This window comes from Elaeis guineensis, chromosome 13 (assembly GCF_000442705.2).
Source record: "Elaeis guineensis isolate ETL-2024a chromosome 13, EG11, whole genome shotgun sequence".
NCBI classification, from domain to species: Eukaryota; Viridiplantae; Streptophyta; class Magnoliopsida; order Arecales; family Arecaceae; genus Elaeis; species Elaeis guineensis.
In genome coordinates, this window is record NC_026005.2 from 12,133,779 (window position 1) to 12,196,684 (window position 62,906).

General features: G+C 39.4%; 4 protein-coding genes across 5 annotated transcripts; 1 reads left to right on the top strand and 3 right to left on the bottom strand.

Annotated features, from left to right (window-relative positions):
- Window positions 1-8,688: 8,688 nt before the first annotated feature.
- On the top strand, window positions 8,689-12,376 carry LOC105056678 (ethylene-responsive transcription factor 1). Of its 2 annotated transcripts, XR_833875.4 has the most exons (4): window positions 8,689-9,130; window positions 10,924-11,817; window positions 11,937-12,027; window positions 12,223-12,376. XR_833875.4 is itself a non-coding variant. In XM_010938972.4 (3 exons), the coding sequence occupies exons 1-2, from the start codon at window positions 8,872-8,874 to the stop codon at window positions 11,772-11,774; spliced, it is 1,110 nt and encodes a 369-aa protein (XP_010937274.1). In that variant the 5' UTR covers window positions 8,689-8,871; the 3' UTR covers window positions 11,775-11,817; window positions 11,937-12,156. The 2 variants fall into 2 exon arrangements, 1 of the variants encoding a protein (XP_010937274.1); XM_010938972.4 differs by lacking the exon at window positions 12,223-12,376 and having other exon boundaries at window positions 11,937-12,156.
- Window positions 12,377-22,869: 10,493 nt separating this feature from the next.
- Window positions 22,870-40,509, bottom strand: LOC105056679 (uncharacterized). The gene is given in 6 exon segments (XM_019854408.2): window positions 22,870-23,160; window positions 23,640-23,835; window positions 24,915-25,115; window positions 25,242-25,278; window positions 25,280-26,001; window positions 40,331-40,509. Coding segments are annotated over 5 exon segments (1,338 nt in total). The 5' UTR covers window positions 25,999-26,001; window positions 40,331-40,509; the 3' UTR covers window positions 22,870-22,975.
- A 1,659-nt stretch (window positions 40,510-42,168) lies between these two features.
- LOC105056681 (sucrose synthase 3) lies at window positions 42,169-48,810 on the bottom strand. The gene is given in 8 exon segments (XM_073247930.1): window positions 42,169-42,601; window positions 43,551-43,582; window positions 45,168-45,322; window positions 45,325-45,347; window positions 45,530-45,555; window positions 45,557-45,637; window positions 45,639-45,683; window positions 45,763-48,810. Coding segments are annotated over 8 exon segments (570 nt in total). The 5' UTR covers window positions 45,952-48,810; the 3' UTR covers window positions 42,169-42,582.
- Window positions 48,811-48,949: 139 nt separating this feature from the next.
- LOC105056682 (sucrose synthase 2) lies at window positions 48,950-57,870 on the bottom strand. The gene is made up of 16 exons (XM_010938975.4): window positions 57,717-57,870; window positions 54,973-55,102; window positions 54,412-54,541; window positions 54,169-54,320; window positions 53,853-54,048; window positions 52,044-52,162; window positions 51,711-51,927; window positions 51,531-51,626; window positions 51,196-51,369; window positions 50,944-51,060; window positions 50,685-50,851; window positions 50,340-50,564; window positions 49,941-50,259; window positions 49,579-49,823; window positions 49,326-49,464; window positions 48,950-49,226 (listed from the first exon to the last, which is right to left on the bottom strand). Exons 2-16 carry the CDS (start codon window positions 55,068-55,070, stop codon window positions 49,170-49,172), a joined length of 2,451 nt encoding a protein of 816 aa, XP_010937277.1. The 5' UTR covers window positions 55,071-55,102; window positions 57,717-57,870; the 3' UTR covers window positions 48,950-49,169.
- Between the last annotated feature and the right edge of the window lie 5,036 nt (window positions 57,871-62,906).

The window sequence follows — 62,906 nt, forward strand, 5'->3', positions numbered from 1 at the left end:
ATGAGTCTTGAGTCTGTAATGTAGAGACACTGGAGCGAGAGTGCAGGTGGTTGTTAGAAAATAACTAGCACTGAGCGTAACCAATACGAGAAGTTACATGGATGTCTGCTCACTCGTTAGTGATTTTCTCAAAGTTACAATTTATGACTGGTCCTTTGATCTGAGATGACACTACTGCTCGCAGTGAGGCTGTTGAAGTTTGACTGATACATCAATATGGATCTCAAAGAGTCCTTGTAGTAGATATTAGCGACAGTTGATCCACTGTAAGAGTGGGGTGTACATCAAGATGAGATCTATCGATCCTAATAGAAGGGAGTAGTCCTATGAGATTTAAGAGACTGAGTCCTTAAGTCTATTGTCATAGCAGTGTGATTGATGAAAAAAAATTTACATAGAATCACATATAGACTTAAGCTGATTGAATCTATCATATGATCGATGTTGAGGTTTGACGATTTATCCATGACTTGCCATCTAGTCGAGACTCATGATAGAGAGACTAAATCACACGTTAACTACATCTAGAGGTTCATTTTAGTTCTACTGGATTGCCACTACATACTGCTAGGTATCACTAGTGGATTGTGAGAGCTCACTAGAGTTATTCTGGATCGATAATCTTTGTTGAGTTAGAGTGAAATTATTTCAATCCATTGAAAAGAGTTTTAATGATACGATGATAGAGATCATTGTATGTCTCACTATCAGATAGAATTGAACCTATGAGATCACACAAGAAAAAGATTAGGTCTGAAATAAGTAATTGAGCTTATGAAGTATCAATTGGGTTTAAAAAAATCCATTGGGTTCATGATAACCTTGCTAGCACATGGTTGGATCCAATTCCTCTTTCCGTTCGGATTATTTATTTGATAAGTTAATTTTAACTTAATTATCTGCTAATAACCTACATGAATAAGATTTATGAGATTTTAATTATTGGGTGTCTAAGATTATGGATCACATAAATTAAGGATGAAAATCCCTTATGAATCTCCTTGATAGTTATTATGGAGTGCCACTTTGATTTAATCAATTTAGATGTGTCTATTAATTAGAGAGCCTTTGATTTTCATATGGGATATCTCTTGGGTGCAAAAGAGGGTGTCTAATTATAGGTGCAAGGGCTCCAATAGTTGGCGCCTAATGGGCTTCATAACATAAGTTGGATAACTTAAGTTAATAGAAATCCTAATGCAAGTAGGACTTGTATTATGAAATTGAATAGGATTCAATCCTTATGCCTATTTAAAGGGACCTCCCCTAAAATTTCTAGAGCATCAAAATCAGCAATCCCTCACACGCAAAGGCTCTCCCCATGTCCTCTCTTCCTCTCCCTTTCTCTCCTCTTGCGTGTTCTATACACCCCTTCCTTGGGATGCGCATCCCAAGGATTTTCATGCCCAAAAGAGTTTGGGTGCCTCTTCCTTGCTAGTTTCTAATATCTGGTAGCAGCACATAGTAAGAAGAAACTTTAGAGAAGAGGAGAAGAAGAAGATCAAGGAGAAAGATCAAGTATTGATCACGATCCAGACTTCGTTCAGATTCAGTAGGCTGAATTTTGGAGAATCAAAATTCAGATTAAAGAGGACTGTTTCAGGCTGATCTCGAGTAGATACTCGTATAGGCCGGATACTTGTGCAGCTACGAGAGAGCCTCTTTTCTTCCATATTCAGTTTTGAAGAAAGAGATTGCGAAATAGGTATGTGATTTGATCACAATCTGAATTTTAGCATATATCAATTTCAGCATATGAAATAGATTATGTGATTTTATATTTTTATGCATGCAAAATTAAGATTAAAATTATTTTAATCTTATTCTCTATTGCAGTATTTAGAAAATAAAATTTTTGAAACGCATATGTATGCATCAAACCCCAAAATCCAACACGAAAATCGAGAGTGATCAAATCAGTAGCGTTCGATAAGAATCCAAGCGAAGGTTGATATGCTACCTAACGATCAAATATTAGTTCAATCAAATAACTTCATTTAATCAAGATCGCTAAAGATGAAAGAATTTCATAGAGGATAATAAAAACTACATCTTGATACTTAACAAAAGCTCAAAAAGTGCAAAACTGTCTAATCAATGAGGTAATTCAAAGTCTCCCTATCAGCTCAATTCGGATTCAAAGGAACAGGACTGGGATCTCTTCACTAGATTCATAAATCACATAGAGAGAGAACATTAATGGAGAGAAAAATTAACAAGATGGAATAAGACTGATCAAGCAATACTATCCAGCATCTCGACCACTTTGATTAAAATGATATAATCAAATCATGATTGAAATAGTATATAGATAGTTCAATAACAACTACGGATGATCAAATCTAATGGTACCTAATTTGACTAAGATGAGTACCAGCACGCTGTCTGGAGATCATGAATCGAGATTTTCTTCACTAGGATCAAATCAGAATCATTGAAAAAAAAGTCTTTTACTGAATCAATCTTAGAAAGAAATTCTAATTATTTTAGAGAGAGAACTTATTCTAGAGAATGAAAATGGAGAGAGAAATTAGAGAGGAAGAGAGAGAAAAAAAAATAAGAAGAGAGAGAAATTCTTTTTTTTTTGCTCTCTTTTCTTTTTTTTCTTCTCTCTTCTTTTTTTTTCTCTCAATTCCTAGGCAAACAAGGGACTTTTAAGCTACCCCTCCTCAAAATATAGAGCTCCGGGCAGTGGTGACCATGGCCGATAGTGGCTAGGGTCATGGCAGCATAGCCAAATATTCCATAATTGATGGATCACGACAACAGCACCAAAAAAATCAAGAAAAAGCCCATGAAAAATAAAGGAAATAAAAATTAGAACAGGGCATCCTTTTCTTGACCTAAATCTAGTAATAGCTCGTTGGAATCTGAACTTCAATGGCTAAGAAAGATGGCAAACCAAATAAATTCAAGGATTAAAGTGTCTTACCTGAGTTCCAGTGATGATTGGGCTACAAATTCGACGAACTCAATGATGGATGTTCGAAAGAAGAAAAGAGGAAGTTGGATTTCTTTCGATGATGGTAGGCAACCGATCATTGATGGGTTCAAAAGAGGAGCTCAATCCATTTAAATAGAGATGGAGGGAGATGAGTCGGACTCCTCCCCGATTTTGATTTTCGAAGGAAATCAAAATCGGAAGGAAGAGTCTTCTTTAACGCTTTTTTTTTATTCTTAAACAATCAAACGACTCTATTTGGATCCTTTGTTGGTGCTTTAAAATTTATGTAAGTCTTTCGCGCCGTTTCTAGTGTTTGTGCTGGTCAAATAGACCAAACCCAAATAGGCTGGGTTATCAATCCATCTAATTTCATCAATCTGAGCAAGCCAAGTACATATTTGGATCGAGAGAAATGGAAACTAGATGGAGTGCGAGAAACTTCAGTGGCAAGAAAAAAGTCCAAGGGACCCAGATATTTAATAACAAACGCACAGCCAAGTTGTCAAATAAGATCATGTAAAGCATGTTCTTGATTTTTACTCAAAAAAAAAAAAAAAGCATGTTCTTGATTTCTACTAATGAGAGTACCATTTACAAAGACAAGCAGATATAATAGTAGAAGATAATCACCTGATAAGAAGGCATGCATTAGGTTTAGCTGCAACTAAACCAGTAATGCAAATATAAGCTTAGTCTAGAAACCCATGCTCTTTGTCAAAAAAAAAAAAAAAAGGTCAAGAAAACCAAGTTTGTAGAGCCTAGTTGAGTCCATATAATGCCGTCTGCAGGCAGCAAACATGATTCCAGGAGTTTGTAAATATGACACGCAACCCAGCATGATACTAATACGATCTCTTTTTTTTTGGTAAGAATACGATCTCTTTTGGTATTGCTTCCAATGAGGTAGAGATGCTTTTGGAAAATGGCCATGGATCTAACAACGTTCTACTCTCGCTAACAATTGCAAGCATTTTGGTGTGATGTTTATGATCAAGAGAAAAAGTAAAATTAGGATACAAAAGAAAAATAATAAAAAATCAAATCGACTGAATGCATCTATCTATCCATGCATTCATACAGGATACTAAGAAATTGAAAAAAAAAAAAAAAAAAGCAACTTTTGTTATTTTCTTTTTTTTTTTTCCTGTAATTGTAGATATCCATCTAGAAGGAAAAAAACTCGTTTAAGCTATATACAACTTTTCAACGAAACAATTATTCTTTTTTTTTTTTTTTTTTTTTTTTTGGTGGCAATAAACGAAACACTTCTTTTGACATACATATAGACTAGTGCATGCATAAATTTGAGAGGAGGTTTTTCTCCATAATATATAGCTGAAAATAAAGAGTGGCTGTATACATATACAACATAAGAAACTAAACCAATTTCTTGCAGATATGTCAAAAGGTTAAATAATTTGCTGAGATTTTACAGGCCAAAAAGAAAAGCTATAATTGATGAAAAAAAAAAACATTCTTAAAAACATTAAAGAACATGGTAATTTTGTAACCCTAGGACGGCACCTTGAGAACGACCCCAAGCTAAAAACAAATATAGCATTCTCAGTTCTTGGCTAGATGACAAACTTAGGTTTGAAATAATGCAAAGTGGATTATAACTAGTCAACCATTTGATCATGACTCGAACCTCTTACCCCAACAGCCACGCCAAAGGCCTCTAACCATATTTATATTTCTACAAACAATATCGAACGAATTACCTTACACTACATCTTACCTCTAGTCCACATCTATCTCTAGACAAATTGACCCCAAACTAATCCATTTAATAAGCTCAGCGTGGATAATCCATGAGAATTTTTGGGCCAAAATCATGAGGAGGGTTCTGTTTGTTCTACTTGCTATTAATATAACACCGATTGAGTTGGAGAATGAGACATCTTTGGTGTGTTCATTGGGCCACAGTCAAGTGGTTGCAGCTATATTTCCACATAGTATTGTTGTTACGCAACATCATTGTGTTCGCATCTTTGATTTCTATTTCCTTGTCTTGACGATTAGCTGATAACAAATCATCACCAAATTGTATTCTTTTTTACTCTGAATGAAAAACACACAAAAATATGAATCATGGCCATCTTTGTGAGACAAGATTAAGGCAACATAGAACATGGAACATGATGTATGGCTGATGACCTGAGAGAAGAAATTTCTTGCATTTCTTCTTGCGTGTCATCTGCACCAGAGTCTAGAGCTAGGTTCATGCATCTCCAAGAATCCTTCTTGCTTTTATTTGAGAAATTTCCAAGAATCCAGCTTAAACTGCAGCTAAAGGAGACCGAGAGAACTTGGTCCATGCGTCACGCTCTGAAATCCTCTGTGGGTCCCACACTAATTTGTGCTTGCCACTTTCCAGCCTGTGTCCCTTGCTTTGCGTCAGATTTGGTGCATACGCCAAGTTTTTTGACCATGGAGATCATTTTGAAATGGATATTCTGATAATTGAAGTGAATTTTCAAAGGTTTAGATTTCTATTGAAAGAGAGAATGATTAGTGGAATAGTATATATATCAGTGATACAAATTTGCTTATTTAAAGTACTCTTCTGCAATTTAATTATATGCTTCTGTGGCTAATGTGTGAAGAAAAAAAATTTTATGGATTTGGAGATGCATAGGTGTCAGGTTTACAAGCCATGGCTTAGTTGTGGAATGCAATTCCTTTTTTCTCTTTTGGTTATACATGGCCTGCCATATTGATGTGTCTAGGCATGCATGGATGGATTCTTTTTCATAATAATGTGATTCCTTACAAGTTTATAGTTGCTATGAAACTTAAACATAAGATTGGAAGAAAAAGTATATGGCTTCCATCCCAGTTAGCAAGTTCATGAGATAAGCAAAGAAATACATCTTTATATAATTATATTGGATCATATCCTCATTCATTTTCTGCCTTTCCTGCCTTGTATAACCTTCAAATTTAAGCATATCCATTGAAGAGGTAAATTGGATAATTGGGGAATGAATTATTTTCAACCTCAATAGCATGATCTGACACTGCTATTCACTTGCGAATGCTACCAATTAGATACATATTGACTTTGATTATCAATAGAGATTCACTAAAATTTTAAAATTAATTAATAATAGTGGATAATAATTTAGGAGACATATGTCACTGGTTGGATACATTTCATTTCAAGATGAATATATTATATTGGAGGTAATATTGTTATGATACTGCTTAGGTAAAATCCAAATTTGACCTCTTAGGTGAGATAAATATTAGCCAACCAAAAAAAAGAGATATTTCAATAAAGCACAACATTCACAGCCACCATGATCTCAATGAAATTTGATGGACTTTGCCTTTCTCTTTTTTCTTTTTTCTTTTTTCTTTTTTTTTTTTTTTTTTGTTTCTTTTTTGTTGCAAAGTCTTTATACTAGTTGAACTTGAAATTCTCTAGTTAATAGGGGAACTAAATTATAGTGGAAAAAAGTTATCCATTATTATTATTATTATTATTGGTAAGCATCCATTATGTTCTTTATTAAGGAGAAATTAAACTATCTTGTCTTGTGGTCAAATGATTGACCAACTCCTCCTTTAAATTATGCGGGTTTCTCGATCGGAAGAATCAAATTGTATGAATAGAAGGCAAAACACTGAGATGAAAAGATGATCGACCATTCCAAATCCAGTGGCATTCCAACTTCCCACAAAATAAACTCCTACTGTCAAACATATTTCAATGAGTAGGTTCCCGAGACTTTACCAAAAAAAAAAAGAGTAGGTTCCTGAGAGGACTTCAAGGGTAAGAGCACTATTGATCTAACCATGCCCATGTAAGACGGCAAAAGTTAAGCAATCATGAACAACCCAAGAAATATTATGCTAAGCTGGAGGATATATAATATTTTATAAATAATACTTTAATTAACATCCTATTATTTAATTAGGTCCAAGAAACTGAGAGTGAAAAAGGGTTGGACCAAGGATAAAATGGTTGTTACTTGCCTAAAACTGAACATTTTTCGATAAAAAATACAAATCAAAATTAATTAACTGCTTAGATTGTGCCCCAAATATAGGTTTCATTTACCCAACTTGAAAGCCAAGTCCTTGGTAGACCAAGCGCAAAATATCTCTATCTGACTAAGATGAACAAAAAGAGTATCCTTAAATGTCAAATAAGACTAGATGTTTGACCCAACACGTGTCTGATTTGTAAATTTGACCGAACTTAACTAATTTTTGAATATAAAGGTCATGTCTACATCTAAATTCAGCATTGACATAAACTCTGAACTACCAAAAAAATAAAAAACTTTCTTTTCTTTTCAACAAAGAAATTCAAAGCTTTTTATTTTTTGTTGCATGGGGTAGTATTTTTAGCATGAAAGAAGGATTCTTTTTTTTTTTTTTATGCAAATCCACCGTTGAATCTCACGATAGCTGCTTTGAGATCTATGCAAATAGATAAGAGAAAAGTTCAGAATACTTTGAGATCTGAGCGAAGCATGATCCATTGTCCATCGTTGTGAAAGAAGATCAATCAGGAACCTATGTTTGTGAGGTAGAGGCTCAAAATTTATTTACAAACATAACCTCAACCCATGGACAACAAATCCATTATTCCTGCACAAACTAAGTGTGCGAGTTGGACAGACCTAAGACAAGCCCAACATGGACTTGACACGGACCAAGCCCATCTTATCCCTAACCTTGATCAATAATGTCACAGATATATCAATATAATCTGAGCCAATTGCCATATGGACTTCATAATGTGATACCGTAAAAATGTGTAATAGGCCAGCTCGAGGTTTAAAGCGCAGTCCGGAACCAATACATGTCAGAGCTTTGGGCCCAAGAATTGTCATGCGACACCACGAATAAACCACTACCATAATGCAAGTGTGTGATATTTTAGTGCAATCCTACCACCTTGGTGGCATTAGTGTAACTCGACACCACCATATAAATAAATTACAATTTTTTTTTCTCTCTTTTTAGCCAAAAGTATTCACCATCATCTACAGTTCTCTATTTATAGGTATTCTTTCATGATTATTAATTTCATCGTCTTCACTTCATGATTACCGCTTTATATTTTTACCATAAAAAAAAAAAAAACTATTTTGCATGTCCAACGTCCCATTGTTAAACGTTTATTCTATTTTGTTCTTTGATTCAATCCAAATCAACCACTTCCAATAATTTGAACTCTTCACAAAAATTAAAACTAGGTTCTCATAAAAGATTAAAAATAGATATAATCATGAGAATAACAAATCTTAAACATGAAATGCTTGTGAGAAATAGTAAATAGAGCTAAGGTTTGAACATTTTTTTTTTTTTTTTACTTTCTCCTTCTACAATATTTCCACAACATATATCAGTATCATGTTCCTGTTTATTAAGGATGTATTGGTATCAATTTTATCTATGTTTTATGATTTTTTTTATTAAAAAAACACTAACTAATAAAAACATCAAAACATATTTGGTAAGGTAATTTTTATTTTTTATTTTTATTTGGTAAGGTAATATTCTTAGTTATTTTCTATAATTACCATATTCCTACTTATTTGATTTTCCTTAGCCGGACTCCTAACTTTCTATGATACTTTTTTAAGTTACTATTACCATATATTCCTACTCCTTGCCATCGGTATATCACTTCATAATTACCGCTTCAATGATCCACCATCCCCTTTTTAATTATATTTTTTATTTTTTTATTCTTAATATGAAACCACCCCCAACCCCCCCTTCTCCGTTCCTCACCAAACACCAGCCTTTCTTCTCTCATAAACCATCATCATTTATAATTATAAAACCTCCCACCTTCCCCTCCAAATCTCCTTCACAGGAAACCCTTCTTCCATTCTCTTTTCTCTTCTCCCATTTTCTTTTCTTGGAACACAACAAAATCCAAAAGTTCGCCTTTGAGCTTCCAGATGTGTGGTGGTGCGATCATCTCCGACTTCATCCCGACGCCGGTGTCCTCCCGGCGGCCCATCGCCGACTACATCTGGCCGCACCTCAATAAGGGCGGCGGTGGCGGCGGCAAGAAGGGGCGGAAGCATGAGGTGGTGGAGATCGACGACGATTTCGAGGCCGACTTCGAGGACTTCAAGGACGAGTCCGAGGAGGATGAGGAGGAAGAGATCGACGTCAAGCCCTTCGCTTTTACCGCCAAGGCTCCCTTCTCTGGAGGTAATCGGAGAAATTCTATTGAAAAGATGGTTCTTTTGCCAATTTCCTTCTTGTTCTGTGGACCATATGATGTTTTGTGAATTCGAGTTTTTTCGCTCGAATTTATATCCTTTGTTTGGTGATTTATGGTAAATGCGTCTAGTTCTTGGGATGTTTCCAGCGATTCCTTCTTCTTCTGAACTTGCTATTGTTGTTTGTGGATTTTAATTTATTTTGGCTAGTATCTTTTTCTCTCTATTACTTTTTCTTTTTTCCCATGGAATGAGCTTTCTTCTTAGGGATTTGTTGACTATATAACGCGTAGAAACTAAAAATGAGGTTATATTTCTTTAGGATTGTAGTCAGAGTTTTTGATGGATCTCCATTTTAGCTTTTTGTTTTTCTTTTAAGAAAAGAATTTTGGTTAGATTAGATCCCATAAAAACTGCGTATTCTGAGAAGAACAGTGAAGAACATCACATGTGGACAAGGGACACAATAATACTTCGTGGGTCTTGCCCTTTTTGGTTTCTGTCCCCAAGTATTTTCTTGGTATTTATTGCAATTTTTGCTACTTGGGGGAATCTTTTGCTAAACAAACATGTGCTCCTCCCTTAGTTTGCTTGATTAAAATTACGAATTTCCTATTTCAAACTATTTTTATATGCATTATGATTATTTTCAGACTCCTTTTTCCATTTTTTTTTCTTTCCCCTTTGTTGAAGACTAAAGTAGGATATCATTTTTATTGGGATATATTGTTTAATTTGTGTGATGCTTTGTCTTTAAACTCACAAAGTATCACCCAAGTTAATCTGTTCTTTGACATATCTTTTCACCATCTTATGTTTGACTTATTTTCTCCTCTCCCTTATATTACATTGTTCTGTTGTTTGATGTGGTGCATGGTTGTAATCTTATTGCCGATTGTCAGGTCTATTTTATGGTTTCAGGATTGTAATCGGTGCTTTTGCCATTCTTCAGTATATTATGTTTCTGATAGATGAATTGCCCAATATAGAGATGAGATCTACAGTGACTAATTATAAGTATATAGAATTTAAGGTGTGCTGAGAATTTTGGCTTGCCTAGGATGTTGCTGGAAAATCAGAGTCAAAGATAAATATAAACTAAGTTGCTGATCATAAAAATGTCAGAGGCAGGTGAAACTTTGTGTCAGGTTGTTTTTTTTTTTGTTTGTGCAAAGGGGAAATGAAAAACAATGAGTGATTCATTTGGAGGGTGGAAACTAAAACCAACATGACTCATTATTAGTCAATTATGGTTATCTTTCCACTGATCTGATGAAAGTTAATGTCTAAATTATTAGATCGGATGGAACGGTGAATGGATCTCCACTCTAGTTGTCACCTCTCCTTGCATTGGTTATTGCAAAAGTGAAAACAAAAATTATGTTCGGTGCAATTTTATATATAGACAAATAACATCAGTCCTTATGTTTCCTAGAACTTTATTGTTGACGGCAAAGAAGTTTGAAATCAATGTGTTTTTTGTGCATAGAAATGGCATGGGATGTTGTACCTTACTGCTCATATTTTCTGTTATTGCTGGCATGCTTCTTTGATAGACTATTCTCAAACAGAAGAGTGGCAGAATTGAGTTGTTACTTGATAAAGAATCCTATAATCTAGGTTAAAATCTGTTGTTTGTCTGTTATTTGTGATTGAACTTCATATGGAATAATCTGTTTCCTCTTAATTAATTATCAGAAAGTTGAGATCTATATCTGTTAAAACAAGAATGTCCTCTCTATGGTACTTTGTGTCTTGTCTTATGTTCTCTTTGGACTGCAGAGGGTTCAATCACTCTAAAATCAGGAGAATTCAATGGGCCTGCAGCTAGATCAGCCAAAAGGAAGAGAAAGAATCAATACAGAGGAATTCGTCAGCGTCCCTGGGGCAAGTGGGCAGCTGAAATCAGAGATCCCCGCAAAGGGGTCCGTGTTTGGCTAGGAACATTCAACACTGCTGAAGAGGCTGCAAGAGCTTATGATGTTGAAGCCCGTCGTATCCGGGGCAAGAAAGCTAAGGTGAACTTCCCTGAAGCACCTGCGAGTGCCCAAAAGCGTCGCCACAAACCAAATGTGCAAGCACCAAAACCAGCATTGGCAGAGGAACAGAAGTTTGATCGGTCCTTAAACTCCCTAAATAACCCAGATTATGATTTGGAAGTGAAGGAGCTCACAAAACCTGAGTACCTGAATTCCCTTTCCTCACTAGAATCTTCTCCACCTTCTGGGGGCACTGGGTTAGTGCATTTCCTCTCTGATCAGGGAAGCAACTCTATTGATTGTTTGGACTTTGGATGGGAACATGAGACCAAGAATCCTGAGATCACATCATTTCTTGCTCCAATTATAACTGAAGGTGATGAATCCGGACTCATGGAACATGGTAGCCCTCAGAAGAAACTGAAAAACAATTCTGAAGAGGCAATACCAGCAGATGATAACTCTGCAATGAAACTCTCTGAGGAGCTATCTGCCTACGAATCATATATGAAGTTCCTGGAGATCCCTTATCTTCAGGGGAGTGCAGACGAGTCAATTGACAGCCTCTTCAGCTGTGACGTTGCTCAGGATGGACAGAGCACTGTAGATCTATGGAGCTTCGATGACCTGCCCTTGGAGAACAGCATTTTCTAAGGGATCCTGGTGTTGGCTGCTGGTTTTCTGTATAAAAGACAATGTAAGCATTCCCATGATCATTTTGCTTTTCTTAAGCCATACTAGTTTTACATGTTGCTTTGTTCAATCTTCATGAAAAAATGCCTTTTCTTTCATATAGTTTTTTTTTTTTGGTTTCAGGAATTAATGTCAATGGATGATGTGGAGGACCAGAAGTGTTTGTCAGCTGCAATCAATTGGATTGAATTGTGGATTATTAAAGTATCTTTAGGTATAATATCTTGAGTTTTTATACTGTTTACTCGTGAAGTGTTTCTGCTTTCAAGTACTTGAATTTGGATCTGTGTTATTTGATGACATTATGGCTAATCTCTGAAAACTGATTGCTTCTTTTGTTGTATGGGTGCATCTCGATGCTATGGTTGGGACCTGTGCATTTGTCCTGGGACTTGATTCCTCCTGGTAGTATTTTCATAGCCCTAGCTGATTATTAAGCTATAAAGATGGCAGATAGAAGGTTGCTTCATAGCTGCAATTTTTATTGGGTGCTGATGGTGAAAATTTGAATGAAACCTGGTTGTGGTGGATACATTTGAGTATATCGGTTTTGGTTCTTTTGATGGATTCCTTCCTTTGATGATGATATCTTGGCTTATCTGGCTGTTTGCTTTCTATTCAAATTGTTGGCCTTTGTTTGAGAGGTACAAGGAAATGCTCATGAAGCGTGGTTCCTTTAACTAGGGCAATGAAAGATACACATGCTCTCATATAATGTTGATGTAGCGTCCTGTTGCGAATAACTCAAGGAGATACTCCCAAATGGTTTGCCAGATTCTCAAGCTAGGGCAGTTATGTGGGGGGCCTAATCTGGCCTAAATTATGGGGGAGTGAAGGAGAAGAATAGGAAGTATGAGTTGGCACGCATAGCTGCGTCCACATGACAAGCCTTTAACCCCATAGTTGGGGGGTGATCTTGACCCATGCCATGACCCACCCTGTTGAGGACATTGCGGGTATGGTCTGATCCATGGACTTATTTTTTTCATGGATTCCTAACATAACCTTACTTCATTGAAGGAAGGTGGAGTTGAGGATGCTTATAAGTTATGCTGGTTGGTCTTATGATTAAAAAGAAATGGAACGACAATTTCAAGGAAAACGGAGTAAGCTAGAAGAAGCAATCATCCTGAGTCGGCGATGAGGTGTCGGATGCCGATGAACAGTTTACTAGAATGGATAACTTGTGACGGGTGTATCAGCAGCTCAATAAGTTCATCTACTTCAGCATGTGGAGTTGTGAAGGTGAACTTTGATGCATCATGGAAGAATTGGAAGGCTCATGACTGTGGTAATATTGGTATGAGGATCATTTTATGCATCTACGATGCCTAAAGCTGAATTGAGAGCAGCTTAGGAAGGATTTGCATTGAGAATGAGGGGCCTGTCTGATGGACTAGTTTTCAACTCCTTACTTACCTACCCTTATATATTATAGGAATGAACTAAAAATTCCAATGATTACACAGCAACGGTATAAAAGTTACAATGCTCAAAGATCTAATTGAAAGGTAACTTATTAACAGGCATTGATTGGATTAATAGATGTCCTAGTAATGCTGGGATAATTCTAAGCCACTCACTCCTTATGGACATCATACAAGTCAAGCAATTCTTATATTTTTTTCATGCAGGTCATGTGTTCAGCCAAAGCAATCAGCCAGCTGATAAGCTTGTGAGAGAGAGAGAGAGACTAATCCTTGTTTAACATGATCCTATTGGATTTTCGGCCACTTATCCTTGCTAAAATGATTAATAATTGAGTTTCTGTAGAATTTCTCACTCTATATCAACATTTAAATGAGAGAGAGAGAGAAAGAGAGGCCAAACTTCTGGAAACCGTCAGCTTCTGTGAAGCCTCTTTCAATGCCTAACACAGAAGTTGGTTTTCGTTTCTCATCGTGCATTGACCCCTCGACGCTGATGCGAGACCTAATCTCATTATCCTATTGTTTTGTTGCGTTTTATGGCAGAGTGCCAAGTCTATACGCAATTGTAGCCGAAAAGCATCATGGCGCGCGGCTTGGTTGTGCACTGCATGATTCATGGGATTGATTATTTTAACATTTTTTTTTTTTTTTGTAATATAAAAGAAAGGGTGAGGGATAATACCTCTGCTATAGCTGTCATATGTCACTTTTGCCCACACCGACAAAGCATCCGACATCTATTCTCTTATTTAATCGACATATGTACGTTCCGAATACAAGCTAGCTACGTAGAAGCCTACGGTCTGTTCCCTTTGAACTACCATCTGAGCGACATTTTAATATATCTTTAATCATTTGTTGATACCATGGCGTATTTCATCACCCATCAAAACAAGCATGCCCTATTTTGACAAATATTTTTTGGTTCCATCTTACGATAATTATTTCCTAAATAGCATAACATTTTGATCTGTCCTTCAATTAAATGGTGAGAATGAAGAAAAATTGATCTTTAAAAAAAAAAAAATTCTAATACTTTGGAGCCATATCTAATGTTTCTGACACTACAGGTCATCTACTAACTATACTAAGATGGCGCACTCCATTTGGTTGGTTTAGTTACATCATGATTAAATTCACCATACATGGACGGTATTTGCTTAATGAATTGCACTCTCATGAAGTTAGAAAATTTTTGATTGGTTAATGCATCATTTTTTTTTATTTATGCAAATTTATTGATAAAATATTTTAATGCAATTATATTTATGCATATGCACACACATATATACATAGATATAGATACTATTACAGTCCATTTTCTAGGATTGAGAAAGTTGAGGAGGAATAAATTGAAAAAATAATCAAAATTAGAAATCGATTGATTGAACTATCATATAAAATTCTTAGTTTGCTCATCTTTTAATGATACCCAAAATGATAAGGACAACAACTTTGTCTTGTGTCTAGCTCGCCCGTGTTTTTTTTTTGCGATTCATGTTTGCTTTATGGAATTCACTTTGGGTTATATTAATTTATTTTTTAGCAGAAAGGATGGTGACTCATCCACCTACATTATAATTACTCATATTTAGATATTTTAAAGATTTATCATTCAAAAGTTAACTTAAGAATCTCTAATTGGTAAGTAAAAACAAGCAATGATGGGAATAAGTCCAAATATTGTCCTAGTATGCGAAAGCATATTCATTTCTGATTCCATATTCTAACTGCTCCTGGGCAAATGTTTTCAAACATGAGACCCTTTCTATTGTGGATGTCAACGGTGGAAGATTAACTAAATCTTTGAACATGTTCTTGTTTGATAAATTTTAATCGGATAGAAGTTGTTTGGTGAATTTGGTTGAGCAAAATGAAAGAAAATTAAATAAAAGAAAATAATGAGGGCACCCTCATGGATAGCTGTTATTCTAGGGGCATTTTATAACGAGGTATATGTTTTCTCCAATTAAAAAGTGAAAATTTAAAAAAAAAAGGTGTACGGTAGGGGGCGGTGTATGGCAGGCCATTTTGATAACCGCAAGATTCCATGTCGAAGCTATCATCATTGTCGGATCTGACTCAAGCTTGTCCGAGGGCTTTCGATCCCAAAAAATGTACTGCCACACGTGGACTGTTCCTATTAGATCTTGACACGTGAGTTGCCTTCCACCCACACTGTTCCTTGAGATGAGGGCCTTTATCGCACGTGACAGCCGGTAGGCCGCGCGTCGCAAGCGGGGAACAGAGTGGAAGGTACGTTTGGCTGGAGAACAAGCCGATGTGGATAAGCCCTCTTTTACCACCACCTGTCCCGCCAGTCTTTTTATGATAATAAAAATATGAGACCGTACTTAAGGTTGCAGCAAAAATATAAAAAAATAAAAATAAATCTTCAACTATATTTTGAACCCAAATAATCGAGATCTAAAATAATCCATCCAACTCAATTCAATAAATATTGATTTTGATCGATTAAAATATTTAAATTAGAATGAATCGAACTGTGATTAGTAAAAAATTTGATTAATTAAAATTAATTTTAATTTTTATATTTTTAACTGATATGAAATCAAATCTGACCGGTCGATATAGTATTTTCAATATTTAAGCTGTTTGAAAAATTAAAAATTAATAATTATGACATGTTATGTATTGATTTATGGATGTTATGAAATTATTATATTCTAGTTTTTATATGAATTGCGTGGTGTATTAGTTTGTAATATTTAAAATCAATATTAAATCCATATTGGATCGTCCAAACTGACACAATCTATCCAAATCTGCTACAGATCGTTAATTTCAGTTTCAAATGGTTTCTATATGATAAATGATCGGTGGCTGATTGGATTTTTTTCAATCTGATTGGGTTCGATCAGATCAAATTTTTTTTTCAATCCGACCTAATCCGATCCATGCTCAATCCTACTTTCAACTTAAAAATAACTATCCATTTGAGTTTCAAATAAAAACAACTATCCATTTGAAATATAAGTTAAAAGCAACTATCTATTTTAGCTGAAATGATCCTCGTACCCTTATAACCTTATATCCTTTATAATACTGCAGTATTATATTATCATAGTATAGTATTTCTTTACAATAAGATAGTATTACATTATATTAGTATAGTATTACTTTATAATAATGTAGTATTATTAGATTAGTACAGTATTTTTTTATAATAAGATAATATTATATTATATTAGTGTAGTATTTTTTATAATAATACAGTATTATTTTATTATATTATATTAGTATAGTATTCTTTTAAAATAAGATGGTATTACATTATCATAGTGTAATATTACTTTACAACAATGTAGTGTTGCTTCATAATAGTGCAATATAATTTAATAATAGTATGGTATTACTTTATAATAGTGTAGTATTGCTTTATAACTATAAGGATAATTAGATTATTTCATCTCTATTTGGATAGTTGCTTTTAAGTTATATTTCAAATAGATAGCTACTTTTACTTGAAACTTAAGTGGATAGCTACTTTTAAATTTAAACTTAAATAGATAGTTTATTTTTGAAAATAATTTATTTTTTTAATTAAAAAATATATGATATAATTTTATTTCAAAAACTTATATAAATATTAATTTGTTGACTCAATATATATAACAAAACTTGAAAAATTGGAAAAATGGTCAGATTAGCAGAGTTTTATGGAAGAGGATAGATCTAGAATTTTTTTTTTTGTTAATTTAGTTTTTAATTATTTTTCTCTCATTGCTATTGGGGATATGGTAGCCTTTGATCCCACAGAAAAAGCATTATTTGAGGAAGAAGTTTGTGAGAATTAATGCTCATATATATATATATATATATATATATATATATATATATATATATATATATATAAAAGAAGTTTGTGAGAATTATTGCACGCACATACGCGCGCGCACACACACACACATATATATATATATATATATATATATATATATATATATATATATATATATATATATATATATATATATATATATATATATATATATATATATATATCCTAGTTGGTTAGCTTTCCCAATCATTTTTTTTTTCCGTGTGATAAATTGGGAGGTCATCTCCTCGTGACTTATTAGAAGGGGAGAAAAGGTGCCATATACTGGGAGTAACTCACATGCCTAGCCATTTTTTTGACGAAAAGATTTCAACATCATAGCTCTTGTCAAACTAGGCTAGCTTGTTTCTATCGCTCCTTATTTTGACCAATCTTAATGTGTGTCCCTAATCTTTGTCATACATGGTCATCCATCATGGGCTCCGTTAGCAATCCACAAATTATGCTTCTCATTTTCCCCTGTGGGTCCTATGTCGCCACGCGCTTCATCATTGCCCGAGCTCTTACATTGTAGCCCTTGGCATCACATTCTCTATCATCAGAATTACTTGGTCCATCGCCTCTCTCCCCACTACACCATATCGGATAACTTCTCTTCTCTACTTGACCCATGTGCATCCCTTCTCTCATCTTCCCCTCGCTAATTGAAGAGGTTGCTAATATAGATACTAATGTGGATGATAGCGTGCATGCAATGACAATATAGATTGCTTGCATGTCCTTCCACGATAACAACAGAGAGTGCCATGCAACAGCCCCATTCCTACCAAGGTGTGGAGCTCTATCCCCATCATTATCCATACTTAATGCTTTGTATCTTTCACACGAAAGAATGATTGATTTTCTTTCGAGACTATTGCAGCCAAGGGCTCATAATTCGATACGTGAGGTATTGTCCGCTCTAGCCCATAGTTGTCACGATTTTATTTTTTAAAAAGTACTTCATATGGAAAGAATAGTTTCTTCCTATATAAGTCGAGGTCTCCCTTGACTCACAATCAATGTGGAACAATGGCGCCTTCTCTCCTACACCACAATATAGTCCCTAAGTCAAGGGAGAATCTATGCATGGACGGGAAGTGCGCTCCTCCTTATTTTTACCACTGCCCCTCCGATAAATGGGAGTTTGTGTATAGACAGAGATGTCCCACAGTTGTACGGATGGTTTTTGCTTTATTTTTTGTGACCATGTCCTTACTATGATTTCTCCTTCAAAATTGATTATCTTACTCTTTACCTGGTATGCCAATCTATTATCGCTAAACCCCGATGGATAGTATAACTGAAGATCAATCAAGCACTGTGATAAATATAAGCCATATGGAAGGATTGATGGACTTACAAAAAATATCCATGTATCAAAATATATCCGATAAGAGACTCTCCGATGATTAAGTCAGTCGGAGTTTCGAGAATAGTTCAAAGAGGCTATCGCGAGAGTAGAATAGAAAAAACTTATCCCTGATCCTCCTTTCACCTTTCTTTATATAGAGGTGAGAGTCTTACCATTAGCCCATGAATTTTGCCTCCTCGGGCTTGGGAGTCACGAAAGTGGTAGAGATTATAGTGAATAGTTAAAATCTTCCCGATCATATCAACATGGTTAGTAATATTACCATGATCATGTCATTATGGATAGTTAATGCGTCTTTTGCATTTTATAATTGCATCCATGATCTCTATTTTTCTGGATCATCAGTTATGGAACGAGATCGGTTAGAACCTGAGCACCTAATTGGACACTAAGACCAATCATGATTTCTTGTAGCTGTCATATAGCGTACTTTCATTTTAAGCCGTTGGTCAATTCATAAGTAGTCGAGATGTCTTCATGCAGCTTTTATAGTGAAGAGTTATTGGCCAAGTCTCAAGAATTCTTCTGGGTCTCTATCCGAAGTCAAGAATCTGAGTAAACATCTCAACCATTAGATCATGCTTTGAATATTTTTGAAAGTATAATGCGAGCTTCATAATCTATATTACAAATGAACAAAAGATGTCCATTGTGCTTTGAAAAATGTGTAAAGTGTGATCGAATGGTTAAGATTGCAAAAGAAGATCAATCATTCTTTGACGTGAAAAATATAATACAAATCCGCTTTGAACTTTCCCCATTTTTTTCGTCCCCCTCCCTTTTTTGCAAGAGATTTCAAAACCCCCCTTTCAATAGGCGACACATGTCACCAAGGGGAGGATTTAAACTCTTCTTTAGATAGCATTTGATAACTCAAATAAGATCACCAGATCACTGGTGATCCAAATCTTATGGTGATCTGATCACTAGTAATCTAAGATCATGGCATTTGGTAAGCCATGATTTAGTGACTAAAATCCATAAATAATCTATTTAGTATTCTATGAAAATTTAAAATCATTAATTATATAATATTAAAACTATCTATAATATATTTTAATAAAATATTTTTATTAATCATAAATAATATATTATAAATAAAATATTACTATATTTATTAATATATTAATAATTAATAGATTCTATAAAAATATATTTATTAGTCCTGTAAATTATTAATCCTATAAAAATATATTAATTATTATTGTAGAATTAATATTTTTATTTATACTTATAATATATTATTTATTAATATGAATATTTATTTTGATTAGAAAATAAGACAAATTAAAGTAATATATTAATTATTTTATTATATAAATATAAATATAATAAGATATTTTTACTCTAATTTAAAATTATCATTTGAATCATAATATGATAATAATATGATTAATAATATATTATCATATAATATATATCACAGATATAATATTATATATATAATATTAATCTAATATAATAATAGTATATTGATATACCAATTTTTTTATTAGACTGAGGGATATTTTTATTCTTATATTTTAGTCTAAAATCATTGTGGGATGATTTTAGATTTTCGACCTCGAGGACGAGTATTCCATCACTGGATTGGAGGGTGATTTGAAGAATGGATGTGATTTTAAATTACTACCACATAGGATCACCATGATACAACGAAATATAGTGATCTCATCATCTCCACTCATATCACCCTTGATCGATCATCTCATGCTAAACACTCCCTTAATGTATTACAAGATTGGTTGGTGGAGGTTAGATTCTAAATCAGAAAAAAAATGAGTGACCTTCATTTCAATTATTGGATTGAAGAAAATTTGATTTTTATTTTAATTTTAAAAAAAAATTAAAATATCTTAATCTTTTAAAACTCAATCTTTACTCCCTCTTGTATTCAAATTCTATTCTGATTTTGACAATGAACTAGACACAACAAGAAATATAACTATTTTAATTCTAATTTCAATACCGGTTCCGGTGATGAACCAAATATATGCTTATTTCCTTCAACATTCCAGCTCGGCTACCAAATTTCCGCTCTATTTCCACTACCCACTTTCTTAAATATATGAAAAAGTTTGAGGGTTATTTTGTTTTCGTGATAAAAATCAAATCCTTGCAAAATTCAAATGCACTCTCTCATTCTTCTTATCCATCCCTTATTTATTCCAGCAATCAAATGCCACAAAATTCCCATGTCTCCCAGAATAAACCGCTCCTTTCTACAGTACCCGGGTAACTTTTTCTTATTTCCTCCGATTTTATTCCGTAACCAAGCTGGCGGAAAGGAATGATTGCTTCGGCCACATTTTCCCAACAGACTGAAAGGAACAGAAATGCTTAGTGCACCGCGGGCACTTGGCCCACAAACACGATCGGAAGAGAAAAAAAAAAACAAATTCAGATGCCGTGCTTTAGTCCTACACGTAAGCCAATCACTATATATGGTATACATATACAGAATGAAAAAAAAAAAATTTAGATGCTTGGCTTCGTGCACGAGTCAATCATCGCAGACGGTGCGTACCGCCCGTGATGCGCAAAACATTTCTGCTGAAAGAAATGATTGATACGGCCACCTTTTCTCAACAGGCCCATACAGGAACCTCTAGTTGTGGCCTGGTCTCTTAGAATAGTTTTACGTGGAACACATACCAAACACAAAAATATCTTCCCAAGGTGCTAACCAACCCAGTTAGTGAAGTTTCTCCTGTTGATGCAGGAGATCTAGCTCGATAGGGGTCTTACCGTACTGTTCGGCCACGTTTCTATGTCATCATCCATCATTTATTTTATTCTCATGTCACTGTTTTGCAAGGATGGAATGGAGAGAAGATAGATGTGCTGATGACTCTTATTTGATTGCATCATGTCCATAAGATAGAACTTTCTTTCCAGGATAAGATCACTTGGTATAGCTCTACCGACATCAATAATATATCATGGATGTTACAGCTGCACGAACAATTTATATAGTGAATAAGTACGAGTTTCCTTTGTGTAGATAGTTGCACGCCTTTTTTTAACTCAAGTGAACAATATTCTTCAATTGCACCTTTAAAACACCTTTAAAAAGAAGGAATGTTTTACAATACTTTACTCTTCTTCTTATTGTGTGTGCAAAGGTTCGGCTATTTCCTTAAATTTTTAGGGATATGAAAATCACCTTTTGAATGATCTGCTCCAAAATTACGACAGAAAAGAAGTGGCTTGTGGAGATTGATTGGGTTTTCCAATCCTCAATTTCTAAGACTAAGGTCGATCACCCAGGAAAAGATATCGTATCCCCAAAAACGTGGATTAGTTACAGCAGTACTGAACAATGGTTCTTCTTGTTTTAGTTATGAAAGGAAGACATTCAACAGGCTCATAATGCAAAGATAAATTAAAGGATGCAAAGAATAAGACATCATATGTCAGTGGTCTTCCCCATTTTAAGATCTCAATAATATTACTTCTCCAACAAATTGCCAAAACACATTAACGTGATCAGAACTGGCATATCTCAGTTGATTCGAGCAGCATACCTTTCGAGGTGTACATTCCATTCATAGATAAAATAGCCCAGCGATATCATAGTCCAACAAGCAAGCACGCCACTAGATCAAATAATCCAACAGCAGTTGATGATCGATACATGTCAGCATTACACCTTTAGGACATCTGGTTCGAAGCGCCAAACCAGTTATTCAGGGACTTCCATAATTGAGAAGTCATCACCTTCACATAACAAGGGCACGCGAAGATAGACGAGAAATAGAGCTACAAACTTTTTCAAATCTACAATTCAGTATTGCATGTCTTAGCATCCAAATAGCCCCTTCCACCTGAATTTTCAGTCATTAGTAATAATAGAACAAGTGGACTGCAGAAATGAACCTCGAGACATGTCCTTCCCAAATGAGGAAAAGACACGATCCTTTTCTTTCATTCTTAAAATACAGAAAATTATATTAAGACAAAAGTTTGAGACTGATCCGGGCAATTCTCCATGATATGCTCCTGTGACAAATTTTTCAATACAATTTCAAGTGACCATAAGCTTTAAGCACACATACCAAACCAATGGTTGCTACCACATACATATACATATACATACATACATACATACATATATGTATGTATACATATACACACACATACTGGATCCTTTTCTTTCATTGCTAAAATGAGGAAAATTATATTTGGGCAAAAGTTTGAGACTATCCAAGCAATTCTACATGATATGCAACTGTGACATTTTTTTAATACAATTTCAAGTGATCATAATCTTTAAGCACATAGCAACCCAAACTAATGGCCGCCATCATATCTTCTGCTACTATATATGTGTTTTTTCTGGAAGACAAGCATGAGGAGTGACTGTACATTTATGGTATCAGAATGCTTTAGAGTTCATACCATGCAATGTACCGAGTAAACTGAACTCAGCAACCATAACAATATTAAATGTGCGGGGGGAATTCAGTTTGTATTCAAGGAAAGAAGAGATGAACAACAGAACCCTTGCAAAAAGCTAGTAGCTCAGTTTTGAGTATAGGTCATCCAAAGCAGAGTACAAAGGCCCAGCAGCTCTTGGTCTCTCTACCGTCCCCAACAAAATGTCGGTAGTGGTGAGATAAGGATCACCGTAGAAGCGCAAATTAGTATCCATCCTCGTTGCAACAACATTTCCTCCCAGTGAGACCCCAACAAAAGCACCTGTTTCTCAGACAAAAAAAATCAAATTTCTGTTAACAATAATTAAAGGCACTACCAGTCTCTCTAGCTGCATAGATGTTATCATACTTGCAAACATGGGCATTCATCAAGTGGTGCAGCTATATGAGGTTATAATACCTTTTTAATTGTAAAGCTTAAGGTTTCCATCATAAACAGTTAATTAAATGGCTTGAAGGAAGAAGGGAAGTGGAGAGATAACAAAGCAAGAAAGAAAAAGAAGTAGAAGTTATAGAAAAAAGGTCACATTTCTTAAAATGCATGTGCATCCTTGAACACCTTCCTAGTCTTAGTTTGCAATTACTGATATAATGGGAAGACTTTCATAGCCTAATAAATGCTCCCAACAATCTTGCAGCAAATGCACCGGTAGGATGTTTGGAAAACTTTCAGAATGGAAGACCCTGAATTATGTTAGTTGAACTTTAGCATGATACATGCTTGCTTTGGGAGATTATTACCTTTGCTGCAACTATAAGTATAACACAAGCCAGACCCTCTATCTCCGGCTCGGAGATCTGCTTCAACCACCGTGCCAACTGGTCCTGCTGCAGCACTCAAACCTGCCCCAAGAGAAAAGTGCATGCGGCTAGTGAATGCCTTGACAGCTTTACTGCCATGAAGCACGATGATGAAGTCCATGAGCTCACCCCCAATCTGTGCAATAGAAGTGAAGATATCAGATAACAGGCTTGGTCTGTTATTTTAAAGTCATGACAGCACAGTTCTAGGATGAGTTCCGAGCACAGAAAACCAAACAAGACCTTGGCTCGTTATCAAAGTTAAATAGTTATCAAATTTTGTTAGACGCTCACATCAATTTTCACCATTCATATTTTCAAACCACTAATCCAAAACATTCTTTTGCATCCCTCACCCACCAATCAAATCAGACAGATAGAGTTTGATGCAATCCAACACAGTGGCTAGGATAACTTTTTGAACACAAAGTTTTATCTAGTTTCAAGAACTTGGTTAGCAAAAAAAGAGTCCATGCGTCAAATTAACAGATGTGCTTTGCTTCTCCAGAGTTTACCATTATATATATTATGCATGTATGTATGTATGTATGCATGCATGCATGAGTCCATGCGTCAAATTAACAGATGTGTTTGCTTCTCTAGAGTTTACCATTATATATATTATGCATGTATGTATGTATGTATGCATGCATGCATGCAGGTATGTATGTGTGTGTGCATTAGTATGTATGTGTTTTATATGTGTATGTATGCATGCATGTATGTGTGTATGTATGCATGTACGCATGTGTTTATGTATGTATGTAAAGAAAAATGTCATGCAACACAAAGATCTGTGGACTTAAGAAATGGATGGAAAGGCCAGAACCCAGGAACACGACAATTCAGCTGTAGCATCCTTGCACATGCAAAATTGTTGTCTGAGCCATTAAGTGCACAAATGTACAGAACAAGTTATGAGATTGTTAGACATCTATCGCCAAAGCAATGCTAACTTAAAATTTATAAGGCTCTTCCTTTCTTCTATAAAGTTCTGTATGGTATAGCTCATAACACATCTCCTTAACTAATCATCCTTTGCCACTATTGTTTCCACAAGTTTTCACTGACTCAACCATGTTGATTTCAGACCTCAACAGACAGTTATTGCCTATGCATGTAAATTTGTTTAAAAAGTAATGCATAAAATCATAAGTACAAAAGTGAAGGGTAAAAAAAAATAGTAGCATGAACTTATCTTGCTGCATGCCTTACCTGTGCTCCCCATCCTAACCCAAAAGATAAAATGGCAGATGGTGCAGACCATGACCCATCTGACCTTCGAGAAACTACCAGACCTGTACCAACTTTGTAAGTAAGAAATACACCAGCTTTAGCAACCGTTACTATGGCAAGCCCTTTTGCTCCTTTGAGAACAGCCAAGGGGATAGATTTCTCAGGATTCAATCTAGAAACCTGCATAAATCAAAAGTGGAAATATAATTATAATGACTCCAGATTTAAATGTAGACGAAGTCCTATATACTTTACACAAAAAAGCTATTGATAATAAGGGGGAAAGGTAAATGCAGAAGGTTGCACCTGGCAATAGCTCTTCAGAGTATTTGATGCCTTGTATGGCATTGCTAATTAAGTTAATCAAAATACCCTGCAGTGGATCCAGTCTATCATAGAAAGCATCACATACTCTCTAAGGATTGTGCTCTCTGAACTTAAAAGGCAATAAACATCTCCCCTTTGTACAGTTTCTACAGAAGATACCTCCACAAAATCGACAGTGATGCCTTCCACAAGTAATGGCTGTGAAAGGAGAAGTGCATTTCATGCAGACAGCAGTATAACTATCTGGCAGCCATTCAGGAGGTTCTGCTTCCAATACTTCTCTATATGCATCATAATTGATAGCTTCCATCTCAAGAAGAGGTGGAGCACTTGGTATGCAAACTGATGGATGCAAAAAACTATCTCCATTCTTTTCAGAACTTAGAAATGATATATCTAAGCTTGAATTTTGTTGCGATCGACTATCGCCTTGTATTCTGTTCTGATCAGTTAGAATTGGAACCATGCCATTCAGTACAGTTTTCAAGTTCACTTTACAATTAGCTTTGGGTGGAGCAAATATACATGGATCCTCGCCCGAATCATGCCCCTCAAGAAAGTCGGATTCAAGTGATGGATGATACAAGTGATCCTGTCTTAAGAATCTTGTCCCTGCTGAACAAGTACCTTTCTGAGAGCCACCCAAAATATCAGATTTAAAGTCTCCATCATAATGTCTTTCTTTATCGAGCTTGGAAAGAGAAGAGCATGAAATGATTCCTTCAGATTTTGTCATGACCTTCATTCAACATGCAATGATCATCAATAAATAGAGCTTTTCCTGCAGTTATTGTATATTTAATTTCATATATGTGAACATCTGACAAATCATCAGGAAACTATCATTCTTTGGCTGTTTCCATTGAGACACCAATATAAATAGACAGCTAGATAGAATTTGACTCGAGGTTTTAAGTTTTGGAGGAGACACCAATTTTGTCCAAGGCTGAAATGAATCAGTTTCTGCTGAAACTGAACCAAAACTGGCCTCTAGCTTTGAATTTCCATTAATTTTAGTAGATTTAGTCAGTTTTGGTCCAGCTTCAGTGAGTTTTGGCTAGTTCTGACCAAAACTGACCTAATATCAAACAGAGATGCCTTTTTAATATATATATATATATATACATATATATATATATATATATATATATATATATATATATATATAGAGAGAGAGAGAGAGAGAGAGAGAGAGAGAGACATTTAAATCATGTCAGGACCACTTCTTTATCTATTCAAGTACATAGGCCACATAACATCAAATTTCAATGGCTTTTCCTTCTTTTTCTTCAATTAACAGAGGGTATGATAATAAATGCAGCCATCAATAAGCCAATTTGTCTGAAAATTCCCTTATTATGCTACTTTGCAAGGACTAATATGAACAAGCAAATACAACTTATTGCATAGGAATAGCTTCATTTTTATATAAAGTAACTATAATTTTCTATAACGACATAAATTTGATTAAATAACCACTTGACCTCAACATAATTAGAAGTAAAAGCCCAGTTCAATGTATCTACGAGTTAACAAAAAAAAATCCACAATACAGAATATGAGTAGGCCCAGTCTAACTAATATACAATATTAACTTCAGCCTAAGATTATCAAATTTAAATATATAAAGAATCAATACGATACAATATTCTTAATTGTTGTGTAAGAACTTTTCTTGGCTTCTTTTATTTTTTGGATTCTTTTGACCGAAACTCTGAAACTTGAAGGAAACTTATGAAATCAAAACTCCATGGGTCCAGCTAAAACCAAAACCGAAATGGAAACCAAGTTTTAAAAAACTTGGTTTAAGGCAAAGTTAAGATAGTCATAAAATAAAGCAAGGCAAAGCATTTCATTAGCATATCTATCATCTTGCTTCCCATGGTTACCTTGCAATTCTCTTCTATTTGTTGAAGGCACGATTAAAAAAAATTAACACAAAGGCACAAAGAAACATAGCACTTAACACAAAGGAAATGAAGACAATTATAAGATAAGACAGGCAAGCATTTCCATTAGCATAGTTATCTTACTTCCCGCAGTCACCTTGCAGGTCTCCTCTATTTGTAAAAGGGGCTATTAAAAAAAAAAAAAAAACACTTAATGGACTGGAAAGAAGCCAACGACAAGCATTGGGGAGCACCAAAGCTAATAATGTTCCAAATAGCTGGAAGCCTGTTGGCTGTTGAAACATCAAAAGCAATTCCTTGCAAAGCACCCCACTTACAAAGCTTCCAAACACTGAGAAACGATAGAAAAAACTTTACAATAACAATAACAACTTAATTAAATGGTTAATGATTGACAGAAATATTATAAGGACCAAAAGGATTGACTAGATGTTGACAACTATAGGTTAAAGAACAAAGCCGGAATGCTTCTACTAAATTGCAAATGTTGCCCTTGCCTCAATGTTTCTATCAGTACTCAGTAGAATCAAGCGGACGGCTGATGAACTTATTGCACTTATGGAACTGATACATTATAATTCAAGATTGTACAAGAATCATGTAAATGTTGATTAAAAAAATACAATAGATGTTTGTGATGAAGAAGACCAACATGAGATTTGTTGATGGTACAATTAAAAAACAAAAGAGATATATAGAAAATTTCTTGATCAACATAAAGGTCATGATTTATATAAATGAATGATGAACAAATATACATGTAGTCCACTGCAACTGACTGGAATTAGGTTTTTCTGGAAACAATGTGTTGAATAAGCAACCAGATGATGCTAAAAAATTTGAGTGCATTAGTTGTCTGTATAATCTGTTCAATGCCAAAGCATCTCACATTTCTTTCTCAGGATGCTCTTAGTTACTTCCCTAACAGGGCTAATGATCCACATAAATATATAGCATATTCCAGCAACACGATTAACAATGAAGCGTTTTGGTATCCATGGACCGTTTCAATAATCTGCACATCTTGTGTGAACAAAAAGGAACCATCAACAAGCATCAACTCAACAAATCATGCCATAACTGACACCAAATAAATAAAATATGCTGAAACCTATCCGTTTCTAACATTGTTTCCACTTGTCAATACACGGGATCACCAAAAGTCATAACTTCAAGTCTCTCACGATGTTTATAACATAAATGCCAATATGCCCAAACCCAACCTAGACCAACACAAACTTCAAAAACCCAAAAAGTCACATGATTGTACTACAAATGTGCATACAAAATGCATTAGGATTATGTGTAGCAAGCTAGACCAGGTACTATGGAGCATTCTAGCTCACTAACATAAGCATGAACTTTGGGATAAACATTTAAAATTTTGTATCTCTCACTAAGTTCCACAGGCACGAACCCATAAACATAGTCTTCTCATGGCATGGCGCTGAAAAAAAAAAATAATGCTAGCATTTCTCTCTACATCATGTACTAGTCCCCAAAATTTTCCAAGCGTCTTGGTGTGTCCAAAAATCCAATATCTAAGATGTGTTGGTAACACTGATCCCATACTTTTGTGCCCTTGTAACAGGATGACACATGTAAGTCCACTAGCGTGGGTCGCCAACAAGAATTACTCCTTCAGGTCTTCTTCAGATTTCCAGATCGCATCAACTACTCAGGCCATAATAATAATACGTATGTGAAAAATATAGATCGGACCATTTTAGAAATCATATTTTCGTAGAGCTAAAAAAGCCATAAAAAATATAAGATCACATCAATATGACCTAATCTCCAACTACTGAATAAACAAAATGAAGAATAGGGAAAGAAAAAAAAAAAAAAGAAGGCAAGAAAATTATGATTGAAACACGTACTTTATTCAGGAGACGGACAATTAATCACCAATATCTATTCCCATCTAGTTAATACCATCATAAGATTCTCTCTTCTTAGTAGGGATCATAAGTTTCTTTTTTTTCCAACAAAAACATTTTTCCTTCTTCTTTAGTTCCGATTGTTACTCATGTGTCTATTAATCCAAAAAAAAAAAATCATAAGGGTAATGAATTTTCAAAATTACGATCATCTCCACCTCCAATAATGATAATAGACTAAGCGAAAGTGAGAGAATCGCATCACTCGAGAAACCTAATCACAAGCACCGAATAGAATTTGTTACGGCCAATCCCCTCGTCGTCTGATCGCCGGAAACGAGCGCCTACAAAAGAAAGTCCGCACTGACCGGAGACGGCTCCGGCGGAGACCCTCCGACGGTCAAATCAGAGAGGAGACTAGGCAACAGTGAGAAGAAAGCAAGGAGCTCAACGAGAGAGGAAAAGAGAGAGAGAGAGAGGGAGCAAGACTGTCAGTTTTCAAGGGCCCCTAGCACTGTTGCCTTCCCCGATATATATAGTGGAGCGTGGTATGGCGCCGTCATTAATGACGCGGACAATTGAAGAATTGTCAACTCACTGTAGACTGTCAAAGTCGCCGTGAAGGTGTCAAATCACCGTGGGGCCGTCAAATCATTAGGGTTGACAATGCCATAGACGGGACAATGCCCCTAGGCGGCAGTGCCGCATGCTGTTGTCAGGACTGACAGTCTCTGGCAGTAGTACGACGATTGGAGGAGTCGACCGACCTTAGGTCGGTGGCCAGCTGAGGGGCGTCGGGTGGAGATTCGGACCCCTCCGACAGTCAGTCGGGCACGTCGCGGGAGTCGGGCATCGGACCCCCTGGTGCAGTCGATCGGGAGGGCGGAAAAGGTCCGCCCGACCGACATATCCTCGGTCGGTAGAGAGCCGTCGATCGGTCAGTAACGGCACCCGACGATCGATCGGTCGATCGGTCAGTCGGTCGGGTATGCCCGATTATAAGTCGGCATGAGCAGGGTCGGCCGGTATTCCCCAACAGTTGCCCCCCTCCACTCCTGAGTCGGACGGTGCGCTGGCTGATGTCTTCGTTTGGATAGTAGCGTCGGGCGAAAAGGAGTGGATCCTCTGTGTATCAAGTTCCAACCGTACCATGGGTTGATATGATGTCAGGCATCTCATGAATGCCGGGCGATTCGCTGGCATCAGATGTCCAGTCGGTGTGAGACGTCATGTCGGTGTCGGACGTCCTGTCCCATCGGCGTCAGACGTCCTGTCGGTGCCAGGTGTCATGTCGGTGTCGGACGTCCTGTAGGTGTCAGACGTCTCGTCCCATCGGGAAGAAAAACCGCCGTTCCTGCCGTCCCTTCGGGGATACGAAACGTCACGGTCTCTGTGCCACGTGGCACGTGGCCATTGGGACGGATCCGTTGGAGCGGATTGAGGTGACGTGGTCGACGGACGGACCGGATGATGCCACATGGCAAGATCTGGGGACTTCTCGTTGGTCGTGCCTTCATCTCGACCGTCGGGGGGTACTATATATACAGGATCGTCGATATTCAGTTTTTACCCCCCGTTACTTTGCTGTCGAGACTCTGCCCGCGTAATCCCTCATTCCAGGTACTCTTCTCCACTTCCTTTCTTCTTGGGAGCTCCCTCTTCCCTTTCTGGGGGCCATCATCATCTTCACCGTCTCCTCCTCCCTGCCTTCTTCTTCATTTCCTTGTCTTTTGTTCCAGTCCATGGCTAGAACATCTCCACGAGGCAGTCGGTCGGGAGAGCCGACTGACGACCCTCGGTCGACCCCGGAGGTGGAGGTTTCTTCACTTTCAGGGTCGAACGTCGAACGTCGATCGGCTCCGGAAGCAATATTGCATCCCGGAGCAGTTTCGGCTATTCGCCCCTGGGGCCAACGGTCGGGTTAACAGTCCGCCTGAGGGCCAGGTGGCCTTCTACGTGGAGGACCTCCGGACCGGCCTTCATTTTCCGGCCTCGGAGTTTGTCTGAAACATTCTCGACTATTACGGGCTGTGCCCCTTCCGAGCTTTCTTCATCCTCTGACCCCACCCTAAAGCCCGAGGGTGGTGGTACTTCAATCCTCGGAAGGGACTTTCTTTCATCACTGATCTTCCATCGTCCATTCATGGATGGAAGAACCAGTTCTTCTTCGCATCCTCTTCTGCTCCCTGGGGGTTCCCTGCCCGTTAGGGGAATCCTCGAACCGAACCGAACGAGAATAGTCGGGTGGAAGCCGAGGATCGGGAAGACTTCCACCGACTAAAGGACATCTCGATGCCGAAGCAGAGGGAGCTCGTCACCGAGCAGGCCCTGTACGACGCCGGCCTCAGCCCGGTCCCTCGCTTAGGTTGGTTTTTCATTTTTCTTCCCCCTTTTCTTCTTTTTGTTTTTTCTTTTTGGTGCTGACCGTCTGTCGTTGTTTGCAGATATGCCACCGAGATCAAGACTGACGGCAGCCGACGTACGTCAGTACGCCGTTCGAAAGAGGCTGGCGCAAGGGGCCGGGCCGTCGCAGCCTCCCAAGAGGCCCCACGTAGCTCCGCCGAGCGAACCGACTGGGTCGGGGGTGGAGCCCGTCATCGCACTGTCGGCACCGACAGTGCTCGTCGAAGTCCCGTCCGAGGGATCGTCGAGCGAGGGTGCCGCCTCGCCCGAAAGAAAGGCGGCCGATGAGTCGATCGATGGCGCACCGGCTGCTCAGCCGGCGGAGAAAAATCGGGAGGAGGCGCACGAGCCCGAGCGACCTGCGCCCACTGCTGCCACGCCGTTGGTCGAGACTCGGTCGGGCTCGAGCTTGCCGTCCATCTCCGACGTCAGGGCCTGGGCGTCCGACCGAGGGAAGGCCCCCATGGCGTCGGGCGACGAAGGACGATCGGTCGGGGGTGGAGGACCGACCGACTTCCAACTCTTCGAAGGTGCAACGGGCCTGGCCAAGTCGGGGGTGGAGGACCGACCGACTTCCAACTCTTCGAAGGTGCAACGGGCCTGGCCAACCATGACTTGGCCAGGAGGCTGTGCCAGGCGCTCCTTTTTCCCGCCGACATCGAGGCGATGAAGAACCAGCGTGTCTCCGACATGCTGTCTTCGTTCTATCTGACGATGATCCGGGTAAGTTCCTCTCCCCTTCATTTTCAACGTAGTTTCTGTAAGCTCGATCTCCTGACGGTCGGTTTTGTTTTGTGCAGCTAGTTTACAACATATCCGAGCTAGAGGCCGGATACCGAAAGTTCGGCGACATGCACGCGGCTTGGAGAGACAAGGTCGCGGCCGTTGAAGCCGACAAGGTCATCCTGGTCGACCAGCTGCAACAGTCGGTCGAACGGGAGGGCCGACTTGAGGGGGAGGTCTCCCGACTTACGGAGGAGGTCTCCCGACTCAAGGGAGCCTTGGCGACGTCGGAGTCGGAGCTGCAATCTACCCGGGACGACGTGAAGAAGAAGTCCCAGACCGTCCGTCGGCTTCGGCATGAGCGGGACAGCTTCGCCAAGGAGCTGGAGGTCGACCGCGAGCAGCTCCGAGTAAATCTCAGAAATCTCGCTAAGGCTGAGGAAGGCCTATCCGTCGCCCAGGCCGACACAGACATCACGAGGGCAGAAGCGGAGTCGGCGAAGGAGGCCATGGGTCGGGCTATCGAAGACTTCCATGACTCGGAAGAGTACCGAGAAGAGCTTCTGGAGAGCGGCTTCCTTTCGTATCGGATCGGGTACGAGGATGCTCGGAAAGTCGTTCGAAGCCTATACCCGGAGCTTGATCTCAGCAGCATTGTTCTGCCAGAGTCGGAGGCCCCAGCTGAGGAGGAGACGGCCGACCCAACATCGGGAGGCCTCACCACCAGGGCGGAAGCCGAAGAAGACGCAGAGCGAGCTACCGAAGATCAGGCGGCCCCGACTGCTGAAGCCAGAGCGAGTTCGCCGACCGTCCCCCGTCATTATCCAGTGGAGGAGGCCGACTCTGAGGACTAGTCGATTTTTTGTTTTTGTTTTTTCTTTTGCTCCGGCTTGTATTCGGGCTTTGTCCCAACTTTGTAAGCTTATTTTGATTTTTAATGAAATTAAAGTCAAAGTTTTTTGGACTTGAACTTTTTCCTTCTGCGTGTCTTTCTATTTTTCATGTGTGGTGGAATGCATTTGAACACGTAAGTCGCTAACCCATAAGGATCAGTTAGGACGTCCGGTAGTTCTTGCCGCCGCGAAGGTAGAACAAGTTCCGACCTTGGATCGGCCTTGTCGATGGTTGAGGACCTAAGTCGGGCATCCTTCGCCTGGCTGAGAGTCGGGCATCCTTCGCCCGATCGTGAGTCGAGCGTACTCGTCGAGCCGAAAGCCGACCGACCGTCGGATGGGACTCGACAGTCGAGTTTCTTCCGACGCATTTAGTCGAGGAAGCAACGATAAGTCGGATCTCGATATCCTTATGTCGGGTACTCACGCTGTGCCGCGGGATAGACGGTGGTAAGTCGAATATCTTTCGGCCGACCGTAGCTCGGTCAGTAAGTCATGAATGCGACTTTGGTCGCGTCGTGTGATAGACAGTGGCAAGCCGAATATCCTTCGACCGGCCGTAGCTCGGTCGGTAAGTCGCGACGGCGGTCGCGCAGGCGTTTTGCCTCTCTTTGGTCGGTGCTCAGTCGGTAAGTCAGCCGATCGTTTGGCCCGAAACTTTGACCGTAGAAGGAGTGTCAACTCCCGTTATCATGGACGGTTCGACCCTTGTAAGCGTCCGATATATCATCGGCGTTGGGGCCGTCGGTCCCATGTGGACGTTAAGTCCGAGTCTGGATGTCGGGACTCGTCCTTCTTGGCGAGCGCCGATCGTCAGTCGAAGAGTTAAAACTCTGAAATTTGAAACTGAATTTGTATTCTGAATGAACAAGTACAAAGTTCATTGGTGATACAACTTCAGGTTGTCGACGTTCCAGATCCGGGGAATGGGTTTCCCTTCCAGAGTCTCCAGTCGGTAAGCCCTTGGCCCATAGGTGTCTGCTACCATGTAGGGCCCTTCCCAGTTCGGAGCTAGCTTTCCTTGGTCCAAAGGCTTCGAGACCTCTGCCTTTCTCAGGACTAGGTCCCCCGGCCTGAAAAGCTTTGGCTTGACTTTGGCGTTGTAGTATCGAGCTACTTTCTGTCGATATGAAGCCATGCAAAGTTGAGCCTCGTTCCGTAGTTCAGGGAGGAGGTCTAGGTCGGCTCTCTGGCAATCAGAGTTGTTCGGCTCTTGATACTGCTCGACCCTGGTAGATGGCAGCCCAATCTCGAGTGGTATCATTGCCTCCGTCCCATAGGCCAAGCTGAAAGGCGACTCTCCAGTCGGAACGCGGGGGGTCGTTCGGTAAGTCCACAGAACGGAATTCAGCTCGTCGACCCAGAGGCCCTTGGCTTCATTCAGTTGGGTTTTAAACCCGTGTAATATGGTCCGGTTGGTCACCTCGACCTCGTCATTGGACTGTGGGTGCCCGACTGAAATCAGTCGGTGCGTGATGTGAAACCTCGCACAGAAGTCTCTGAAGTCTTGGTTGTCAAATTATCGTCCATTATCGGTGATAATGGTATGCGGCAATCCGAACCTGAAGATGATGGACTTCTGGACGAAGTCCTCCATCTTTCGTTCGATAATCTGCGCCAGGGGCTCGGCCTCCACCCACTTGGTGAAGTAGTCGATGGCGATGACTATGAACTTCCTCTGGCCCGATGCCGGAGGGAAAGGATCAAGGATGTCGACCCCCCACTGGACAAAGGGCCATGGGGCGACGATAGGAGTGATTTGGCCGGCTGGTCAGTGTTGTATGTTGGCGTACTTCTGGCACGGTTCACACTTCCGAACCAACTCAGCCGCATCCTTCCTCATGGTGGGCTAGTAGTAACCCTACCGTAGGACTTTGTAGGCTAAGGATTTGCGCCCCAAGTGACTCCCGCAGATTCCTTCGTGCACTTCCCTGAGTGCGTAATCCACGTCGGTCGGTCCCAAGCACCTGAGCAAGGGAAGGGAGAACGATCTTTTGTACAGTCGGCCATCCATGATCACATATTGGGAGGCCGACCATCGGAGCCGCCTGGCCTCTGCAGGATCTTCAGGGCTGATCCCGTCGGTCAGGTATCGAATAATCGGATCCATCCAGCTTGGTTCAGCTGTCAGTTGTAGCACCTCCTCGACCTTATCGATGCTCGGCTGCTCGAGATTCTCCACGAACGTCCGGCCCAAAGAATTGAAAGTCGAGGTCGCCAGTCTAGAGAGTGCGTTGGCCCGGGCATTCTCCGACCTGGGGATGTGGGAGATTTTAAAATACCCGAGGTGCGTCACGAGATCCTTCACTTTCTGGAGATATTTGGCCATGGCTGGATCTCACGCCTCGAATTCACCTTTGACCTGCCCCACGATCAGCTGAGAGTCGGAGAATGCCCGGAGGCTGCCGATCCCAAGTTCCCTTGCCATCCTCAAGCCGACGAGGAGCGCTTCATACTCAGCTTGGTTATTAGAGGCTTTAAAGTCGAATCGGAGGGCATACTCGATGACTACCCCATCCGAGTTGGTGAGCAGGAACCCAGCCCCACTCCCTCGAGTGTTTGAAGCTCCGTCGATGTGCAGTATCCAGGTGGAGACCGCGTCAGGCTTGGAGACCGCGTCTCATCCGGGGTCCACGTCTTCCGACCCTTTGTCGGTCGTCGGGCATTCTGCGATGAAGTTAGCCAGGACCTAGGCCTTTAAGGTAGGTCGCGGTCGGTACTGTATGTCGAACTCGCTGAGCTTCATCGCCCACTTTGCCAGTCGTCCCAATGTATCGGGTCAGCGCAATATCGCCCTCGGGGGCTGGTTGGTGAGAACCACAATGGCATGCGCTTGGAAGTATGGGCGGAGGCGCTGTGCGGAGACGGTCAGGGCGAAAATCATCTTTTCTGTCTCCGAATATCGAGCTTCAGCGTCGTGGAGTACTTTGCTGGTATAGTAGATAGGTTGATGGGTCCGGTTCTCATTTTCTCTGACGAGCACCGAACTGACCGCCTTGGGGGAGGTGGCCAAATAGAGATACAACGTCTCCCCGACCTCTGGCTTCACAAGCAACGGAGAAGAAGCCAGGTACCCCTTCAGCTCTTCGAAGGTCCGTCGGCACTCATCCGACCAAGAGAAGCCCTTCGCCTGCCTCAGCATTTTGAAGAACGGGAGGCATCTTTTGGCCGACCGAGAGATGAATCGGCTAAGAGCAATGATCTTTCCATTCAGCTGCTGGACCTCCTTCTTGGTGTTCGGATGGTGCATGTCGATGATTGCCTTGATTTTCTCGGGGTTGGCCTCGATTCCCTATTGCGAGATGAGGAATCCGAGGAACTTCCCCGAGGTTACTCCGAAGGCGCACTTAGTCGGGTTCAGCTTCATCCGATGTCGTCGTAGAGTGCGGAAGGTTTCTTCGAGGTCCCGGACATGATCCAAAATCTGTGCACTTTTCATCAGCATGTCATCGACATATACTTCCATGTTGCGCCCGATCTGGTCTTTAAAGACCCTGTTGACAAGTCGTTGGTAGGTGGCGCCGGCATTCTTCAGCCCAAAGGGCATTACTCGGTAACAGTAGAGGCCCTTGGGGGTCACGAAGGCAGTGTGCTCCGCATCCTCGGGCACCATCCGGATCTGATTGTATCCGGCGAAGGCATCCATAAAGCTGAGCAGTCGATAACCGGACGTCGCATCCACCAGCTGGTCGATCTTTGGAAGTGAAAAGCTGTCCTTCGGACAGACCCGATTCAAGTCGGTGTAGTCGATGCAGATCCTCCACTTTCCGTTGGCTTTCTTGACCATGACAACATTAACGAGCCAATCAGGATATGTGGCTTCTCTGATGAAGCCCGCCTCGAGTAGCTTGTCCACTTCTTCATCGATGGCCTTCTATCTTTCGGAGGCAAAAGACCTCTTCTTCTGCCTCACCGGCCTCATCGTCGGGTCGATGTTGAGTCGGTGCATTATTGTCTCCGGGGGGATGCCCGACATATCCGCCGCCGACCAAGCAAATATGCCGGCGTTGGCCTTCAGCAGCTCCGCCAATCGTTGTCGTTCTGGGTCGGATAGTTGAGACCCGACCCATACCTTTCGGTCGGAGCTTTCCGCTATCGGGATTGACACGAGCTGTTCGACCGGTGAGTCCCGTTCTTCCTCCTTCCGTTGGTCTAGTTTGTCGATCGTCAGGGAGCCCCTCAACTCGTCGCTTTGAGCGAAGATCTGGAAGCATCGACGAGCGAGCTGTTGGTCTCCGCGCATCTCTCCGACTCTATTTTTGGTCAGAAACCGAACCAAGAGATGGTACGTCGAGACAATCGCCTTGAGGGCGTTTAGTCTGGGTCTTCCTAGTATGGCGTTATAGGCCGAGGGCACTTGGACGACCGCAAAAGTCAAATGGACCGTGCTTTATCGCGGTTCGGTGCCGACCGTCACGGGCAGGGTAATTTCTCCTTCCGTCGCAACGGCGTCCCCGACGAAGCCTACCAAGGGCGTAGGGACCCTCTTGAGTCGGTCGGTTGATAGTCGCATCCGGGAGAAGGTCGAGTAAAACAAAACGTTCGTTGAACTTTCATTATCTACAAAAATTCTTTTTACATCATAGTTTGCTATTGTTGCCGAGACAACAACAGCGTCGTCATGGAGAGTTTGGATGCCCCGAACGTCTTCCTCCGTAAAAGTAATCACGCCGTCCGGACGCAGCTTTTTCGTCGGCTCCCCTCCTGCAGACGTCCCCGGGCCAAGTCGTTTGGAAATCATATTGATGACCCCGGCCGTTGGTTGATTAGTCATCGCTTCTTCAGTCGGCTGGGGTCGTCGATCGTTGACTGGTTGAGTCGGCAGGTTCCTTCGAAATTTATCGAGATACCCTCGACGGATGAGAGCTTCGATCTCATCCTTAAGCTGGATGCATTGCTCGATATTGTGGCCGTGGCCCTGGTGGAATCGGCAGTACTTCCGTCGGTTGAGGCCTTTTGCCTTCAGAGGCGGAGGCCGTCGCAGGTACTCTTCCCCCTCGATCTCCATCAGAATCTGCGTACGGAAAGCAGAGAGAGGAGTGTAGGAGTCATACCTGGGGCGGGTCGGCCTTGGAGTCTGCCGTCGGGGTGACTTCTGGTTTCGTCGTGGGGGCGAGACCCGACCGTCGGTCGGGGGCCTGCCAGGTTCGGCGGGGTCCCGACCCTTTCTTCGCTTCTCCTTCGGGCCCTTGAATTCGGTCAAGCGCCGGTCGGAGGCTCCTTCGTCCGCGCGCATGTACTTGTACGCGCGCTCCAATAATTCGGCATACGTCCGGAGGAGGGTCTTGTCCAGGGAGTAAGTGAACCGGGACGCCCTCAGCCCCCGTTTCATGGCCGAGATAGCCATGTCCTCGTTGAGGTCCCAGACCTCAAGCGTGGCCGCGTTGAATCGCATCACGAAGTGTCGGAGCGTCTCGTTTTCTCCCTGTTTAAGGGAGAAAAGGCTGTCCGACATTCGCGACGGCTTTCGGCTGGTGCTGAAGTGAGCCACGAAAGAGTGCTCGAGCTGTCCGAAGGAATGGATACTTTCCGATCGAAGATCGGAGTACCAGGCCCTGGCAGCCTTATGGAGCGTGGCGAGGAAGCCGATGCAAAAGAGAGCGTCGGTTGCCCCTTGAATCGTCATGAGAGCTTTGTAGCTCTCTAGGTGGTCGATTAGGTCGGTGGAGCCGTCATAGGGCTCCACGTGCGGCATCTTGAACCGACTGGGGATCGGTTCATCGAGAATGAGTCGGGAGAGGGGTTGGGCGGTCTGGAAGTTGACGTCATTCGAAGACTTCTACCCGTCCACCTGCAACTGCGTGAGCCGACGGTCGATTTCTTCGAACCTACGTTCGTAGTCGTCTGTCCGTCGGTGCTGGGAGACCCCAGGAGTGGAGTCTCCGGAAGAGTCTGAGAGAGAGGCGGACGGCGTTCGCGGTCACTTCTCCTTCCTCACTCGTTCCAGCTGGGAGGGAGAATGCTGTCGGGATCGATGGGCATCGCGTCGCGGCCGCCCCTCCTCCTCTCTGTGGGAGCACTGTGGCAGGCACTCCTGCGGAGGCGACGGAGATCAACGCGGGCGTCGGCGGCTGCTCCTGGAGGGCATCGGATGCGCCATCGGTTGCCCGACCGGTGATGGCGGCAGCTGGACCGGCTGTTGCTGAAGGCTTTTGACCGCGTCCGTCAGCACGGTCATCTGCCGCACGATCGCCGCGATTTGCACCTCCGTGGTCACCGCGGGGTGCGGAGAGCTGGGTTCCATCGCGGAGGGTGGGGGGAGAGGCCTCTTCCCGACGGGAAGAGCGCCTCGCCGATCCGGTGACCCTCGATCGCTGAGCTCTTATCTTTGTCATCTAGGGTTCCGTGGGGGTTACGATCTCCTGTGCTGTCGATGAAGCACTAACTTGTCACTATGAGCATTGCTCCCCCCTTCCTGGCGCGCCAATCTGTTGCGGCCAATCCCCTCGTCGCCTGGTCGTCGGGAACGAGCGCCTGCAAAAGAAAGTCCGCACTGACCGGAGGCGGCTCCGGCGGGGACCCTCCGACAGTCAAGTCAGAGAGGAGACTAGGCAACAGTGAGAAGAAAGCAAGGAACTCAGCGAGAGAGGGAAAGAGAGAGAGAGAGAGGGAGCAAGCCTATCAGTTTCCAAGGGCCCCTAGCACTGTTGCCTTCTCCGATATATATAGTGGAGCGTGGTATGGCACCGTCATTAATGGCGCGGACAATTGAAGAATTGTCAACTCACTGTAGACTGTCAGAGTCACCGTGAAGGTGTCAAATCGTCGTGGGGCCGTCAAATCACTAGGGTTGACAATGCCATAGGCGGGACAATGCCCCTAAACGGCAGTGCTGCATGCTGTTGTCAGGACTAACAGTCTCTGGCAGTAGTACGGTGATTGGAGGAGTCGACCGACCTTAGGTCGGTGGCCAGCTGAGGGGCGTCGGGTGGAGATTCGGACCTCTCCGACAGTCAGTCGGGCACGTCGCGGGAGTCGGACATCAGACCCCCTGGTGCTGTCGGTCGGAAGGGCGGAAAAGGTCCGCCCGACCGACATATCCTCGGTCGGTAGAGAGCCGTCGATCGGTCAGTAACGGCACCCGATGATCGATCGGTCGATCGGTCGGTCGGTCGGGTATGCCCGATTATAAGTCGGCATGAGCAGGATCGGTCGGTATTCCCCAACAGAATTGAAAAAAAAAATCATTCACGCTATAGAAATTTAGCAGGGAACAACGTAGGAAAGCGAGCAGAGGAAGGCAAGATCAATAGACTGACCAATTAGATGCCGGCGAGAAGACCGCGGCGGATCAATCTGATGTCTCCAAAAGATCGAAGAATGGGCGCAGAGGAAGAGGTTGAAGAGTTTCGTTTCTTTTCGTTTCGGTTGTTTTTCTCTCGCGGGAAAGGAGAGAACGAGGGAAGCTTCTTAGATAGAGAAAATTAGGAGAAAGACACCGAACCAAACACACCACGACAGCGTATAATTAAACTTTTAAGTTAAATAAATCACTTTATCCACCTTAATCAATTGGTGGTCAGCTAGGTCTCTTCTTCTGGAGAAAATATTCCCTACCAGAAACTATTGATCAAAAACGGTTCTACCACATCTCTATTTTAGACCATCCAATAACAAATCAGCACATCATCTATTAGTAAAAAAAATTTGATTAAAAATTTTAAATAAAAAAAATTATACTTAATTATGATTGGTCAACTAATAATTTTTACTATTTTGAATTTATTTTGTTAGATGGTGCACTGATTTATCATTCATTGAATGATCCAAGATCACAAGATAAAATTATTCTAACTAATAATTTTTTTATTGCAATGCACCATAGGGCGGTGCATGCAGCCAACAACAATTACTATTCCTATACATCCTATTTATCAAATATATATCTTGATGCATCATCGTAGGAATCAACGGCCTTGATTGATAGTTTGTATGGCCATGCTGCTGCATGTAGTGTCAGAAATAATTTCTTCTTCTGGTTGGGTCCCATTGGATAAAGATCCTCTCAAGCTTAGGGATCAGACTTAACAGTCTTGTTTGCAATCATGTCCGTCCACGTACTGCACAATGGTCGTTATGCATCATGCCCCATGTATTCAAAGGTGGCATCACTTGTATAGCATGGGCAGATATATCATGTTTGTTACATGATATACGGATGGCTATGATGGCAAAACTATCCTTCGAGAGGATCCAAACTCGAATGCGGGTTCATTGTTGTTTCATTGTAATTCTTGAATCAAGTATGTTATGGTCCACCAAGGTGAATACTAGTTCTGCAAGTAACAAACGATATGAAGCGCCGGTAATTACATAGAAAAAGTGATCTTTGTTCATATGACTCATGACCTGCCAACTCAGTATTTAACCATCTCCAAGGATTGTGCCAACCATCTTGTATGTATTGTACCATTCCTTGTGAATTGCACCATCCCCTTTATACAATGCGATAGTTGAAGCTTGTCATTTGCATGGAATGGCCACCTCATAGCATTGCCCTTTTGTATGAATTCCACCGGTCAATGGAAAGCTCAACCTACAAAGCTATGGGTTTGAACTTTGGATACAAGTTAAAATCAGGCTGTATCACTGGATCCAAATCCATCTCTAAGTTGACCTCGAGGCAATGTGCATGAAAAAAAAGTGATGGATGGCACACCAGCTCTTTCGACGATTCTCTTGCATTTGGATCAAAATGTGGTGAGATTATCAACTCGTTTGTGCAGATAGGTCTCGCAATGCAACCGCCATCCACAAAGTAATGCAATTATTTGGTGATTATCATACAACATCTGCTCATTCAAGAAGGAACATTTGATGTACGACTACGATCGCATCGACCGATGATTGTTTGGAGTAGATAAGCATATGATTTGTTCAAGAAGAATATTTACTAGGCTAATGATTATACTTCCTGAATTAATGAGTAACTCCCAGTTTATGCACTTCTAAACTTAAATCATTGGTTCTGATGTTGCTAGGGTACACCCTTTCAACCTGCAAAATCTGCCATAGATACCATGGTCTTGATACAGGTTCAAACCTGTTTAAGTTTGAATATTCAGGTGTCATGTAACATGCAAAATTTAAGTTTCATTAACCAAAGGGGATCATAGGAGTGAACCATATACAAATGCAGGACAACAGTTAAAATCAGCCAGGTCTCACATAGACAACAAGTCACATCTGCAACCTTTCCAGATTTACTGAACAAAATAGCAAAAGAAGGAACCAGCGGCCCAAGTTGAAAGTAAGAACAAATAAGAACAAACAGAAAGGTGGCAACATTTTGTTTGCAAGAAAGCCTATCTCCAGGTACATTATTCAAAAATAAGGACAAATAGAAAGAGGAGCAACTTTTGTGACAGCCAAAATTGTTGTTGAGGCTCTTCACCAGCAGCAGAACTTCTGCCTTAATTACTGCACAACAATTGAAAACAGAAATCGGACCAGAGACTACAAAATCTCTCAGATCCAATCCTTTTGCATCACTGGCCTGAAATATTGATTTCTAGTCAGAGGGATGTAGCCTGCAAAAAAGGAGAGAAATAAGTAGCATATTAGATTATATCTTATTAACATAGTTGACACACCATGTCCTTTTAAGAGACATGCCTCATTGATACTGAAAAAAAAGAGCCGATCGTGAGAGAACACAATAGAGGTAAAAGATGCAACATTTTTAAGGAGTTGCTTTAGAAGCTGAAGAAAACAAGCATCAATCATCTTCTCAAGTTGTGGATCAGAATTAATCAAGTTGATGAATTTGATAACTAAATTTTGATGAGAAGATTAAAAACGTATAATGCTGACCTTAGCACCTCTTTTAAGAGCTACATGGTTTCCCAATAGAACTATAATTGCCCCCTAGCAAGCAGCAAATGTGACAGCACCGAGGTGGAAATGATTGTGTTAAGAGAGCTGGATCGCATGGCAGCCAAGATACTTTTCAGGATGACAGGTTGAGCGCAGACAGCAGAGATAGAAGAATCCACACTAGTGAAGTTTTAAGGAGAAAGGGGTACAACAGGCAAACATCTTCTCTGAGGCCAGAGGGGCAAAACCCTGAAGCCAGGACCAAGTTGTTTATATATTGGCTTTACCTGGAATTTTTTGGTTTTCTTCTTGGCTGAGATATCATGTTGTGCCAGTATCAAGCACTCATGGGTACAGTATATCTAAAATTATTTCTATATATCTTTTGAATATAAACTAATGTGTTATCAAACGCCAGCCAGCAGGATACCGAAGTATCACCCGAGATTTACCATATCAGTTTATGTAACTTTGCAGAAGTTTTGGTGAACAAATATTAAGATCAATACATAAAACAATCAACAAATCTCATATTCACCATGCCAATCCGTACTTTTAATATCTCAGACATTATAAATGGGCTTAAAAGTTTGCAACATCACAGACAGGTCATACTTCTTGATCAAGAAGTAACTATAATACTTAAGACAGATTTCCGCGTACCCGGCTTGAAGACCTAGCTGGAAATTTGGGACCTGAAAATGGGTATGCCCAAGAAGATAGAAAAAAAATCAACAAATTACACAAACCACAATAAACCATCTACATAATAAAGCACTTAAGCAGAACCTTCACATAGATACCTTTTGTCCAATGAATCCAAAACCTTCAGGTGGCCAAACATGAAAATCATTAAAAAGAAATTTAAAGAAACAGTGACATCAATTATGAAAATTATAAAAGCGTTTGATAAGAGATGTGATGAACATATTCATCTACTAGTAACAATCAATTTCAAAGTAAAAGCAGTGCTCACTGTGCATCCCATGAAATACTCATGCAATTTTTTTTCCTAATTTAAATGATGTATACTCGGTCCAAATTCAAGATTATAAAAAATGAACTTGATGTGATATATTTTTAGAGATCAAATATGCATATAACTTCACAATCAGTTTTTAAGCAAAAGAAAGGTTAAATCTAAGAATAAATCTTACTATCTAAAAACAAGGTTAAGACAGAGACAGGTGCACGTCTAACTCAATAATAGATCTTCAATTAGAAGACAGCGCAAGATGATGATAAATCCCATGCCCAAAGTGGGCAAGTACACTGCTTACCTGGGGGTCAGATGTGTACAGCACCATTTGAAAATTCAAATTGAAGAGGTGGCATAAGTTCACTCAATTATGTAGACAAAGATGAGTGCTAAATAGGATTGAACAAGGTTTGCAGAACCATCCCAAATAGTTCAATTCAGGATGTATCAAGTCCCGCAGGGCCGGACCAGGATGGTTCCTACAATCGAAATGAGAAACTGATGATAAGGGGGAGAGGGAGAAGGAAAGAGAGGAAGAGAGAGAGCGGGGGCCTCCGGAAGCCACAAGAAGGCAGCCTAGATCACCGTGCCACTGCCGAGCTAGGTGGAAGCTAGAGGAGGGCGGAGATAGGATAGGAAAGGAAGAGAGAGAGAAGGCCGCCAAAGGCTGTTGGAGGAGGGTGGAGCTCCTCTACATTTCCGCTCCTCCTCTAGCTTTCCACCGGCCTTGGCGGCCGTGCGGCAGCCTTATAGGCCCTCCGGAGGCTTGCAACAGCCTCCTCTCCCTCTCCCACTCTTTCCCTCTCTATACCCTCCTCCAACTTCCACCGAACTTGGAAGCAGCGTGGCGACCTCGGCTACTACCCTCCAACGGCCTTCGGAGGCCCTCTCTCCTTCTCCCTCTACTTCCCTCCTCTCTCTCTCTCTCTCTCTCTCTTCAACTAAAATCTAAAGTAGAAAGCAAGGAACTTTAGCTAAGATTTCCAGTTGATTTGCCTAAGTAGTTTTGGATTGGATGAGATTCTTGATATCCTAATCCCATTAAAGATACATTGTTATGAGTAATGCCCCATCGTAACTTCACCAATCACACATGACATTGCATGTCTTTTCATGTTGGTTCCAAAGTGTTACAAGGACAAAAGAACTGCTAAAAAAAGGAAAGTTATGTCCTTTTGATCTAATACTTCCTTGAATTTTTTTTTTTTAAAAAAAAGTCAGCGGAGTGATTTGTTCATTCTATTTTAGGAAAATAAGATATCATAGACAAATGCATCATGCAGTTATAGTGAAAATTTTACCATCCCTTTGTAGTTACATGCCCTGAGGAAATTCAGCAGTGGATACATGCTTTCTTTGTCTTGGAACAACTTTGAGGAAAGATGACGATTAAGGAACTGCAATCCATTGCTAATGGATTTCAACTACAAGGGACGAGGAAAAGAAGCATTGAAGGCTCCAGCATGAAGCTACCCTGGCTGCTGAAAAGGAGAAAAGGAAGAGACAAGTAACTTTTCCAGAGAGATGAAGAGAGAGATAGAGAGAGAGAGAGAGAGGAGTTACTTGGCCATAAGTGACAGAGTGAACAAGGAAAATGATAATGTTAGAACTTTTTTTTTTTTTTCCGAATGAAAATGTTAGAACTTAGAACAATATGACCTACCTTCCATTCACAAGTTCTTCCTTGAACTTCCAAGTACTCTGGCACACTCAACTCCTCCACAGCAAGCTCATTCACAATTACCAGTACATACTCCCAGATTCCAGGCCTCAGGGTGAATAGCAAGAGCAACCCATGAAGGTACCACAATTGCTTCCTGTATCACAAAGGCAATGCACCATGGAACCATCAACAAGTTAGAAGATAACATGGTGCAGGTCTTCACTGTGCAGAACCTGTGCATGTTTTAGAACATCCTCAAAGAACACCTCCTTCAGCTTTTCTCTGTCTGCTTCAGGAATTACAGCTTCATATTCAGCTAACAACTGATGGGATTGCAGCATTCCCTTTCCCTGGCTAACAAGCCAGTGAATAAATTTTATTTTTAAAAAAAATTTCAGATATCTCTCATCACCCATGCCCATACATATGAATCAAAGCACATACAGTGCTTGGTGCAACAAAACCAGTGGCTCCTTGATGAAATTGTGTGAGCAAGAAGGTTATAGCTAAATGAGAAGGGCAGTCCAGGCCATAAATGATCAAGATTATGAAACCTGGAAATCTGAGTTTTTCATGTGGAAAAAGAGAACTAGACTATGAATAAAGGTACTTGGTACTGTAACAGGAACAACCATGGAAAAAGAGAACTAGACTATGAATAAAGGTACTTGGTACTGTAACAGGAACAACCAACCAACCAATCAAAGAGGGCTAGTTCTAATCCATATAGCTTGACACAAGTTATTAAAGGATCGTTTTCTATCTGAAATTTTTTCACAAGAGTCATATTAACACAAAAAAAGAGTCAAAACCTTGAGAAAAGGGCAACAAGTTCATTCGGATGTGCAGCAAGAGAGACACCATGGCGCTCCCGAACAGTGTAGATTTGAGTCAATGCAAAATTGGCCATGGCTTCTCTTTTTTCCTCCTCCAAGCCTCAAAAAGCCTCAGACTTCAATGAAAACATAAAAGAAAGGAGCAACCAAACATATTAGAAACCACTGAATGATATTAACTATACAAAGAATCATCCGAAACTCTCTTCCTGAATCACATGCCCATTGCACAAGACTTTATGACATGAAAGCGTTGAACACAGCAATTTTGAAATTTTGACCATTATCCATGCAAATAAATAGTCAGATAATAGCCGATAAACAGATAAAAGACTCCTGTAAATTAGATGATTTCTTAGGAATTAGATAAGAGAAACCCAAAAATAATCAAGAATCAAACAAAGCCCAGGATTGAAACAAATTCAAAAAGGGAAATTTTCAGAAAAAATACTTCAGAATCTGCTCAACTAGAGCTTAAGATACTACAAGCAGAGAAGTTGCAGAATTTAGAGAATAGAGGCAGACGAGAGCGTGATTGTCAAAACTGAGAAGACTACATACAACTACATATTTGTTAAAAACATTTTTTTTAGTTTCTTCTCTACTAGAACTGACAAGTGACAATGCATCAGTTGAAAAGAACAGAAACTCAAAATACCATCAATAAGTTTGTTTCTCATTAATTCTAAGAGGTTAGGCTTTTCTGAGTTGACATCAATACTGAGAGGCTGGTTACAGAAAAAACCAGACGTTGGGGATAGAGGGGGTGGCAGGTGTCAACTATTCTGAACAAAGAGCTCTTTCTCCAACACGAAATGGTTATGATACAGTAGGAAGAGAAGTGAATGCTTCCAGACTCAAAGCTAAAGTTCTTTGGAGTCTTCGAAGCTATTGGAAAAAGATTCAAGGACCAACGTCAATACTGAGAGGCTGGTTACAGAAAAAACCAGACGTTGGGGATTGAAGAGGTGGCAGGTGTCAACTATTCTGAGCAGAAAGCTCTCTCTGCAGCATGAAATGGTTACGATGCATTAGGAAGGGAAGTGAATGCTTCCAGACTCAAAGTCAAAGTTCTTTGGAGTCTTTGAAAGCTATTGGAAAAAGATTCAAGGACCAACAAACCAAAACTGAAGTTCTTTAAACTATTTTCTCCATAGGATGATAGAGAAAATCGCAGAGAAATTGGATGCTTATCTAACAACAAAAGGATGGTGATGTATAAAAGCCAAAAACAACAACCCCAGATAAAGGAAAGACTGATATTGTGGGATATATGTTTAATCCCACATCGTCTATGCATTAGATAGATCTGAGATATTTATATAGGGCCAAGAGATCCAAATAACATAGTCTAGCTGGTCTTTTTAAATGAGATCCCAAATCGTGACAAATGATATACGCGGCCCACAGCCTATATGGAGTAACGGGCATTGCAACATGGGTTTAGATTGAATTTCTAGTACTTACAATTGAATTTGAATAAGTTTGGACTGTTGGCTTGGTAAGGACATCGAGACTTGAATGAGGAGAGTATACGAGGATTCATGAATCCTGAATTGAATATTTTTCATGAATTCAAAAGATTTTTAGTATGGAGAATAAAAAGAAGAAATTTTCATAGGAAAACAAAAATAGAACCCTCTGATTACATTAGTATGGGGGTGATGATCAGGTCGTGTTGGATGAGACATAGTAAAAGATTAGGTCAAAAATTTGCCTATCCAAATCCTACTTGTTTTGCTAAACAGGTCAAAAATTTGGACCCATGCCTCACCATTTAATTAAATAGGTAATCCAACCCAACCATTAAACGTTTAAGTATCACCACCAGACAACTCACATAAGGAAATCTATATAATAGAGAAAAGAACAAACTTGTGTATATGTTGATAAATGTAGAGATGTCTGAACTGAACTTCCATAACAGACAGCTTCTCTTTAGCATGCCAAGGAAACAAATAAAGAGAAGAGTCAGTTTTCTCCTAATTATTTGCAGAAACTTACAAAGGATTTTGAGGAAAAAAAAATACACTTGGTGTTATCAAGGTGATTGGTTAAGAAAGAAACAAGAGGAAGAAAGAACAATGCCAGGCACTGTAGATGTTTACTGTAGATGTGACATTTATAGTCTTTACAGGATTGTGGGGGGAAAAAGAAAAGGAAAAAAGATATCATGCTTTGATGCCAATGAAATCAGGAAAGACAAATCACAGAGGAAGTTGGAACCATGTCAGTGGGGCAACTTTATTCAAAGCAAGAAAGGGTTTTTTACGGCGGGCCAAGGTGGGGAGAGCATGGCTAATTGCAAAATATAGCAGACAAAAAAGAAGAGATGGCCCTTTACTTTCCTAGAGTACCTCTAGAAACTGGTGATATTTTGCATTGTCCATTGCTCTCCAAGTTATGCCGGCGATCTATACCACTGCAAACCATTCCAACTCCAACTGATCAATCAGAAACCACATAACTTGGACACGAACCAACCATCACAAAATGTTGCCTCAATGGCATAAAGACGGGAAATTCTTGTCACCATGCACACAACTCTAGCATGATGGATCAACATGTTTCCCCAATTTTTCAATTTTTTGAGAAAGAAAATAATACTTATTTTATTGAGCATCAAATGGCAATTAAGCCTTACATAACATGGAAATTAAAAAGCAACAGCAAACACTTCTCAAATTGCCCCAAAATCAGCTCTAAACAACAATGGCGCAAACAAGAACTCAGAAAGCAAAGTTCCTCCTAAATTAAATCAAAAAAAAGCGGAACACAGAACTCGCGCTTGCCTCCTATCCAGACTACTTGGTGCCGTTGGCTGCTATCTCACCATCAGCATGCAGAGGAACAGACTTTGCCTGAAAGTAGAGATTGGAACAAAGCAGACAATTAGTCAGAAGGAAACGTATCAAGTCTCTCAAGCATCAAGTAGATTCATCAATGGATCTGTAACTTACCAAGTTACGGTACTTGAGGGCATAGAACATCTCGAGGTAACGACGGGTCTCACGCCTATCCAGGTTTGAGACATATTTCCAGAAGCCATAAACACCGGATAAGGTCATCAACCTCTCGGAATAGAGCTTCCAAGTGTACCTGCATTAATTCCAAGAAGAGCACAAAATAAAAAGACTTAAGTCTTGAATCTTCCATACAAGCTCCTCCTTCAATTCACGAAAGAGTGTTGCTCAAAGAAAACATCATGCTTACTTCTCTTCAATTCGCTGCAACCCTCCTTGCGAGATTTTGGCCCAGTGGCTCGGGTCTTCCTTGCACTTCTCGAAGAAATCTACAAGCAGTTCAGCAGCTTTGTCCCCCTGATAAGGATCAATATGGAAGCCAGAAACACCATGCACTATAATTTCGGCAGGTCCTCCATGGCACGTCGCAAATGTTGGCAGTCCACACGTCATGGATTCAACAACGGTGAGCCCGAAAGCTTCATAGAAGGCGGGCTGAACAAAGGAAAACAAAGAAAGAGTGAGTAAAAATTGTCATCTACCTAGTAAATATTATATCAAATGTGAACAAATCTATCATGTTTCTTCTTTACTTTTAAGAGATAAGAATACCTGCACAAACACTCCCTTGGTGTCACAGATGTACCGGTAGAGCTCACCATTGCGAACACGGTTCATCTGAGCAGAGATCCATCGGATGTGACCATCCAATTTGTACTGTTCAATGAGACTGTACATCTTCTTCATCTCTGCTTGTTCTTCGAGATCTTTGGATTCTTTTCCATGGTCTCCGGCCACCACTACAAGGTTGACCAATTCCCTCAGACGAGGATTCCTGCCATACAGCTCAACCAGACCAGTAATGTTCTTCACTCGGTCCAGCCTTGCCATGGAGAATATAACGGGTTTGCTTCTGTCCTTCAAAACAAACCTGCAAGAATCTCAGAGTTAATAATTGAAATGAACAATAACATAGGGAAAGACATGCAGGTGATGTAGCTAGGTTCTCACTTGTGGTCAGAATTCTCAACAGGACTGTAAAGCAACTCCTCAATCTCTGGATGGAGGGAGGTGAGTCTTTTGTGCTGCTCCGTGTGTGGGAAGTAGATGGACATGTCAGCTCCAGGGGATACAATATTGAATTTTGGATCAAAGACATCAATCCCATGCACGACACGGTAGAGCCCAGGAAGAGTGAAGGCAGTGTGAGACTCATACTGTCCCACAGTGTCCTTGCTGAAATAACAGAACATAAAAAAAAAAAAAAACCAGTCAGGTAATGGTGGTATTTTTTTTGCATCTTAATATATAAACAGAAACTTAGTGCATTAAGACACTATTGGCATGAACAACAACCTTCCAGCAATCTCTTGGAAGGTACTGGTGATGATGAAGTCCGCATGGTTCATTGCAATTAAATCAGCTGTGAACTGGCAAGAGAAGTGATACTGGTTCTCAAACTTCTTCCAGTATATATCTGAATTTGGATACTTTGTTTTCTCCAGGGCATGGGCGATGGTGCACTGCATGTGAAGGAACAAAGATTATTAAATTCAGATGAAAAAATAACCACGATTAAGCAAGCCAAGGGTCAATGATGTTCTAGCATCAAAACCTGAGTAACTCCCAGTCTATGTGCCAATAAAGAAGCTACTAGGTTTCCATCACTGTAGTTTCCAATTATCAGGTCTGGCTTGGCTTGCAATTCTCCTGTTAGTTCATGTGCAACATCCTGCAGCATAAAGCAAAACAATATAAATTTACTTTCATAACTTTTTAAGTGCTGCAAAGAAGATTTTACAGTGAAAGGTATTGAATGGGAAACAAATGCAGAAAGGAAACTTAGAAAGATTGATGAAAGGTGTACCTCAGCATAGGTCTCCAGGTAAGGCCATACTTCAAAACGTGAGATCCACTTCCGGATAATCCCATTCTCTGTTCTAAATGGAACACGAAGGATGTGTGTGTGCTCTGTTCCAAGGACCTTCTCAAGACGCTGACCACAAGTGGTGCCTACTGCATCAGGCAGCAATCTGGTCACCTGCAATAAATCATAGGGGAGTCGCATCAGAAAGACCATGACAGGTGCATACCATTCATATTGTTACCAACTTGACACCAAGATATTCTTCATGATTTCTATATATTGGAAATAAACAGTGAACATTATATGAAACCCACCAGAAATCAATTTGAACTTACAATGAGAATACGAGGTGTGATATCAAGACCTTGTTTCTTTATTCTTTGTAGCATCTCATTCTCCAAAGCACGAACTTGATCCAAAATATAAACAACCTGCAAATTAATATTTAAAGTTACATAATGTTAAAGAAGTGAAATCAGATATGTGTCAAACTCAATTTTATTTTAGAATTATACCTGGCCACCGGTGTCGGGATACCCTAAGACATTAGCTTGGGCAAAGTAGCCATGAGGAGAAAGGATGACAACATTAAACATCATAGGAACTGTGCCGAGGAAGTTCTCCAAGGTACACGGATCAGGTGCCTCCAGAAGATCTAGAAGGAGATGGATAGTCTCATGACAACGCTGAGCTGTGTCACCCCATCCCTTGTCCAAACCAAGCTCTTGAAATCTAACATCATGCAAATGGGAAACAATGTGAGCAGTTATGACGACTTAACAAATTTTCCACTGCATAAGAATCTTCAGTATCATCAATAACCACAGAAATAATGGCACAGAATTTACCTGTGGTTGAATTCCGAGTATGGGGTGTCTGATGGGATACTCAACAAATATTCCTCTGCCTTCCTTAGTGCAGCCTGGAGAGCACTAAGGCTGCGAATTCTATCATTTAGCATCATCGACTGCATGGCATAACAATAATATTAGCATAGGACTTAAAATTAATTTGAAATGCATTAAAAGTTTAACACTTGGATGATTTATATATTATAAATAAAATTAATACAGAACTTAAAATTTGTCAACAACAAATTAAGATCAATAGATCAAACGATTTATATAACATGATCTTAGCATCAAACTGAAAGCACTAACTCTATGTTTGGTTGAGATCATGAGAGGATGGATGGATGGATGAGGTTGAAAGGATGGATGCCTCCATCTAGTTCAAAAAGTTGTAGGGTGGATGGGTGAAAAGGGGATCGTCCATCTATCCTGACCCACCAATTTGCATTCTCCCAATTTGGAAGGACGTAAAGAAAGATGGATGGATTTTTGTATTAACAAAATTACCCCTCAATTTTTTTTTGACAAAACTATAATATTTCTTCACTTTTTTCATCCATATTATGTATATATATTTTTATATATACTATTAATCATATACTATTAAAATTTATTACTAATGATTTTAATTTTAATACATAATATTGACAATTATAATTAAATAATTAAAATTATCTTCTATTTCTCTATTTTAGTTATTATTTTTAAATTAACTATTTATATAAATATTAATTAACTATTTAAATTAAATTATAAATTAATTAATTACTTATATAATTAACTCTTTAATAATTAATTTATTAAATTATTTATTAAATCAAATTAAATATTTATATAATTTTTATATAATTATATATTATAAAGATTATAAATTTATATATTGTTTACTTTATTAATATAAATAAATGTTATGAATTGATAATAATAATATTTTTAATAAAAAAATTAATAAAAATATTATATAAATATTATCTATCCTATCTTCTCCTATGCCTAGGAGAGAAAAAATTATTTTTATTCATCCTTCACTATTTCACCAAATATACAAAAAGATAGATGAAAGACATCCTCTATCTCAGCCATCTTTGCTCTATCATCCTTCGTACCACCAAACAGGGGTAAGAGCTAGTCTGGATAATTGGGCCCAAAATTCCACAGGAATCATGTATGTGGGCCTTTACAACCACCTAAATGAGGTTAGACTAGGCATGTCTTTATAAATATTTATAGAGCTATTGCAGTGAGCCCCACATTGGGAAATGGGATCCGGGCCCGTCCACTGCAACTGCTTTCTGGGTTTGAATAAAAACAGGCTGGATTAGGCCTAGATTGTATTGGTCCAAACAGGACCCTAAGCAGAAAAAATCCAGGCACAGGTTTTTTTCCCCCATTCACCAGTGCAAAAGTTTTGCTAAAATTTTGACCATCCACAGCAGATTAACATCAAGACTTATCATTGACCGGAAACAGTATAATATACTGCTGTTAAATTTATACAGTATTTATTAGAGAAAATAACAGCAACCTAGTTTTGATGTGAACATCTTCATTTTCTAAATTCCTTGCAAAATATTCAATTGATCATCCTAAATACTTTTGCATTGGATCAAATTCATCATATCCCTCGGTCCAGCTTGTTAATCACATCATATAGGAGGTTTTCTTATTATGTTTCATTCCAGATTCTTAACAGGGCCAAAGAATTTATAAAAGCAGAGATTCATTAATTTGAACTTTAGAAAAAAAGAAGAAGAAAACAAATGAAAGAAAACAAATAAATGCATTATACGGTTGTAGAAAGCTTACCGTCCCCTTGTAGTTATGCGCTCGGAGGAAATTAAGCAAAGGGTACATGCTTTCTTTGTCATGGAACAACTTTGAGGAGAGATGACGATTAAGGAATTGCACTCCATTGCCAATGGATTTCGAAAGCGAGGGACGAGGGAAAGAAGCATTGAAGGGCTCGAAGTCCAATTCCAGCACAAAGTTGTTATTGTGGCCACTGAAAGAGGGAAAGGAAAAGTACACTACTCAACTAAATATGATGATGATTTAATCAAAATACATTAGTTTTATCATGGAGAAATCGAGGAAAATGATCTACTGGATTCATATAACCTACCTTCCATCCACAAGTTCTTCCTTGAACTGCAAATACTCGGGAACAGTTAACTCTTCCACGGCCAGCTCGCTCACATTCACCCTTACATACTCCCAGACACCGGGCCTGGGGCGAATAGCAAGAGCAACCCATGGAGGCAAAACAATTGCTTCCTGTATCACAAGAACAATGCACAACACAATGAAGAACAAGATTTTAGATGTTAAGCATAACATGATGGAGTAGATTCCAACTGTTCTTCACCTGTGCAGCTTTCAGAACATCCTCAAAGACTCCATCCTTCAGCTTTTCTCTATCCACTTCCGGGATGACAGCTTCGTATTCAGCTAATAACTGATGAGGCAGCAGCATTCCCTTCCCCTGGTTAACAAACCTGCAAAGAAAAGAACAATCAATCAGACAACCCCTCAGAAATTCTCGAAACATGTTTACTAAAGAATAAATTTCACAAGAAAACCAATGTTGTTTAAAGTAATCCAGGTTGAATCACGCAACCAAAAGGGTTTAGCTAATCATGCATGGTAATCCATGCCATAAATAATTGAGGTTACAAGAACAAGAAGAGATAACTTTGGGGAAATAAGATTTGCAACGGTATGATTAGTTCACTGTTCTCGGTCCTCAGACATTAAAAGCATCGAAAGAAGTCTCCAAAGCAGTTTGAGCATTCAATTGTATGTTTAACATCCATCAAATGTCTAAATCTAACCTTCCAGATTGACAAAAGAATCATGAAAGCAAATATTATTATGTATTCAAAAATATCCATAGAAATCATAGAACACAAAGCGAGTTGGACACAACCTTGAGAAGAGGGCCACCAATTCATTCGGATGGGCGGACAGAGTGTCACCAAGGCGCTCACGCACACTGTGAATGCGGCTCAAAGCAGGGGTTGCCATGGCTTCTTTTGCTTCCTTCTTCAAGCCTCAGACTACAGCACAACAAAAAAAAGAAAAAGAAAACAGCAACCAAAATCTATCAGATCAGAAACAACTAGAAGCAAAACTACTATCAAAAAGATTTTGAGAGGGATGACTGGGGAAAAGAAAAGTCAAAGTATGACCACCCAGAAGAAAATCTAGAAACCCAGAAGTCTAAAAATCCCTCCGCACCCGCCTAAAATTTTTGACATGGAAGCATGCACCAGATACAAACAAACTTGAAAATATCTTAAAATATAAAAAAGATAATATGAGACAATAGAAAGGGTAGCAGCAAATAAATAAAAGATTAAAAAAAATATATCAAGGATGGAACAAATCCAGAACTTAGGCAAATGAAAAGGGATGTTTACATTAAAATAATGAGAAAAAGGTAAGTCCAAAGTCCACAAGCAGAGAAAAGTGCAGATCTCAGAAGGAGATCAAATATAGAAGAGAGACAAATGGTAAAAATTAAAAACTGAAATAATTAGATATAGATACGAGCAGGGGAATTAAATGTTGATTAAGACTCTCCTTCGACTCTTTTTTGTGCTGTCAATTAAATGCATAATAGTTTAAACTACCACCAATACTGAGATGGGCTCCAGAAAACAACAGGAATTGCGGTCAGAGTTAGAGAGGAAGGTAAGGTGGCACGTGCCAAACGGCGTTTTCTAAACAAAGATCTATTTCTCCGACACAACCCAAGCCGTATCGCATTCCAAACACGAGAGAAACTAGACCCTCCTAGCTAAAAACTATAACACTTCTTTGGTTTCTCCGGATCTCCTTGGAAAAAGATTTCAAGCCGACAAACGTTGAACGTTTTATCAACTGCTTTTAAGAGAGAAGACAGAGACACGGGAAACGCGCATACTTATCCATCAGAGAGCAAGACGGTGATAAGGGGAAAAGGAAAGAAAAAACTTGTCTTAGCTAAGGGAAAGGATAAGTATTAAGAAACTTAGAATTTTTTACGAATTAATTACAGAAACTTAATTTAAAATATATACAGAGATAAACATAAATACAGAGAGAGAGAGAGAACAACTGGTAATGAAAAGAGTTAGAAGAAGAAGAAATGGCAGATGTTTGCAAATTGCAATATGAATTGAGAGCAAAAATATGATTTTTGGCCTTAAAAAAGTAGTTCAGTTCCCCATCAAACTCTGAGTTTATACACAATAAAAAAAAAAAAAAAAAAGGACATATTTGTGGAAACAGAGGACCGGATCTAAAAGAAAACGGATAGGAAGTTCGAAAAAAAAAGGAATTTTTTAGAGAAATAATCAAGAAGAAACCAGATCTGCCACCAAATTATAATATTTTGCAGAAACTTCACAGATTCCACAAAAGATCTCCGCCTACACTCTCCTAGAAAACTTAAATCAGACAAGATCCAAACTAAGTTTGTAGAAAAGAATATAGCTTGCAGAAAAACGTTACTACTCTGAGGAGATCTCTGCTAAAAAGTGGGAAGAAAGAAAAAAATTTGCAGTTACTCTGCGACGACCGACCGAAGCTAGTCTATTTATTGAGAAGGCAACACGAGTTTTTTCTTTCAGTCGACCAGTGATCTACAAGATTTTAGTGAACGGTTTGCAGGATTATGCAAAAGGATCGACGTTGGTCTACCCAAAAGAAAGCATTCCCCTGCTTGCGATCTACCAGAGAATCCAACTGAAACAAAAGCCGAATAAGTTCATAGAAAAGGACAGCTCTTTTTAAAGCGAACAAGTTCCATGCTTGAGAACTCTAAATTTTTTACTAGATTTTGGAGGAAAAAAAGTGTTTGTCCGTCATCTATTCAAACTACTCCAAAAACAACAGTTTTGTTCCTTGCAAACAAGATCAGTATTCAGTACGAAATAAAGTCGTAATATTTCACCAGATCAGAGAAAAAAAAAAAGATGCTCCTTGCCGTTATCGAAACAAAGTACTCGATAAAGAGCCATGCAGACGAGATCGGTACAAGAGAAACTCCAAATCTTTCACCAGATCAGAGAAAGAAACAGTTTTCTGCGGCAATAGAACCAGAACTACTAGGAAAGAACAGCTCTCTTTTTCATGCAGACAAGATCCAGTAGTCGACAGGAAGAAGAATCGAAATCCTTCACCAGATTCTCGAAAACAACAGAGTTTCCTTGCCTAAATCTAACCAAGCTACTCGAAAAGAAACAGCTTTTTCCATTCCAACAAGATCGGCACGAAAGACACCGGATCACACGTAACAGAGTTTTTTTTTTTTCCTTTTCTTTTCTTTATTTTTTTTTGCTGCAACCGAAGCAACGAAAAAAAAAAATCCGAAAAGAACGTCTCTTTCCCATGCAAACAAGATCAGCAAGCTTAAGAAACTCCAAAACTTTGACCAGATCAGAGAAAAAGCCCAGGTTTTTTTTGCTGCAACCGGCCCAAACTACTCACAAAGAAACAGATCTCTTCCGAGAAAACAAAATCGACACCAAAGAAAGTCGAAATCTTTCACCAGGTTGGCACAGAAACAGAGTTGTTTCATGGAAAACGAGCAGCAACTCCCCCCTAATCGCAGAAACCTACCCAAAACCCATAAGCCCAGAGTACCAGAGCTTCCCCCCAAGCAGAGACTAGAGAAGAGACCCTTACCTTCCCGAGAGACCCCAATGGCGCCCCAAAGAGAGAAGAAAAGGAAAACAAGAGAAAAGAAACAACGAAATAAAGGAAGCAAATCAAGAAAACGGAGTGAACGGAGTTGGGGGCGATGGGATGAGGAAGCCATCCCCCTAAGGCCCTTTTTATAGTAGAAAAAGGGTCCCACCTTTAGCTTTGGTGGGTGCGTCCCCCCTCCCCCTTCTCTCTCCCATTGTTTCTCGTTAATCTCCCCCAGAAAACCGCTCTCGGCCGGGATTGCCGGTTTTCCTGCTCGCGGACAGAATTTGATAACTACTTTCCTTATTTTCGCCAAGTGCACACCCCCGGATCGTCTCCTTTACTCTCGGCATACTACAAATAAATGAACTCCACAGAGGAGTTGCCTTTTATAAAGATGGAGGGAATTTATCTGTTTCGGGTTCGGGTCTTGTAGTTGGGAAGCAGCCATTTCTTTAATTCATTTTTGCTGAAAATAGAAAACTTCTTTTTAATATTTTCGGTTGGTTTTTTGTTTTTTTTGGGTAGGAAATATTTTCGGTTGGTTTTTTGGGTAAGAAATATTTTCGGTTGGTTCAGAGCTCCGTCTTTTTCTCGTTTTATACTGCCTGAGTTTTAGACCGCTGGGTGAGTTTGTCAAAATTCTAACTTTGTAGTCTCGTCAAGTCGAGGAATATTTGCCTTTCCACCCTTATTTTCCATTACCACTTGGCGAGCCACCAGAGGCTGCTGCTGATCAAAATTTCATCTCTTAGTCTGTTCCATTTATTTTTTGTTTACTGAGTCAAGAAGTACAAGAGAAAAAAGCGTGTGTACAATACAAAAAAAAAAAAAAGCAGCCATAGGCTGGAGTGTAATAATGTCAAGGATCTGCTTCTGTGACCGTGATATGCAAGATCTTGATTGGATGTTATATCCTAGGTGAATTATATCTATATATTTTTTTGAAAAAATATAAATTTTACATCACACTGATTTCTTAGAGCCATCTATCATAGTTTAAAAAAGGTGAGGATACAGAACACTGAAATTGTATGCTTGAGGATGAAAATGGATCGGATGAATTCATCTGAGTTTATTTTCATATCTCAATTTTTTTGAAGAGAGATATAAATATAAATATTTAATTAATATCTATATTTATACTCATATTTATTAAAAAAATAGATATAAATATAGATATACAATTATATGATCCGAATATATAATTTCATTTATAATCTTATTTAATTTTATATAATATTTATAAATTTTTAAAAAAAATATACAACTATATTAATATATTATTGATTTGATTTATCATTTATTTAGTAATATATTTAATTTTATAATCACAAATTTTACTTATCTGATTTATATTTATATTTATATCTATATCTTCGATATCAGATTTATAATGTATCTATTTAAAATAAATATGGATATAAATTTTTATATTTGATTAGTATCTATAGCTATATTTATATTCATCAAATAAAATAAATATAGATATATTTATTTTTATATCTAATTTGGAGCCTTATGTATGCTAAGTAAAACATTGCAACATGCACATGAAAAAATTGTAGAATAGTTATTTTCTAATAAATTATCCGAGATAAAATAATACTTAAGCCTCAAAAAACATGGCAACCTGCTTATGAACTACATAAAAATATATATATATAGATAACAATATTTTCTCAATAATGCATTATGATATTAGTTGCATGAAACCTGAGTTAGAATACGCACTTCGTCTAGATTATAATCTTTCTTTCTTTTTCTTTTTTATAATATGCATTGAGATATAAATGGCCAATGTTTCTACTTATAGTTTTTATTTTCTTATTTTGCTTTTTAATTTATGGCATTTGTTATCATATTTTTTAAACCTGCCTAATATGAAAATATTAGAACTTTGAATTCAAGAAACAAGTTGTTGATAGCTAAAAAACAATATAATGTATTGATATTTTAATTCACTATTGATATTATTATTATTCATTTTTAATATTATTAATCTGCTATAGAATTTTTTTCAAATCAATATATATCTTTTATTATTTTGTTTTTTTTTTTTTTCTATGTGTGTGGAGAGCGAGGTGAAAACCAACTAAGTTAACAACTATAAGCATGAATAATCAATTATACAAAATTATAAAAAATAATAAAATTTGATTGTTTTTCAATAAAAATTTTAGATTATTAAATTTAGTTTTCACCACACCATCTCTGATGTTTGAGATGGTCATGCTGCATCAAAGAGCACATACTTTTCATATACTTATCAACAATATTAATAGCACATCAATTTTATAACCGTTCACTTTTTCATCATTTAATTCAGCATTGGTTGAAAAATCACTTACAAACAGATATTATATGGAAACAAATCAGATAACGTGATGAACATTTGACTTTGGAGCAATGCCACCATTTACAAGATAAGTATCATGAGATATTTGATATATATGCTGACCTATAGTTCAACAATGACTCATCAATATCGTAACTGACCATCTCGTAGTTGTACTTAGTTTAAGCATTTATTGATATTAATTAGTCGCAAACGGATATCATGTAAAGGTATATTATATAATTTAATAAACCTTTAAACAAGGTCTAGTGGATGATCTTTTGAAACAAGTCCCGTGAAATAATTAGCAAGGCATACTTTTTTTTTTTTTTTAGAACCTTGTTTGCCTTCTTTAATTTTCCTTTTCCTTGGTCAAGGTATTTGGCATTGTGACACTTGGACCGTCCTCGGCGTGCGAAGCGTCCCAAACAGAGACCTCACGTGAACCAACCTCACCTGCGCTCTCGTGTGACGCACCCTGCCAAATCAACGAGATGGACGGCTCTGATCTCGGTCCAGGTTCAAGAACTTTCCAGCGACAAGGACCCAACCAGGATCCAACCCAGCAGAAGACGCCTGACCGTCCGTCTGCTCCCGTGGGACCATCACCGACGTACGCAGTCCAAACCCGAGTGCCAGCGCCGAAGGAATCGCCGCTCGCGGAGGTCGCCTCGCCCGAATCCGATACGTCCCGACGGGTTTCGGATTCGTAGTGTTTAGACCCGGATCCGGTCCGCACGGTCTGGGTGACCTAGTGCTGAGCTGGCGCGCACGCGGGCACGGACTCCGGCTTCCGGCTGGCCAATCGGATAAAATCCGTCGGCGGATCCAGGGGCCCACGACTCGCAAAGCACGGCGATCACGTGCTCTGCACCTTGATGGGACAAATTAAAATTGGCACAAAAATTAAAGAACTAGAGAAAATAAAAAATTGCAATCATAAATTCTTATTTCCTAAGGCAACATGGAGAATGGATTTTGTTTTATTTATTTATTTTTTGGGGCACTTGTGGGTCGATTACGTGACGTGTACTCTCATGTTTATGAAATTAAAAAAAAAAAATTTAGGTATCGTTACATCATTGTCCATCTACCCAAGTTCCCACCATATGGATATTATCAATGACGGATTGTAAATGGTTGTGGTAGGTAAAAGCATTAGCGGCTGGTAAGCATGATGTTGGTTGGAAAAAAAAAATTTAATGTTAATGACTACAGTTGCAAAATAGTTGCATTATTGATGACAGAGAGGGTGGTCAAAATAAATATATGTAAAGATGTTATAATGGCCAACTAAGTTATTTTTTTTTCAAAAAATATTAGTATCCTCTTATTATATTAGAGTAATTATTAAAAATTAATTATTTTAATAATAAATTTTTAGTGGTTAACTGAAAAAAATAATAATTCTTCGACAACATGAGTTGCTCTATATCGAAATGGAGGCACAATAAAAATATGTTCGTCTATTATTTTTTTTCGATTACATATGTGATCTTTTAAATATCAGATATAATTTATTTTTTTAGATGATAATAAAAAATAAAAAAAAATATTATTTTAAATATAATATGATACGTATCTTGCTAACTTCAAATAAGAGGATAAATAGAAATAATAACTTGACTTATCAGATTGGAATTAATAGCACAAGTGTGTCCAATTTTTATCTCTTGATTTACGTACTAAATCATGGTCGGCACTATAATATACTTTATTCAAAATTGATGATTTATGGCCCACAAAATTCTTAGATGATTAACGTGGCACCTTCCAATTAATCATCTCACCAATAATCTATCATTACATTTATATCAGTGAAAAAAAAAAAAAAAAAAAAGGGAAGACAAGATGATAAACTTAATCTTTTTACAGAACATTTATTAGCTAAAATGACTATTAATTTTTGTTATATTTTGTAATCTTGGAAGGTGTTCATCCATTATTTATCAAAAACATTCAAATAATGCACCTAACGAGTGCCTAAAAACGACAATGTTTGATACAATCTTATTCTCTAAGATCATCACCCTTTTTGCTTATATCTTGATAAGCTACCTTTAATTTCTGCATCTCTTTCTTTTGATAAGGTCCCCGCTGTAAACAATTATTCTTCTCCCTCACAGTAGGACACAAAAGTCTCACAAAATAATAACTAACAAAGAATCTCTTTTTCTTACTTTTTATTTTATTTTACTTCATAAGAAACCACCAAGACGGCTGACCTCAAGTTTGGCATCCAAGCAAATGGACGGTATGCAGCGTACCTCCCCGGGCCCACCTCACTCCTTTCGACGGTCCTGAATGGATCATTTCTGGTGCCCCGCAGGAAGAGCATAACAAGAGTAGCTGAACTGCTGGAGACTTCGAATTGGGAAGGCAGGGCCGTCCTCGGCACTGCTTAAACTGTTCCAGCGAGACATGAGGCGCGTACCTAACACAAGGTGGCCCATCGGGTCCCACCATGTTTCTGGAATTGCACGTAAAGGGTCGCAATTATTCGGCTGCCAACTCGTCAGAGGCACTCGCAAAAATCCACCAGCTGATGTACCCCACTGACCCAACCCCGGCCCCCCCCCTCTTTAATTTCCCCATGTATAAAGTAACCAAATTTCTTACAATAGTCACATGCTATTAAAATCTATCCTTATCCATGGGCCATGGATGGCAACGTTAAATAGATTAAGGAGAGAAACTTGTAACCATTATTGAGCACAACCCATCACTGGAGAGGGAGTGAAGTTTTAATCACATCAAACTCCCCATCATATATTGTATTATTGCTTAGTCATGCTCCTTACCTCTAACATCAAAATAAAATCTGTTTATATAAGTGAGAGTCGCTCCAA

Coding starts and splice junctions, on each gene's coding strand:
- LOC105056678 (XM_010938972.4), top strand. CDS start 8,872: ATGTGTGGTGGTGCGATCATCTCCGACTTCATCCCGACGCCGGTGTCC. Junction 9,131..10,923: donor CAAGGCTCCCTTCTCTGGAG/GTAATCGGAGAA, acceptor TTTGGACTGCAG/AGGGTTCAATCACTCTAAAA.
- LOC105056682 (XM_010938975.4), bottom strand. CDS start 55,070: ATGGCAACCCCTGCTTTGAGCCGCATTCACAGTGTGCGTGAGCGCCTT. Junction 50,852..50,943: donor ATAGACTGGGAGTTACTCAG/GTTTTGATGCTA, acceptor CTTCACATGCAG/TGCACCATCGCCCATGCCCT. Junction 49,465..49,578: donor TTGCAGCGAATTGAAGAGAA/GTAAGCATGATG, acceptor GAATTAATGCAG/GTACACTTGGAAGCTCTATT.